At 31.0% G+C, this 59,226-nt stretch overlaps 2 protein-coding genes across 3 annotated transcripts; one reads left to right on the plus strand and one right to left on the minus strand.

Annotated features, from left to right (window-relative positions):
* The first annotated feature begins 16,561 nt into the window (after window positions 1-16,561).
* On the plus strand, window positions 16,562-29,885 carry LOC107867568 (centromere-associated protein E). 2 transcript variants are annotated; one of them, XM_016713860.2, is made up of 11 exons: window positions 16,562-16,687; window positions 18,037-18,188; window positions 18,683-18,883; window positions 19,134-19,256; window positions 20,105-20,142; window positions 20,216-20,342; window positions 20,867-26,473; window positions 27,896-28,045; window positions 28,155-28,253; window positions 28,337-28,476; window positions 29,210-29,885. In XM_016713860.2, the coding sequence occupies exons 2-11, from the start codon at window positions 18,111-18,113 to the stop codon at window positions 29,448-29,450; spliced, it is 6,804 nt and encodes a 2,267-aa protein (XP_016569346.2). In that variant the 5' UTR covers window positions 16,562-16,687; window positions 18,037-18,110; the 3' UTR covers window positions 29,451-29,885. The 2 variants fall into 2 exon arrangements, with proteins under 2 accessions (XP_016569346.2, XP_016569344.2); XM_016713858.2 differs by lacking the exon at window positions 16,562-16,687 and adding an exon at window positions 16,779-17,258.
* Window positions 29,886-30,117: 232 nt separating this feature from the next.
* LOC107867569 (membrane-anchored ubiquitin-fold protein 3) lies at window positions 30,118-34,876 on the minus strand. The gene is made up of 3 exons (XM_016713861.2): window positions 34,038-34,876; window positions 31,212-31,382; window positions 30,118-30,558 (listed from the first exon to the last, which is right to left on the minus strand). The coding sequence occupies exons 1-3, from the start codon at window positions 34,165-34,167 to the stop codon at window positions 30,503-30,505; spliced, it is 357 nt and encodes a 118-aa protein (XP_016569347.1). The 5' UTR covers window positions 34,168-34,876; the 3' UTR covers window positions 30,118-30,502.
* Window positions 34,877-59,226: the final 24,350 nt, after the last annotated feature.

Below are 59,226 nucleotides of genomic sequence, written 5' to 3' on the forward strand. Positions count from 1 at the left end.
GTTCTACTTTGAATTTAGACATTTTGTTGTTTGAAACTATTGTTGTAGTTTTTTCATACTAACTTTTGTTGGACATTTTGTATGTGTTGTACACTTTTGAAAGTATTTACATTTGATTTTTGGTTGTTGTTGTTGCTGTATTTGATTTGGTTACTGTTGTATTAGATTGTTGTTGTTGCATGTTGTATTTGGGTTTTGATTTTTATTTTTTTAAAATTTTTCAGAAAAACCGACCACTTTTTGATTTTTTTTTTCTAGAAAACCAACCACAAGTGGTCGATTTTATATTAAATTTAATTAATTAATTTAATAAAAACCGACTACTTGTGGTCGGTTTTTTAATAAATAAATAAATTAATATTAAAAAACCGACCACAAGTAGTCGGTTTAATATTAAAATTAATTAATTAATTTAATAAAAAACCGACCACTTGTGGTTGTTTTTTTTTTTCTAAAATTATTTTTTCTAATTTTAATTAAATAATAATGAATTTTAAAAATATATATATATTTTTTAAAAAAAATCGACCACTTGTGGTTGATTTTTAAAAAACTACCATTACTTTACCGACCACACATTTTGGTCGATTTTATGATCAGAAATTGGGGAAAAACGACCACATATGATCGGTTTTTGTGGTCGATTTTTCTCTTTTTTTAGTAGTGATTATATTCATACTTTATTTGGCATATGAGACATGTGAAAATTCGTGGATGAAACTGAAATAATGGGTGAATATTTGTTCACATGGTTGTGAAAATATATCATTGTGGTTAGTTGTGAAAATACTCATTGTGATTGGTTATGAGCATGACATCCGCATATCATACTCATTCATGAAACATTGGTACCACCGTGGCAACATTTGAGAAACACTAGCAACACCTTTTTAAAACCCTCCTGAGGGATGTGCTGGGAGGAGATATTGTGACACCTTATAAAATCCTTTTCGAGGGATTTGCCGAAAAGGAGATATGAGATATGTGAATTGTATACGCGTTGACGAACCCCCTATGGGTGCTATGCCGGGAAGCTTTAGCTCCGTAGGTGTATACGGGGATTGTGCGACGATCTCGTGCATCATCACCATTATCATCATATACATTGCACTTACTTTATTGTGTTTATGTTGTGTTGTATTGTCATATTGACTTGTCATCTATGTATTTGTCTTACCTTCCTTTACTTATATTTGATGATTCTTGTATCTACATATTCTCCTTTGTTCTATTTATATGCGACATAATGTATACTTGTGTTCTATATCCTGGTGTGTTGTTGTAATATATGTGATATACATTAGAACTGTTAGTGCAAGCGGTGTGGGCTACCATTGTGGGACATTCTTTGATTGCAGGTGATGTGCCCTTATTGTGTATTTTTATGCTTTATTTACTACTTTGTTTGGTCGGTTTATGATACCTACTGAGTACAAGTGAACCGTACTCATGCCTACTGCACCCTTTTGGTGCAGGTCCTAGCTCGAGTGCGCCTCAGCTTGATTGACTCGGACGATTGTTGAAGTTTCCAAGGTAGCGGTCGAATATTCATGCGTCCGAAGTTCAGCTCTATCTTTTTATAATAATTATGTTTTTATTAGTAATCGGAGACAGATATTATTCCTTTATGGTTATTTTTTATGATGTATTTGACTCTTCGATTGTATTAGTAGTTCTTATACTATTGACACCTTATCTTGGGATATTTCTGTGTTTTCTTCTTTTCGTATCAGTTTGGGTGATAGGTTTATTTGTCAAGGTGCGCCGCGACGAGTGCCATCATGACCCTCGTTTTTGGGTCGTGACATTTTTGATGGTTTGCGAAGAGTTACACCTTCTCTGAAGAGTTGCAACTTTTACGAAAAGTTACACCTTTTTGAAGAGGTGCACTTGAATCATTGTTTCTCTTCATGAAGCAACACCTTAATAACTATTAATACCTGATTTTTTCCTTGGGTACATTATACATACATGAAATTTTGAAGTAAACAATACTACTTTTTTCTTGAAAAAACTCTAGGATGATTTGCTACTGTTGAGTGCATTCATAGTTCGACAGAGTTTGAGGTGCTGTTATTCTGTCGAAGTGATTCATTTTATCCCGGGAGAATATATTTTATAACTTTAATTTGGGTACTTGAGGAGAATAGTTTTCTTAAGGACACAACGTGAATTTGTTGGACTTGAATCTTCTAATCTTCGTCTCTTTCTAAACATTTGATTTTGCTATTTTTCAGAAAATAGTTTGAACTTCATTTTGTTGATGTTCATAAGTTAGGTTGAACTTATTGTTGAAGTTCAAAGTTGTGAATATAGAGTTACAACTTTATTTGATTGTTCATATATTAGTTTGAATATGTGTTTGAAGTTATTGTTGAAAAATACAGATTCTACTAAACCAAAAAGAAAAAAAATTATACATTGGTTTATGACATTTCTATCTATCTTTTTTATTATAAATTCCAAACTAATGTGGTTGGCATCACTTTGTGCTTTACCAAAGCTAATTAAGTTTTTCTGCAATTTGAATATTATAACTACATTTGTTAATCATCAAAATTATAATTCAAACACAAAGTCCAAAAATGAACTTGGTGCAAAGGCAACTAATTTCATCTCCATACACATCGAATCCTTCATTCAATTTGCGTTCAAACAAAGAGTATTATCAAAATAAGCCTTCGATAATACTTGATTGAAATTTAAAAAGAAAAGTATTTGAAATTAGTGTTATTTTACTTAGACATGAATTTTCTTATAAAAAAGGGTTGAAGTTTGTAAGTGAAATCATTATTTTACATAAAATATTTTGTAAATTAATTTTTTAAACTGATTGAATTTTAAATAATTGACCAAATTGTCTAGCAAACATTAATTACTAAATATAAATGTCATTCTAACAAACTAGAAAGGTGTTAATTGTTTTTCCAAATTCTTTCTTGCTCTAATAAATGGTATAGAGTATAGACAACTCTCTGAAAACTTTTCCCATGTATATTTAAGATATATTTTTACTAGATGTAGTTAAAAGAATTGGAAGAGTGACAGAAAATAACTTAATTAGTCTAGTAAATTTTATGAATAATAATTATTTATGAATTTTCTTAATGTATACCCCCGTACCAAAACCTTAAACTTATTTTGAATCGAAAGGAATAACTCATGAGCAACAACTTTTTGTAATTGCTGAAGACCATGTTGCAGTGACCAACATTATAGAATTCGTGGTATTGGTTTTTTCTTCTTTTTTTTTGGCCATGTCATAACGTGTGAGACTCCCACACTTTGCTGTTGTGAGAAAATGTGAATTAGGTACTAAATAGACATATTTTAATGATTAAAGAGTCCAAGGAGAGATGAATTTATTTTTGTCATGTGACAACGTGTGAGACATATGCTTTATTGTTGTGAGTGAATAATCTCAAATAGATATTAAATAGGTACATCTTCAACGTATATTAAATTAATATTTAATCGGTATAAAAGCCTTAATTCATATGTCTAATAAAAGTTTGTGACGAGTTTAAGGATCATTTATGTGCTGGATCGCATAAATTTTAAAGTTATTTATCGGTTAATGATTTTTAAATGTACTAGTTGGCTAGTTGATCAATAAGATATTGATTGATTCGGTGATGGACTAGCAATTATTCGGCGGTTATTAAGCGATGTATCGATTAACCTCCACGAAACTAAAAAGAAAAGAGTTGAGGAAGAGTCGTAGAGGACCACAAGCCAGCTAGCTACTCTCAGTAAATAAGGATAAATAGATAAAATAAGATTGAATAAAAAGAAGGAAATATTAAGAGCTGAGACCGTAGAGTATCGCTAGCCAGGAAAAAGACAAGCAAAGAAGCTTGAGAACAATCAAGACAAAGAGCAAGTAGTGGTAGAATATTAAATGAGCTAATGTCACATAGAGTTATATGTGGAGGGGTAAAAATATAAATATGATAATTCTTAACGGATGAACTGTTTATTCAGTAAGAAAATTGAGTGATCTGCCTCCTCATCAATAAGTTGTTTATTATAAAGATTAAATCCATTCATCAACTGATTAACCGGTAACTTAATACCAATAAGTCAATTTTGAGATTGACTTATTGGTTATTGTTCGATTTTGAATCGTCATAGATTATGGCAACACTCTTTGATCATTGTTTTCTCATGGGCCTTGTCAACTTAGCCCTTGTAAGACTGGATCCATGCTAGGCAGAGTTTAGGCCCAAATGAAAAACATTACCCAACTGAAGCTGGCTGACAAATACTCCACTTTTAGTACTTTTATTTGATTTATTTATTGATTAATTTTATCAGCTCCTAGTTTAAAATAATCTTGGATGAAATAGACTAGGATCCCCAACCCCAACCCCACGCCACACCCTTTCTAGAGCAATAAAAGTATTCATACTTCATATTGTTTCTGTTGTCCACTGTTTATTGGGCATGATCTTATAAAATTGACATTCAAAAAAAATATAAAAGAGTTATTACCCAGCATTTTAAAATTGGGAATTAGTGGAGCCATATTTTAATTACTCAGCATTTTTAAATTGGGAATTAGTGGAGCCATATTTTAACTATGTTAAAGAAAACTAGATTAGAAAAACACATCATCTTAAAGAAAGTAAAATGGTTCTACATTACTTGGTTTAAAATGTACTAAAATTTTTTTTTCCTCCTCAAGGTAAAGAAAACCTCTGATTATTTTTTTTGGGTTCATTAATGAAAAAGATTTAAAAATTTACAATCTTTCAAAAATAAAAGATAATGCCGCTTAAGTTTTCCAAGAGGAAGAAAAGCCTACATATTCTTGAGCGCATTTATCAAGATATTATCAAATTTTCGTTATACATGTGTCCTTCATTTGCCAGAAAATCGACACATTGATTTACCTAGTTCTCTCCAAATGTATTTAATACATGTCATGTTAATATTCAACAAATAACTGTATTCTTCATTTAGTTAGCAAGGATGACTACTTGACTCTTCGCTCTTCTTAAACTCTTAACACTTGCTGCCAATAAAGAAACTATAAATACACATATACCACATTAATTAAAAAGAGCAATTGTCTATATAATTTCTTCATAATATCTTGAAGAAGAAGAGCGCGCTAGACCTGACACGACTTGAACATAGTATATTGGAGCCCGACTAATTTAAATTCGCGCAGGAAGCCCCACTATGGGAAAAAGCTTTCCTACCAAAGACGACTTCATACCCAGTTCTCAAACTCGAGATCTCTCGTCATAGATGAAGGAGTACTTATCAATCCACGATAACCTTTATGATAGCGGAATTATAGTTACAATGCGCATTACTAAAGAGAATAGTGTGGTCCTAAGTGTTTGGCAATAAAGAGGTCATCCCTTGAAGCAAATGTCATTTGAAATAGGCCTACTAATGAAGCCTCACACCAAAAGGCAAGTAGGGGGTTCACGTGACAGTTGAGAGTCATAGGAGAAGAAACATGTAAAGTAATAATTGAAGCATGACTCACTCAACCATGGTCCTTTATTATTATTTTTTTTATTTTGAAAAAAAAAACAACATGAGTCACTCACTATGAATGAAATCTGGAAAATGGTCTTGTCACTCCTTTATATCCTCTTCTCCCCATGCCCATGTGCAAAGGTTATACATATTGTTTTCCACTTAAGTATGGAATGGAGGTGACCACTACTCTACTGTTTCCCATATCCATCCTTTTATTTAGCTACCATTATATATTAATGGATATTGGACCAGAAATATTTTGCTTATTTATATCTCTGGCTAGCTACCAAGTATTAATTGTTAGGAAAGACGGACACACAATCAAAGAGTCCGACAGTCCTTTCAACTTGAACCAAGAGGAGACAAATAAATCCAAGCAAAACAAAGTAATATGGCAGCAAACAACTCAACCAAATGAAACAAGACAAGAATAAAAGCAATCACACGAGACACAAGATTTACGTGGAAAACCCTTCAGTGTGAAGAGTAAAAAATCACGGGACCAAAACCTCCACTATAATCACCAAAGAGTTACAATATTATCCTTCAAAATGGCCACCAAACAAGTGCCAAACAACAAGAAACAATACATAATCCACAGCACCAAACACTAGAGAAATAAAGGAGTGAAAGTACAAAAAATGCAGCTACTGTTTGGGAATGAAGAACAGGAGATACAGGCCACCAAATCAAGCTTCGTTAGTTCCTAATCAAAGATTGAGATGAGAGGAACAAGCAGTCCAAAAATCAGCTCAATCGGACAAGAAACGAAGCGGGAATCGCAATTTGAAGTTGACAGCTGTGGTTGAAATTTAGGTGCGAAAATCAGCTTTGTTTTTCTCTCTTTGGCTGCTGAAAACTCTCTTTTTGTGATGGTGAATAAGACCTAAAAACATCAATATATATGCCCCATAGTAATGGGCCTATGGGCAAAAGCGGGTTGGTCCAAATTGGGCTTCATTTTATCCACATAAGAAGGGACAAAGGCCCATGACCCAACAATTCTCCCCCTCCCGACTATGTGGAGAAGACCGCCATTCCGGCGATCATGCAACAATCTTCAAACTTCCCTCTTGGCAAAACTTTATTCATCATGTCGGACCCATTGTCATCCGTATGAATCTTCTCAAGTTCAAGCAACTTAGAATCCAACGCATCCCGAATCCAATGGTATCTCACATCAATGTGTTTAGACTGACCATGAAATGTAGAATTCTTACCAAGATGTATGGCACTTTGATTATCGCAATGAAGCACATACCTCTCTTGAGCTCAACCAAGTTCCCCCAAGAATCTCTTCATCCAAAGCAATTCTTTACAAGCTTCAATAGCAGCAATAAGCTCAGCTTCTGTAGTAGATAGAGCAACACATTTTTGCAACCTAGATTGCCAAGACACAGCTCCCCTGCAAAAGTAACCAAATACCCTGAAGTAGACTTGCGAATATCAACATCACCGGCCATATCTGAATCAGTATAACCACAAAGACTAGGCTTTCCTGTACCAAAACACAAACTCAGACTAGAAGTGCCACAATGATATCTCATAATCTACTTCACAACATTCCAATGTTCTCTTCCCGGATTAGAAAGAAAACGACTAACAACACCAACAGCATGAGCAATATCTGGTCTTGTGCAAACCATTGCATACATCAAACTACCAACAGCTGAAGCATAAGGAACTTTTTTCATATCTTCTTTCTCATCATCACTAAAAGGACACTGCTTCGTGCTCAACTTGAAGTTCATAGATAAAGGTTTACTGACAACCTTAGCCTTGTCCATGTTAAACCTTCGAAGTACTTTCTGAATGTACTTCTCTTGTGATAACCACAACTTTTTGGCCTTTCTGTCACGGACAATCTGCATGCCAAGAATCTGCTTTGCTGGTCCTAAGTCTTTCATAGAAAAAGACTTACTTAACTCTTGCTTTAACTTTTGAATCCTGCAAGCATTATGACCAACAACAAGCATGTCATCAACATAAAGCAACACAATAATAAAGTCACCATCAGAGAATTTTTGCACAAAAACACAATGATCTGAAATAGTCTTCTTGAAGCCCTGCTGACTCATAAAAGAACCAAACTTCCTGTACCACAGCCTGGGAGCTTGTTTCAAACTATGCAAGCTTTTCTTCAATTTGCAAACATAATTCTCTTTTCCCTTGACTTCAAAACCTTTGGGTGGCTCCATATAAATTTCTTCATCTAAGTCACCATGGAGAAAAACAGTTTTAACATCCATTTGCTCAACCTCTAAATCTAGACTTGCAACTAAGCCTAGAACCACACGAATGGATAACATCTTTACAATCGGAGAAAATATCTCATCAAAATCAACTCTCTTTTTCTGGTTAAATCCCTTCACAACCAATCTAGATTTGTACCGTGGAATTGGATTACCATCTTCGTGCTTCACCCGAAAAACCCACCTATTTTTCAAAGCTTTTCTGTCTTTAGGCAGCTTAACCAAATCAAAGGTATGATTATCTTGCAAAGATTTAATTTCATCTTTCATAGCATCAAACTACTTTTCTTTTTCTTCACTTTCCATGGCCTCATCAAGACTCTCGGGTTCTCCCCCGTCAGTCAAGAGTACATACTCACTGGGAGAATAATGAGATGAAGGTATTCTCTCTCTTGTAGATCGTATAAGAGAACTCTCTAGAGCATCAACAACTGGTTGCTGATCAACCATATCAACTTTCACTGGAGCATCAACAACTTTTTACTGGTCATTCTGAACATGATCATCATCTTCATTATCAACTTGATTTTCATCATCATGAAGATTTTCTTCAGGAGCAGTAGTTAAAAGATGGATTAACATCAACTAGGCTCTCACTACTCTGAGAATCAATACTCTGAGAATCAACCTTCTCAGCTTTGTCAAAATTTTCAATTATTTGGTCTTCAAAGAACACAACATCGCAGCTTCTAACAAGTTTCTTCTCAACTGGATCATAGAAACGATAGCCAAATTCATCTTGACCATAACCAATGAAGATACACTGTCTAGTTTTAACATCCAATTTTGACCTTTCATCATTAGGAACATGAATAGAAGATTTACACCCAAAGACTTTAAGATGATCATAAAAAACATTCTTACCAGACCAAACTCTATCAGGGACATCACCATTCAAAGCAACAGTAGGAGATAAATTGATAACATAAACAGTCGTATTAAGTTCTTCTGCCCAAAAAGAATCTGGCAGCTTAGCATCTGAAAACATACATCTAACCCTCTCAACTAGTGTTCTGTTCATCCTCTCTGCTAAGTCATTCAACTGAGAAGTCTTTGGAGGAGTTTTCTGATGTCGAATACCCTGCTCTCTGCAACATCTATCAAAAAGACCAATATATTCACCACCATTATCTGAACGGATGCATTTCAATTTCTTCTCTGTCTATCTTTCAACCAAGGCCTGAAAATTCTTGAACACATCAAGTACTTGATCCTTGGACTTCAAAGGAAATACCTAGAGTTTTCGAGAATGATCATCAATAAAAGTCACAAAGTAAAGTGCACCACCATAAGACCTTACTTTAAAAAGACCTCACAAATCAGAATGCACCAACTCCAGCAAATCGAGCTTTTTCTAAGGCGGATGACTCTGAAAAGAAACTCTTTTATGTTTACCAGCTAAACAATGAACACACTTCTTCAACGTTGCTTGTTTTACTTCAGAAAGCAAATTTTTCTTAGCGAAACTATCAATCCCCTTCACACTCATATAACTCAACCTTCTATACCACAACTCTGATGAAGTATCATTCTCCACCAAGTTTATCAAGCCTCTAGAAGTAGAGCCCTAAAATACGTACAAGTTAGATAACTTGTCCTCGAGCTACAATCATCGAACCTCTAGTAAGCTTCCACTGGCCAGCACCAAGGGTATTAACATAACTCTCATCATCAAGACTTCCTACAGAAATTAAATTCAGGCGAACATCTGGAGCATGCTTGACATTATTGAGAACTAGTTCGGAACCACTGTTACTTTCCAAACAAATCGTCCCAATGCCAAGTACTTTAACTTCATCATTATTGCCCATTTCAACATCCCAAAATTACCTAGAGTATAAGAAGAAAATAATTTCTTCTTTGGCGAAACATGAGAAGTAGCACCAGAATCCACCAACCAGCTAGACTCATCGCGAACAAGATTAATGACATTCTCACCACAAGCAACAAGAAGATCATCATTAGCAACAACAGCAACACGATTTTCATTATTGCCTTCTTTCTTTTGTCGTCTTATATCTCTCTTATGCTTGTAACAATATTTCATGATATGCCCCTTTTTGTTGCAATAGTCACATGTAACATTCTTGAATTTGGACCTTGACTTGCTTCTACTTTTATCTCTATCATTTGAATCTCTATACTTGTTTCTCCCCCTCTCTTCAGTAACCAAAACATCGGAGTGTGAAGATGAAGAAGATGAGGCCTGAGATCTTCTTCTCATCTCTTCATTCAAGACACCACTCTTAACATATTCCATAGTTACAATACCATCGGGAGTAGAATTATTCAAAGAAACTCGAAGAGTTTCCCAAGAGTCAGGCAGAGTATTAAGAAGTCAAAGTCCCTGAATTTCTTCATCGAACTTTAAACCCATTCTGGACAGCTGGTCAAGGACACCCTGAAAATTATTTATATGATCAGAAATAGGACTGCCCTCTTTATACCTGATATTCATCAATTGCTTAAGCAAGAACAACTTGTTATTGCCATTTTTTGAAGCATAAAGTGTCTCGAGCTTGTCCCACAAACTTCTAGCATGTGTCTCATTCACAATATGATTTCTGACATTATCTTCAACCCATTGTCTGATATAGCCACAAACCTGTAAGTGCTCAAATTCCCAATCCTCATCTGTCATGGATTCAGGTTTAGTAGATGCAAACACAGGTAGATGCATTTTCTTGACAAATAGAAGCTCTTTCATCTTGCCTTTCCAAGTATGATAGTTACTACCATTCAAACACACCATCTTGCTCATATTTGCCTCCATCATTCAAATCGACAATCAACGACAACCAACTCTCTGATACCACTTGTTAGGAAAGACGGGCACACAATCAAAGAGCCCGACAGGGTAGCAGCGAAAAATACTCAAGACTAAACTTTTTCTTTCAACTTGAACCAAGAGGAGACAAATAAACCCAAGCAAAATTGAGTAATATACAGCAAACAACTCAACCAAATGAAACAAGACAAGAATAAAGACAATCACACGAGACACAAGATTTACGTGGAAAATCCTTCAGTTTGAAGAGTAAAAAACCACGGGACCAAAACCTCCACTATAATCACCAAAGAGTTACAATATTGTCCTCCAAAATGGCCACCAAACAAGTGCCAAACAACAAGAAACAATACATAATCCACAGCACCAAACACTAGAGAAATAAAAAAGTGAAAGCACAAAAAATGCAGCTATTGTTCGGGAATGAAGAACAGGAGCTACAGGCCACCAAATCAAGCTCCATTAGTTCCTAATGAAAGATTGAAATGAGAGAAACAAGCAGTCCAAAAATCAGCTCAATCGGACAAGAAACGAAGCGGGAATCGCAATTTGAAATTGACAGCTGTGGCTGAAATTTAGATGCGAAAATCAGCTTTGTTTTTATCTCTTTGGCTGCTGAAAACTCTCTTTTTGTGATGGTGAATAAGACCTAAAAAAAATCAATATATATGCCCCAGAGTAATGGGCCTATGGGCAAAAGTAGGTTGGTCCAAATCGGGCTTCATTTTATCCACATAAGAAGGGACAAAGGCCCATGACCCAACATTAATCGCATGAGTTAATGGTCCTAGCATAAAAAGTGTAACGAATTTTTATACTATTGTGACGGAGTCACCATTGTTCAATGAGTGTTAATTGATACTTTCTTACGAAATATTATACTGTGTAAATGAGTAAGAGAGTTTATAATTTTTTTATATTTTGATTCTTTTTTTACTGAGTCTATAACTTCTTTATATTTTGATTGTTTCTAGTAAAAAGTCTTAGTTTCGTTCATTGCTAAACTGCAGGAAGAGATTACGGAATCGATCAAGTAAAAAATGCAAGAGGAGATTACAAAATCGAATTGGATTAGATTTAAATTATATCTTAACTCTATACACACTTTTAATTATAAAAGATGAAGTTTATCTAATCCAATTATAGATATGAAAGAATGGTTAAATTGATTTTGGAGAAACTAACATGAAATCTAGGAAGTCTAGTCGATTTCGCAAGTAATATTTAAACTCCAATCACATCGAGCATTGAAATTTAAATTGGTAGGCTCCACAATGGTTGTAAGTTTAGATTTCTCACTTCCCAAATTTGTCTCATTTATTCGTCCTCAACTCCTCTATTTACTTTTTCTTTAAAAAAAAAACAAAAAAAAACAGATCGAATATGTTGCGTCAAATCCTTTAACACAATGTTGGGAGTTGGGACGTCTCAAAAAATCTAACCTTATCAATCATTTATCATTCACCAACAAGAAAATTGTGTTATTAATAAAAAAAATGATTACGAAGTGATTTCTTTTTTTAAAAAAAGATTGGAGGTAGTAGGAAAAGAGAAAAATGAAAGAGGCGATTATGAGATGAAAAATCAAACTTTCACCAATAAGATGAAAGTTTAGAAAGTCAACCAACTAACCTGTTAAGATTTTCCAAAAACTATATCATTAGAGCTCAAGTTCATCATTGTTTCAAATAGAACTTTTTCCTTCTATTTTAATCGGTTGTTTTCCTAAATGATCATAATTACGTTATGATAAAAATTCATCAATACTTAAACATGATCGGTTTGTGATCTAAGAAAATGCAAATTAGGATAATGATCATCTAAAATCACGTAAATAAATCATTACTAATTCCATTCAAGTCTCAACCAATGTGGTTTTTCAACAATCCACCTCTCAGTATATAAGTTGTATCGAACGAGTGAACCATATATTATGAAATTTCAGTATTAGGTAACACGGATAAATTTAATACTAGTTTTAAATTAAAAAAAAAATAACCTTAATTAATTGGTTCGAACTAAACTCCGAAAACAAATTCACAAAAACAGAATTCTCCATAATCATAAAAAAGAAATTACAAATTATGCATCTAACCAACGTGGGTCACTAATAAAAGGTGTGGTACACTTGAGCTAAAACCATCAAAATTGTACTAATGTAATCTTGGCAATTTTGTAGCTTAGAATAATGATTATTGCACTCGTGTTGGTGGAGTGGGTGTGGGGTTAATTAAGTATATTTGCCTCACCAATATGATTGGTACTCTCAAAATATGGCATGCAATGTGCGATTTGAATTAGTTAGCTATTGAATTGACTCGGAAACTTGTCTATTTGACTGCAAGAAAGAGCGCAGTCGCCTTCGCAGGCAGCAAACTTTAACCTACTTTGGGTCGAAAGCTCCGTCAAACTTTCGAGATTGCACCACAATAATCCCACCAATTTTGTGCCCCTACCTAGGTTATAAGCCCGCTTTACCGGGCTTTATTGTTGCTTTTGACATTATAAAGTACGTATGTTGATTTATATTTGCCGATGTGGAATACAGCCAGTAAGTAAGTGTTTTTAATTTTCTAATGTAATCTTTTAACAATAGTTTTGGTGGTTAGAAAAATGATTATAGCTCGTTACTTCGTCTTTTTCACCAAGCTAGTGAAGACATAGATTCATATCTGTTCTTTCAAATTTATGCTACCAAATTATCTTAAACAAATGATTACCAATTACCAAGATAATAACAAGCTATAACTTACTAATTTTTATTGATACCTCGTATAATTTTTTTTTATTCCTGTTCGATGTATGGTATATGCACTGGAGTTCGATTATATCCAAATTGCGTGTTGCAAAGCCCATCGGGGGTAGCATCCTCAACATAAATGCAAAACCTCTGATTAAGAGTGGAAAAACCCTAATCATCCCATCACAACCCACGTTGTCGATACCTAATAATATGAGACAATTTTTTTGGAGTTAAAGACTTGAGATGCTTAGCATACCCAGTCATTCCTATTAAAGAATAGTGCCCTCCTCAACTTTTGTTTTCATTTATTCATTATATTGCAATATCCCATAGTTTATTATTTTTACTTTTTGAGTAAATTATAATACTAAACACCTTTATAATATGACTCAATTACATATAGACCATTTGATCTAAAATCGACCACTTATATATCTCGACATCTTATGTTATAAAAATCTTACACAAATACGCTGATGTTATCACATGTTTTCTAAATAAACACACCAAGGTCCTCCCTGAAAGATTTAAATCGATATTTCTCATCAACTAGAAATTATGATACAACTGAAAGTATAAATAGGTAATTCAGAATCTAGCATTAGCTGCTCCCGAATAAATACGATCGTTTTATTAATTCTGTTAGACCAACCTTTGAGTATAAGTAAGTTCAGCATTATGCAATGATTAATTCAAAACCATAAGTAAGTCCACATTTCTTTTTTGGATGATTAGTTAAGCAAGGGTTAATTATGTAGTAACCCGTCTTTTTCTGAAACTAAATATTACAAGCAACCTTTCAAGGAGAATAATTAGCTATTTTATATATCAATAAAGACATATCAACTTCTCGTATGCCCCTATATGTTTAATTTGTCAAATAATATTGCACCTACTTTTTGGAGGACCATATATTAGAATACCATGTATGTTCTTTATCGAGTCTAAATACCGTTTGATTTTTTAAAATCTAATTTTGAAGGAAAAAACATGGTACAGTAAGTAAGAAAGTTAATCAAAATATAAATACGTAAATTCATGATGAAAAAGTCAAGAAAAACGAATATATAATATATATACATTTAAAAAAAAATTCTTTACCTAAATAGAATTTTTTGACGAACGTATATCTAGTGATATCTCTTGAATACATATGGCTCTGACATTCAGTATAACTATATTGTTGCCTTATCTTTAGATCACATGATACAACCAACAAGGAATATGGTAAAGTGGTAATATAAATACTTTTTTATTGTTAAACATAGTCTCGATTTGAGTCCCCTTAGGTATGTAATTGCCTTTATTAGGGAGTGAGTCCCCCCTCCCCCAAACCCCCCAACCCCACCCCGTTGTGAAGTTTTTTTCTATCATGAATTTAGTTTAGTCGAATTTTAATACGGATATCAAACACCAACCAAAAAAAAAAATAGATCACACTGAATTAATGTTTTAAGATAGGAACAATATTGAATAACATGAAAACAAAGTTTCACAATTGAGCAAAATACAAAAATAAAATAAAATTGCCAGGTAGTTTAAGATCCTGAAATTGAATGAATATGATCCATGATAGCAACTCTTATATGATTCTGAAATTAAAGATTTTCCTTTTTAAGGTAATGTAGATGAAACTATTAAATACATCAAAACATGTGGTAATTTCTATAAATGACAATTAGAGCAACCACTTCCCATTACGTATACGAAATTGGACAAAAATGTAAGACAATTTTTGGCTTTACACGTTTGTGCATTTATACTAATCTGTTATCCCCAATTTCACTAATCTTTTATGGAAATAATTCATCACAAATTATCTAAACTATTTTAAGAAAATTTAACAATTTTTTCTCCTCTTAATAAAGTTGATACCATTATAGTCAATCTCAAGACCTGTTTGGCTATAAACATTATCCATTTAATTTATAAAAATTAGTGTTTCACCAAGAAAATTTCAAATTCAACTGGAAGTTGTAACTCAAATTTCACTTTTTACTTTTGAACTTTTATAACTACATTCAAGCATGAATATTAGCCAAATGCAAACTATTATTTGCAAAAATTATAACCAAATGAGAAAATAATGTGAAAAATATTTGGGGAAGTTGCAAGTTTTGTCGGTTAACTAGAAATAATTACATTCATTAGCCAACTATATAAAAACATATCTTATTCTAACAAATTTGTTTTCATAATATATTAAAATACAAAAACAATTTAATTGTTTACGATATTTAAATATAATGAAGTACTACTATTTATGTCATTTTTTCTAACCATATGTGCATATCATAAAATGGAAAACTGAATAAAATACTACAAAAGAAAAATATTATGTAGGCATTTGACCATGAATATTATTCATAATATTTTGAAATATGTTTTTACTTTATTCCAAAATACTTGTTAGGCCATAAATATTCCGGAATACGTTTTCATAATATTTGAATTTTTGAAAAACACCTAAAGAGGTGTTTTCATTATTTTTAGATTTACTTTTTATATTTTTTAATTTAATTTTTCAAAAATATCTAAATATTTTTATTTTCATAAAATAATTCAATTTTCATAAAACTCTATTTTCTAAAAAAATTATTTTCCCCTTTTACTATATTTTTTAACTTCAAAAATACAACATTACTATGGCTAAACATAACTTCAACTTCAAAATATCAAATAAAGTGAATATGATTTTGATTTTCATGGCCAAACGAGTCCACATATGATAATGAACGGTCAATGACGAAGTCCCTTTATATTTGTTTTTTGTATTTTCTCTCTGTCTACTTCAATTAGGATGTTTGATATTTGAAATGAGATAGATAAAGTTATTCCATGAATTTAAATATTTAATGAAATTAGTTATGTTATCATATTTATAGAATAACTTATTCAATTGTTATAATATAAATAATTTCGACACTAACTAATATCTTTAATCAAATATAAAATAAAATAATTGTATATTGTATTTCAAAATTATTATCCTTTTGGCTCGTACTAAACAAATCTTTTAGTGCGAGTGTGACAAAAAAAAAATACAGACAAAAGAAAAAAGTGCCAGAGTGATGGTGTTGACTAAGAGAAAATCAAAGGGTAATTTAATAATTTCCTATAATTTACATTTTTCAGACAAAAGGTAATAAAAAGACCACCTTATAAAATATAAAGTAATTAGTTAAGTAAACCCAAAATTAATTACATGAAAATTACATAATTTGGCGGGATATCTCTTTCTTTAATTTTAAACCCCCTCTGTTTCATCATATTCAAATTTAAACCCCCATATTTACTTCTATTTTACTCTAAAGCCATTGCCTTTTTTGTCTCCCCTTTCTCTTCTTTCTAAAGATTCTCAAGGTGTTTCCTTGCTTTTTAAGCTCCCCCAGATCTTACAATTAGGTATCGCACACAATTCCATTGGCTCCTTTTTTCAACATTACTTTTTTATTTTATTTTTTCTTAAAAAAAAGTCTTGAAAATGGGTGTTTTTTATTTTTATTTTTTAATGTTTCTTGAATGTGATGTTTGAGCTTTTGAACAATAATATCTACTGTTCATGAATGTGACATTTGGTTTCTCCACTGTAACTGTGAAGTGTTTGGGGAAAAAAATTGTTTATTACTATATTATTTTTGTCACTATTTTGAGGAAAAACAGTTGTGTACTAGTACTTCACTGTTTTTCATTCTTGTCTATTTTTAGCTCTTTTCTTGAACTTTTGAGGTTTTTGATAGATTCCCATTTCTCATTTTTGCTTTCTTGTTGAAAAAGATCTAATCTTTTTTACTTTGGGAAATTTTTCATGTTTTTTTTTTTTTTTTTAATGTTCTTGGGTCCAGGAATATCTTAGTTGCATTTTGTGGGATTTAAAGTTGGGTATTTTAAATTTGCATTGTTTAAAGTTTTTGAGATACTTGCTGGATCAGAAGAACTTGCTGGATCTTTAAGTCATTTTGCAAAACTGGAAGAGGTATTTTTGGGTTTTAGCTCAATTTTGAGCTTAGGGTACTTTAGTGGAAGTTGCAAATTTCAAGATCTGATCTTTTTTGGAAATGTTATGAGCTTGAGACTTGTTTAGTTTTTAATTGACTGTCTTCTTGGATCAATGCTAGCGTTTTAAAGTATCTTGTGGACCTGTTATAATTAAGATGATCACAATGGGTTCTCTAATGGCTTTGTTTAAGCTGAGGTTCTATTGGAAACAACCTCTCTCTATCTTTACGAGGTAGGGGTAAGGGTCAGATATGCGTACACTTTACCATCTCCAGACCTCACTTGTGGGTGGGATTACACTGCAGCTTAATCAGCTTACATATTTCAGTGTGGTTTCTTCCCAGCCTAAACTTTAGCTCTAGCGTCTTCCCTGCTAATTTTACCTCCCTGTATGTATGCCTGCACTATGAATTAACTGGAAATGTGCACATTCTTTTGGCTTAGTTTAACTTTGCCTTACCTTTTGTACCATGAATGCCATTGTGGCTTTTAAGAAGGTAACTTGGTTTAAAAATGAGTTCTTGTGTGGAGCTTCTCAAATGTCTTGACTTCTTAATTCCAGTAGAAATATGCTTAAGAATAATAGGCTAGACTATAATGTTTTGTTTATAATCTGGAGGACATGTGTGTCATCTGGTCATAAGCCATTGCAAGGTCCATAATTGGTTCATCATTAATTCATGTTTCTTCTTTCTGTGCATTATTGATTGTGCTTTCTTTTCTGATATTTCTACTTTTTGTCACAAATCTCTTAGGCCAGCTGAGATTGCTATTGTCTGGATTTGGGGAAATGATGGTTTGTAGCTGATGCTAAACTGGAGATGCAACAATGTCGAGGATCACAAAGTGGAAGCTTGAGAAGAATAAAGTGAAAGTGGTCTTTCGACTTCAATTTAATGCTACTCATGTAAGATCGAACACTTTTTATTTCAATTTAGTAATACGTGGTGGACAGATGTACCTTAGTAATAATGCCTAAAGATTTTCTTATCAAGATAGAGGCATATCCTGCAACATGTAACTCCTTGAGTTTACCAATTTCTTAAGATTATAGCAATAATAACATGATTGCTTTGGTGTGGTTCTCTATGTATAACTTTGGCCCAATCTAGTGCTGATGCATACCCTACAAAATCCTTCGTATCATTACCTTTTTAGTAACTATTATTAGTTACCTAGTCGATGGTATAAAAGCATATGCTACAAAAAAATGTTTAGCATTTAATGATGTGGGTAGATAAAAATATAACCATTGGGAAAACCAGTTAGTTGATGCAAAGTTCACTGTGATGTCTTGTACTTTTGGTGATGTATTTGGTAAAAAACAGAAGTAGCCAATGTCCAGTATACATTACCATAGAACAAGCATTGACTGAAAGTCGTCCCTTTTTGGTGTTACAGATACCACAATCTGGATGGGACAAGTTATTCATATCTTTTAGCCCTGCTGACTCTGGAAAAACAATTGCAAAGACAACCAAAGCCAATGTAAGAAATGGAACATGCAAATGGGCTGATCCAATTTATGAAACAACAAGGCTTCTTCAAGATGTCAAAACCAAACAATTTGATGAGAAGCTGTACAAACTTGTGGTTGCCATGGTAGATTTCGTTCGGTTTAGTTTCGATATTTCTTTACCTTATCACCAAAAGTTAAAAAAAAAAAAAAGCTTCTAAATTGCTTATACTTGAATTCCTGATTGACTCTCCTGACAGTTAATTTGTTTGTTGCAATGATGGATTCCGATGAATGCAAATTTTAAAAACTTAAACCTCTCTTGGTACTGAGTGGATTAATTTTCCTCTTTGATGTTGTTAATACTTTTCTCTTTGAATCTGATAATGCTCTCAGGGTTCTTCACGGTCTGGTATCCTGGGTGAGGCAACAATTAATCTTGCTGAGTATGCTGAAGCAGCAAAACCTTCTTCTGTTCCTTTACCTCTTCAAGGATGCAATGCGGGAACAGTATTACATGTGAGGCAAATATTGCTACTCCTGGCACTTCTACTTGATCACCTTCTGCATATGTCTAGATTTGTGTTCTAAGTCATAATGATGTGTTATAACTAATTGTTTTTGGTTGATATAAGAAAAGTATTCTCAATTGACATGTTTACTACCTGAAACTATAATCACCCTTAGTTGTGTTAGGTAGAGGATGTCCTTTTTGTTTTCACCATTTCCCATCTTCTAGAACTCAAGAACTGCTCTTAGGCAAAAACCAATGCCTCTCATGCAGCTGCATTTATATTATGTTTACTCTACCTAAACACCTGCTTGGAACTATATATTGAGTTTCTGTTACAATTACATTCCTGAGCGTATATATAGAAGTTCCACCTCTTAATCCAATAAATTAGCTCATTTTAGTTTCAATTCCTATATTCTTTCTTATTTTGAGCTTGAAAGAAGAACTGGTAGGCTTGGCGCCCTAGGCATTTTACATGAGTAGCATGGGTGATGGAACTCGATAGGGATCTCTGAATCAGTAACCTTACTTCTTCTTTCTTGCTGAACCAATAACATACATAAGAGAATTTCGTATCATCTGCTATGTCAAGCTAGTTAGGCTCAATCTTCATCAGTTTGATACTCATTAGCCTACAACATGAACATCATTACATTAGGATAATATTATATCAGCATGAATATAGGACATCTGATGTACCAGTCAATGTTTGCCCCTTACAATTCTATGTGATGATACTTTTCTATGTTCATATTAGTTCTGAATTTGTAGTTATTCATTTATGTATTCTGTAAATATTTATTTTTCTCGCTTCTGTTTAATTTGTTTGTTTAATTGCATGTTATTTCTCCAGGTCACAGTTCAGTTGCTAACATCTAAAACGGGATTCAGGTAGCACATCTTAACATCTAAAGCCACATGATTTTTCTTATGAGCAAGTGACAAAAGGTGCATTTGCTTGCAGAGAATTTGAGCAGCAAAGGGAACTTAGGGAAAGAGGTTTGCCGTCAGGATATGAGAACAAGCATGATGACTCTGTTACTGGGAAAGTCCTATTTTCAGGAGAGACTGCCCATGATCACATTGATAAGGTCTGATTATTTTTAGCACCTGCAAACTCTTCTTGGAGGACACAGTTGGTGATGGATACTCCCTTTGTACTTCATTTGGTGATCTAGAGTCTCAATTCTAGTTTTAGATTAGGTAGTTATCAGCATCCTAGCGTGAAATATGACTGAGTTTTGATCTTTCAAACTGGAATATAAATGTCCTGAAGGTTTCTGAATCACCAAAGTCTTAGTTCCTAATACATTGTTGTTGGTCAAATCAGCTTCTGCGACTTCCTATATTATCTATTGTTTCCTCGCCTTTGATCGTTGCTGTGAATTTCTGTACAGTTGCTGAACTCCTGAATTGGAAGTACCAGCTTCATTTAGCCTGTTACTTGACCATGCCAATTAGGCGATTTGAATAAATGTTCTAGAAAAAAAAGAGTAAATTTACTAGTCATTCATGACAGTGAGAAATTAGAACTTTTACTCTTCGTTCAATTTGCAAATTTCTTGATTTGCGTCTTTCGCATTTCCTGATCCTGGTTCCATTTTTTCTGATGTAGGTTAGTTCTAGGGTCAGATTCAGACCAGAGGCTAAAGAACTCTCTTCTGTTGAGGAGGAAGTGGAACTAAACGAGGAAAATACTGACTTGACGGCTGGATTTGATGGCTCTTCCAACACTTCAGAGAGTCTATACGCCGAAAAGCATGATTCATCTAGTGCACATGAAACTGATAGTCAAGGCCTGCCGTCGGAGAAAGGTAATAAATCTGACAGTCAAGCAATGGCCCAGAATAGTAGTTCAGTTCATGGATGGGCATCAGATTGCTCAGTGGATAATGAATTGGCAATTGCTTATGAGGAGAATAATAGACTTAGAGCAAGCCTAGAATTGGCAGAATCATCAATTTTTGAGCTTAAGCTGGAGGTAAGCAGTCTGCAAAGTCAAGCTAATGAATTGGGTTCTGAAACAGAAAAGTTTTCTCAGCTACTCACTGCTGAGATATCCTCTAGTGAGGAGTTGGTGAAAGAGGTTTCTGTCCTTAAATCAGAATGTTCAAATTTCAAAGATTGTATTGAAAGACTAAGAACTTTGAAATCTAGCTGTCAAAATCATGGTGAAAGTTGTGGTGCTGATTCTGGCCGCTTAGTTCTAGATCTACAGCTAAGATGGATGAAAGGAATTTCAGTGGTTGAAGATAGAATCAAAGAACTTCAAAATAAAGTTTGTCTTGGATTCTATGAAAGAGATTACAGGTTTCTTCATTCGGAATTGGAGGCATTGCTTCAAATTGTACAGGAGGTCAAACTAGGAGCAAGAGATGAAATGTCATTGCTAAATAAAGTAACATCAGTGGATGTAAAGGAGACTAGATCGACAACTTTACCCAATGTCGAACAGCCTTTGCCAGGGCTTGGGTTGGAATTGGACCTTTATTCACCAGAAAATTTGCTTCATCATATTGGCATACCCCCGCTGGTGTCTCAAGGAACTGATTCCAGTGTTGCTATTGATGCAATGAAAGCCAAAATTTTTGATCTGGTAAGAGAAGTGGATGAGGCGAAGGTCGAAAGAGAAAATCTGTTGAGAAAAATGGATCAGATGGAGTGTTACTATGAAGCTCTTGTTCAAGAACTCGAGGAAAATCAGAAGCAAATGCTGGCAGAGTTGCAGAGTCTAAGGAATGAACATTCAAATTGCCTTTATACCATTTCAAATAGCAAAGCTGAAATGGAACTAATGCGACAAGATATGAGTCAGCGTCTGTTACAGCTTGCTGATGAGAGACGTGATTTGGATACACTAAATAAGGAGCTCGAGAGAAGAGCTGCTACTTCAGAAGCAGCTCTGAAAAGAGCCCGCTTGAATTATTCTATTGCAGTAGATAAGCTGCAAAAGGATTTGGAGCTTCTTTCATCACAGGTCGTGTCCATGTTTGAGACTAATGAAAACCTCATCAAGCAAGCAATTCCAGAACTTTCACAATCACAATTCGTTGGGTTTGCAGATGTTGTTCAGAATTTAGAATATGATAATACAGAGCAGTTGCAGTTTCAGGATCAACATGTGATTGCAAAGAAACAAACAGTCAGTGGAGATGTCCTCACTGATGACTTGAAAAGATCACTCTGCTTGCAGGAGGAGCTTTACAGGAAGGTTGAAGAAGAACTTGGTGATATGTATTCAGTTAACTTGCACTTGGATATATTCTCCAGGGTTTTACTTGAAACTGTGTTTGAAGCTAATGCGAATGCTGCAATGATGAAGAGAACTAGGGATGAAATGGCTCAGCAGTTGGAGGCTTTAAATCTCAACAAGGAGCAGATGGTGGTGAGATTGCAGGTTGCTTTGGAAGACGTTCACATTTTGCACGAGGAGAAAGCAAGTTGCATCCTCAGATGCAATGATCTTGTTCTGCAGAATCAATCTTTGGAAGCTGAATTCGTGAGTCTTTCGAAGGCAAATTGTCTCCTCACTGAGAAGGTCATGGAATTGGAAGCAATCATGGTGCAGCATACAGAAACACAGAATAGATATGAAGCTTGTGTGGAAGAAAATATAGCACTCTCCACTTCATTGAAGCAGGAATTGTTGAACAACAGTAGCCTTCAAGATGAGATTTCATTTCTAAAGGATAATTTGGTAACTGTCAGATCCAACTCAGAGAACTTGGCTTCTGCAAATGAAAATCTTAATGCAGATATTAGCTTTGTGCAGTGTAAGTTGTCCGATATGTTGCTATCTTATGAGAAGGAACTATCTCTTCTATGCAATTCCTCTTTCCATGAGTTGGAGCTCAGGGATATAAGAGGTCTCACCATGCAGCTGGAAGAGGTGCAGTATAGTGTGTGCAGCAAGATTCCTCATCTTATGCAGGAGAAGCAAAATCTAGAAAGTGAAAAATCAGTTGCTGAGGTGTCCTTGAATGCTAGTAGATCAGAAATAATTTCCATGAAGCAAAAGTATAAAAATGATATACAGAGTATGGTAGCTAAATTTGATGTGTCAACTGCACTCGTGGAGAAACTTCAGGTTGAACTTGAATCTGTGACCAATAAACTTCATCTCAACTCTGAAGTTGAAGAAAAATATGCACAACAGAACAGAGAGCTTCTGGATGATCTTGCTTCCTTTGAAGTCCAGCTACAAAATCTAGTCTCGAAGAACGGGCATATTTCTCAAGAGATCTTGGGCTTGAACTCTATAGCCAATGAGTTTGAGCAGAATGAATTAATCATTTCTGAACTAATACAAGAGAAGGAGGATCTCGCGACCTCTTTACACAACAAAGCTGAGGAATTTGCCAAGCTTGCATCAGAAGTTAATCATCTGAGAGTCAATTTGAGAACTCTGCAAGATGATTTGCAACGTGAGAGAGGTCTTAAGGATAAACTTGAGGGTTCAGTCAAAAATCTTACTTTGCAGTTGAATGAGAAGGATGACAGGTTACTGGATTTGGAAAAGCAAATTGGTGAACTGGTGCATTTCAGGCAGTTGGCGTCTGAGTTAGAGATTGAGAAATCTAAACTTAGCCATCTTTTGCAGCAGCATGATGAGCGTGCAGCGAAGCTTCAGGAGGAGTTATCCTGTGTGCCTGGTCTAGAGGGCTCTGTAAGAGATCTTGCTTCACAATTGAACGACAAGCATGGCAGGTTACTGGATTTGGAAAAGCAAAATGCTGAAATGGTGCATTTCAGGCAACTGGCATCAGACTTAGAATTGGAAAAATCTAAGCTTGATCAGCTTTTGCAGCAGCGTGATGACCATGTTATAAAGCTTCAGGAAGAGGTGTCCCGTCTTTCTGGTTTGGAGGACTCAGTGCAAGGACTTGCTTCTCAACTGAGCGAAAAGAATGACAGGTTACTGGTTTTGGAAAAGAAAAATTCTGAGCTGGTGCATTTCAGGCAACTGGCATCAGATTTAGAAGTGGAAAAATCTAAACTTTATCAGCTTTTGCAGCAGCGTGATGAACATCTAATAAATCTTCAGGAACAGATGTCCCGTCTTTCTGGTTTAGAAGACTCGGTGCAAGGACTTACTTCTCAACTGAACGAGAAAAATGGCAGGTTACTAGATTTGGAAAAGCAAAATGCTGAGCTGGTGCATTTCAAGCAACTGGCATCAGAGTTAAGAGTGGAGAAATCAAGAGCTGATCAGCTCTTGCAGCAGCGCGATGAGCATGTGGCAAAGCTTCAGGAAGATTTGTCCTGTGTTTATGGTTTAGAGTGCACAGTTAGAGATCTTACTTCCCAATTGAATGAGAAGCATGACAGGTTACTGGACTTGGAAAAACAAAATGCTGAACTGGTGAATTTGAAGCAGCTGGCAGCAGATTTTGAAGTGGAGAAATGTAGACTTGACCAACTTGTGCAGCAGCGTGATGAGCATGTGGCTAAGCTTCAGGAAGATTTGTCCTGTGTTTCTGGTTTACAGTGCTCTGTTAGAGATCTTACTTCTCAATTGAATGAGAAGCATGACAGGTTACTGGACTTGGAAAAGCAAAATGCTGAACTTAAGAATTTCAGGCAGCTGGCAGCAGACTTTGAAGTGGAGAAATGTAGACTTGATCAACTTGTGCAGCAGCGTGATGAGCATGTGGCTAAGCTTCAGGAAGATTTGTCCTGTGTTTCTGGTTTAGAAAGCTCAGTGCGAGATCTTACTTCTCAATTGAACGAGGAGAATGAGAAGTTATTGGATTTGGAAAACCAAAATGCTGATCTGGTGCATTTCAGGAAGCTGGCATCAGAGTTAGGAGTGGAGAAATTTAGACTTAACCATCTTTTGCAGCAGCGAAGTAAGCAAATGGAGAAACTTCAGCAAGAGGTTTCCTATATTCCTGATCTTGAAAGGCACATGCTAGAAGTACAAGAGTATGCCATAGCTTCTGATGTTAAGTTCACAGTTGCCATGACTCACTGTGAAACTCTGGATCTAAAATTTGTGCGGCAGCTTAAATCATCTGATGGGTCCATTGCCGAGCTTCAGAAGAGATGTCATGATTTACAGGCCAAGTTGAATCAATGCCTTGCAAGTGAGGCTTGTTCGATTAAAGAAAACAAGGAGTTGCTAAGTTCTCTTTGTTCGGTTAGATCTGATTTAGAAGCTTCGACTGCTCAAAATAATGTTCTTTCAGATGCAAAGAAGGAGATGATGTTGGAGAATTCTCTCCTTAAAACTAATAATTATCATTTTCTTGAAGTAGAGAAGTTGAAGAACGTGCTGGCAAATGCCGAAGAAGAACTTAATTGCTTGTCACTCTCCAAGGAGGAACTGGAGATCATGGTGATTGTGCTCCGAGGTAAATTAGGTGAACTGCACTCCTACACGGTCTTAAAGGAGAACAAAGATGAAATGGTCAGCTTGCAGTTACAATGTAATGAGCTCATCCACAAGTGTAATGAGCTTAGTCACAAGCTCTCTGAGCAAGCCTTGAAAACAGAAGAGTTCAAAAACTTATCCATCCATTTGAAGGAGCTTAAGGATAAGGCTGATGCAGAATGTCTCCGGGTTCGCGAGAAAAGAGAATCTGAAGGACCACCTGTTGCTATGCAAGAATCCTTGCGAATAGTCTTTATAAAAGAGCAATATGAATCAAAGTTCCAAGAGTTGAAGCAACAAGTTACTATCTCCAAAAAGCACGGAGAAGATATGCTTTTGAAGTTACAAGACGCATTAGATGAGATCGAAGGCAGGAAGAGATCTGAAGCTTTGCACTTGAAGAAAAATGAAGACCTAGCTCTCAAAATCTTGTCTTTGGAATCTGAATTACAGTCTCTGCTTTCTGATAAGCGTGAAATAATGAAAGATCGTGACAGATTAAAGGCAGAATTGGAGTGTGCTGTTCTAAGTTTAGAGTGTTGCAAGGAAGAAAAGGAAAAACTCGAAATAACTTTGCGAGAACGAGTGAGAGAATACTCCAGAATTGCAGATGAACTTACTTTGACTAGAGAGCAGCTGATGAGCGTAACATCTTCTATTGTATCTAAGAGAGAAAATGGCCAGATGGGCAAAGTTGAACTTGTGCCTAATGAGACAAATGTACATCCTTCTCCTTATGCCACACCCCGAGAGGATTCATCTGATGCCTGGAATGTGAAGGAAACAACATTATTTATGGATGATAGAAGTGAAGAATCAAGCTCACCAGTGAAACTTCTACTCACCCCGGTAAGCTCTCTGACAAAAACTACTAATGTGGTAATGGTTAAGAATGTTGAAGACCTTATTTGAATATTCTATTTTTGGGCTAGGCAGCAGAAATCTACAGAGCTCGCATGAGAAATTTAGTATCTTAAATACCTATGTATCTACACTAACCTAATATAGTAGATAAACTCACCATCGTGTGTAAGTCCGAGTCTGTATAAAAGCCAGTGTAACCTTCAAATGTTAATTTTATGTACATTTTTATTCATGTTATAAACGAATAATTATTATTTCAGTAGAAGCAACATAAAGGCTTTTTCTGACTGAGTAAATAAACGACCTTGTTGTGCTTCCAATCTCATTTTACGTAGCAATTTGAAGCATAAGCAACTTCTTTAGATAGTCAAGCTACTCTCAAACATTTGGACCCAACCCATGGCCACTGTGAGTTGTGGCTAAAATTTCTACTAACCTGTAATGGTTTCTAAACTTACAAGCGGATTTAAGCTACCACTCTTACGAAAAACGGTATGCTTTCCTTCCTCTCCTCCATCCCCTTGTTCCGCCATTTCAAAGTTCCTTGGATAATTTATTCTGTTCTTATTTCTGCATCAAGATATGTGGTTATGAAATAAATCTGAATCATAACTATTAGTCTATCTCTACAGTCATGGTTCACTTCTTCTAGCTCGAGATTTCAGCATGTATGAGTCAGTCTCCTATGAAGTTGCATAAACAAGGAATAGTTGGTCTGTAATAAATTTAAGTACAGTTGAAGAGAGCAAGTTAGTTCCTTATAGAAGCAACTTTTTGTTGATAATGGGTTTTTAAAGAGAGGGAAGAAACGAGAATTGTTTCCTTTGCATTTACCATTAGCATCCATGGTTTTTTAGTTTTTTTTTACAATCTTCAACAGCTAGCCCAAGCATGTGAGACTTATCCTCAACTTGCTGGAATACCTTCAGGGATTTTTGTTGGTATAAAAGCATCAACAACATGTGAGGAATAAAAAGCATTAGGACATGGAGAACACTAGCTAGGACCTAGGGTATTTGGAAGGGAATAGGAGTTAGTAGCATGAAATAAAACTTGTAATCTTGATATAAAATGGAAGTAACAGTTTTCTTTCCACATGTTTGAAAGCCAACCCCAATTTATTTGGGATGGAGGCAATGTTGTTGTTTATTTGGAAGTCGCATGACTCATTTTTCCTGGTCATATGAAAATTGTAATCAAAGAAAGAAATGTATATGTCGGTGTATATTTGAGTTTAGGTGTATATGTCGGTGTATATTTGAGTTTAGGTGTATATGTCGGTGCCTGGACAGTGGTTAAATCAATGTTTCTGATTGCACAGATCCCTGCTTTTGTCTTTTACTTCATGGAGTCCTTTGGTTTTTGAAGTACTTGTTTTTTTTCTTCTTCTTTTTTCATCATTTACAGGATGCTGCGTCAGCAGGAGCGCGTGCAACAACTGGAGATTCACCTCTTGAAGGTTACTCACCACCGAGCAATGGAAGGCATATAGATTTCAGCACTGAACAGTTTGGAAGAAGGAATTTGAGGTCTAGCATGGAACATCTACATGAAGAGGTACTCATTGATCTTATAAATTTGTTGATCCAATTTGAGTCAGCAATCAGATTACAAGTCAGATATATGGTGGTGCCATAGCAATTTTTTTCTTTCACTTGACTTGCAGTTGGAAAGGATGAAACGTGAAAACTCTCTCATTCCCGAGGACCATTATTCTAATCCAGGCATTGAAATTCTTCAGAATGAACTTGTGCAACTACACAAGGTATACCGAGGTAACTTGTATACATTATAGTTGAATATGTTATCTTGACGCTGATCTGTTTATCATGGTTCTTAATCTACAAGGCAAATGAAGAGCTCCGAAGCATGTTCCCAACATTCAAGGATATAGCTAGCACTGGTAATGCATTGGAGAGGGTACTTGCCCTTGAAATTGAGCTTGCTGAAGCGTTAAAGGCAAAAAATAAACCGAGTATGTTCCAGAGGTAGGATATTGCTATTACTTCTTCATCTTTGCCTTCTGCTTAATTGCCCGGGAAGATACTGTTCTTCCATTTCTTTTACTCAATTATAATAAATCTTTTCATCGTGATTTCAAGCTGGTTAATCAATAATCTCAATGACATTGTCCAGCCCTGCTTAATTTCGGATGTTGCTAAATTGAGTCTTAAAGTGTTAACAATTGATACTACTTTCTACATTTGATCTGTTGCTGTAGGTCTATGTTAGCATCAAATTATGTTTTCCTCAGACTTATTGATTTCTTCTCAATTCTGGAAAATACTTATGGAAATAATAGAATTTTATATGTAGCTGACTGACAGGTGATGATCTATGCATTAAAGCGGCTTTCTGAACATTTCTTCCCTACCTTCTCAATTGTACTAGGAATTACAAGTGAAGTTCACACAATTCATATATTGAAGTTTGAACTGCATATATAGAATCTGTATATCATGTTTTGCAAGGAATTCCTTGAAGCATTTCCTAGGTGTATCTACGAAGACACTAAACAAATATTTTCTTTTAATCTGCTTGTATGGCAATGAGCAGTATCCGAGGCTACTGCCATATCAGTTGCTCCTGTCTTATGCTAGGGGCCTTACTGGAGAAGTAACTATTAGAAGTGTTTTGCTGTTATTCCAATGCATCATGTGATTATATTCATTGCGAGGATAAACACTATAAAAGTGACAAGCAATTTCTTTATGTTTTCAGTTCGTTTCTGAAACAACATAGTGATGATGAAGCAATCTTCAAAAGCTTCCGAGACATCAATGAGTTGATTAAGGAAATGTTGGAAATCAAAGAAAAGCATGTAGTTATGGAGAATGAACTGAGGGAAATGCACGATCGTTACTCTCAACTTAGCCTCCAGTTTGCTGAGGTTGAAGGCGAGAGACAAAAACTGAAGATGACACTCAAGAATGTTCGAGCATCTAGGACAAAGCTCATGTAACTAAATCGCTCCTCATCCTCCATCGTAGACAGTCCTTCTTCATAGGCGCTGTTTCAATCCATTGCTTGATTTGCTCGTTTCAAGAAGAGTGCCAGCGTTCAAGACTTCCACACCTTGTCTTGCATGTCAACTCTAGAAGTTGGTTCACTTGTATGGACAAAGCATGCCAAGATTTGTTCCAAATATGGAGGAGCCAGAGCCAGCCCTGCAAGCTGCCTTAATTCTTGTAAATGTAAATCTGTGGCTGACAGATTTTGTAACCCATTTTAAATTAATGCGTAGATCTAGATGTCCCATACATTATAGCCTCATTTTTCCATTTTATACCTGTATTTGGCTGTAATATTATGTATAGAAATTAGATTATCCTGTAATTAACTCCGTTTCTCCTACTTTAAGCCGCTTAAGAGGCATAAAAATTTGTTCAGTTTTCAATATGGGTGTGCTTCCCTCTAGTACAGTTTTGACATGAAATGTAAGTTGGAATTTGACTTGCATCTTATTCTAGAGGAGATGGAAGTGAAGACCATAAAGCATCTCGGTGTACTAAAGCTCTCGCTATCCGTGAGGTCCAACCGGCCCGGTGCCTATATGATGAATTCGATGCCATGTAGGCATTGGAGCATCAATAACAGAAGACATAGTATAACAACAAGGTACAAATGCCTGAGTATGTAGGTTCATAGTAACTATAGGATTGCAAATTAAATGAATTCAAACCAACTATAATCGTCAACAATTCTTTTTGTTCCCTTGTTTACCCACCCCAAGAAAAGGAAGAAAATTTTCATATTTTCCACAGAAGTTCCTTACACAGCAATGCACCAAATCCCTTTTAAGCTTCTAAGCAAGTTTACCAAGCTGAAATCTAAAAGGTAAAAAGCAAAAGGCTTGAATGATAAATGGGACTTCAAATTTTGTCACTTGATATCCTCTTGGTGTTGAGTAACATTCAATATACTTCTTAATGCATCCAAAGATCAGCTACTGAAAAATCCACGAGCTAAGTAATATTACTAAACCGGAGTAATTCTGTTATCCGGTCAGACAGATTACAAGATTGTGCATGCACATCCACCTTTCTTCAGGGAATCGTCCTGCAGTTTATCTGTAACACATGCATCGAAACTTCATTTAGCAGAGGATCAAATAAATAGATCACGGATGGAAATGCAGAAGCTCTGAAATACAGGCACAAGCTTCAAGCACATTGCACGTGGGAGCGACCCCTATTAACTATAGAGTAAATTTATTTGAAGAGTATCCCAGAGAAATCATACATATCTTTAACATACATCAAAATATATATACTTCTCAGGCTTCCATAGCTGCAAAGTTGAACTGGAGCTATAATCCAACAGTTGGACAAGCTAAAATTTTTTTACTACCTAATAAATTTTCTTTTGAGAAAGGTAAAGTTAACTACCTAATAATTACTTCTTCCACCCTAATTCTCTAGGACTTGGAGGTTAAGAAAGAGATGACGAGTTTTGACACGCCAAGCTAAATATGCGTGGAGTACCAAACAACTTTTTCTGTATCAACTAGAACCTACAAGTTACATCAACGAATGTTGAAAACAGGAAAAGAATCTAAGCAGTTCTACTGATTAACACTTTGGTTACGTATAAATATCCAATGCGAACTACCGGTGATTAATGACAGCTGTCCTACTATTGTATGTACTCGAAACGACTGCATAATACATTTAGATATACCATTATCTGAGTTTCGATGATTACAAGAAATTGTAAAACTTACCACGGGCTTTTTCGTTCATAGGTGGGCGTACAACAACATGCATAGTGATGACACCTCCTGGAACTTCAGCAACTGGAAGTCTGGATTCCCCAAGTGTTTTATTGTTCTCAAGTATCCTTCCAGCATTAATAAGCTTCACATCATTTATCGTCTTTGGCCCAGAATCTTTATCTGCCACAGAAAAATATCTTCTGTCAGCAAGAGGATTATAGGTGACTAAAGGAGTAGCTAAACTAAGAGCAATACATTTGTGATTTCAGATTCAAATTTCTTCCAGAACCAAACATATGAGCCGCAGACCAGAAAACAGAGAGACCACTGGAAAACAAATGGAGAAGGAGAAGACACCTATAATATATGTTGTAGCTTTCTTAGATGGCCTTGAAATTAAGCGTATAACAGTCAGATGAACAAATGATAAATCCAATATACTGTTATCAGAGCCTTGTCATTCTAAGTTCTAACAAATATAGAACAAAAAGAGGGATGATGGGAGGATATCCCTCAACTTTCATCAATTTGCAATTACTGGCTGACGGTAATGTAAAATAAGAAGATCCGGGAAAGACCAAAGAGATTCAAATTCTAGAGCTAATGTTCTCATAGGAAATATTAAGACCTCTCGTAGGAAATATTAAGACCTTTTAAGTTGTTTAAGTTCATTTTCTTAGCAAGTGTATTCGCATATACATTGTTAAAGGGAGTCCGCCTCGGCTGAATCTGGTGCATATATGCTCAAAGGTTTCAGTGAGACGCAGAAATCCGTGCAGTATGCTGACTGGTTCTTTTCTCATACTCCTACAAGCAAGTACTCCCTCTATTTCAATTTGTTTGTCCTACTTTCCTTTTTAGTCCATTTGAAAATGATTGTCTCTTTCCTTTTTTAGCAAATCTTCAATTTCAACTTTCCACATGGCATGTTTAAGACCACAAGATTAAAGGGCATTTTGGTACATTTCACATATATGTAGTTTAATACCACGAGATTCAAAAGTCTGCTCTACTTTCGTGAAGACAAACACATTGAACGGAGAGAATATATGTTATAAGAGTTCTTTTAGTATCTTTAGATGTTTCTATATTATGTAATAGTATTTGTATTTTAAATGCTTCAATACCCCAAACTTGAGCAGCAAGTCTATGGAGTCTGAGGAAGCAAAGTCTACAAACAGCTATCATCCTTGCTTGTTGCCCAAGTAATTGTCCTTATTAAATGAATTTTTACCCTCAGATTGCAGCAAACAGCCAAAGAAGTTTCAGAAATATATGTAATCCTTCTCTCTCTCTCTCTCTCGTCGTTTCCTCATTCATCTCGTCATTTTTGTGCAGCTTCTAAGCTGAAAACCCTCGATTGCGCTGCATCTATTGTTTCCATTTATCACCATATTCGTTGTCAACCTATTTCTCTTTCTTAGTGTTTGGTGCTGACGCTTAAAAGATTTAAGTCATATTTGAGAGGTTACAGTATCATGTCAAATCAAGTGGAAAAGCCTAGCTGTGGGAAGCTAACTGATATACAAAGGGATGAGCTGCTACTGAAGTTAGTTGAAGAAGTTCAGAACTTAAAAACTTGTGTGACAGCTCTTGAGTTGCAGAACTCATATCTGCCAACTGATATACCAGTGAACGGAAAAGAAGAACCTGTCCGAGTTGTTTCAAATGAAGGACTAGAGGCAGGTAAAGATGTTCAACAGTTTGACCAACCAACTAATCCAACTGGAAAAAGAGGAGTTGCAGCGAAAAGGCCTCTGCAGATGCCTCAACCACCATTGAGTACAACTTTCCTAAACGGACCCCTCTACGAAAATCAGGTTACTACAGGGAACATCCGAAAGAAAGTCAAAACGGAGTTACCAGTTTTTAATGGAAAGCTCAATCCAACAATATTTGCTGATTGGCTATCAGCTCTGGAGGAATATTTTGACTTGTATGACTTGTCTGATGAGCGAAAGGTTAGATTTGCTAAATTGAAGCTAACTACTCTTGCAAAAGAAGTGGTGAAGTCCACAAATAAGAGTCACCTCCACGAGTAAGTTCTAATGTATTTTAAAATAATCCAAGCTTAATATACCAATATTGCGAAAGAACTTGAGATTTCCTTTCAATTATTCAACTACACTTGCCAGTGATTAAACTTGCTCGTGTAGCTTCTGTCCTTCAATTTTTGTTATTATTAGATGTCTTGTATTTCGACTATCATATTATTCTATTGTAGTTATTGTTAGTTACTATCTGTTATCTCTTGTACTTCTATTGCTTCTTTTTATGGACTGGGTCGAATTTCTATCAGAAACAGACTCTCTACCTCTGAGGTAGGAGTAAGGTCTACGTACATCCTACCCTCTCCAAACCCGACTTTGTGGGAACATATTGGGTACGTTGTTGTACTTGCCAGTGATAAAACCTAGCAAGATTCGAAAGTCTCAATTTATTTTTCAAACTCCATGCCCAATCTAACTAAAACACTTAAATTGGGACGGAGGGAGCATTGAAAAGACAAGCTTTATGAATAGTTTCATGAGGCAGAAACTACAGTCAACACAACAATTAATTGCATCATTTCAAAAAATAACTAATTAATTGTCCAAGCACTCCTCCCACCTTGCTCTAAAGGAGAAGAGCAGCAAGAAAGTACAAGAACAATTGTCATCAAAACAAAACATGTTCATTGTGTATCTAAAGCACCAAATTTTCAATATCCAAACACCAAAATACCCAACAAGCAAACAAATTATGCACCCAAAAAAGAGCTGGACGGACTTTCTTTAAGATGAATCAAAGTGTCGTGAATTTACATAATCAGTAAAGTTCAGAGAAAATTAAAACCTTCAGGCCACTGCGCAATAATCTTTTCTTTAAGAGAAGCCACTGTAGTGCTCGGTGTATACTTGTTAGGTCCAATATCATTGCCATCAGCAAGCCTAAACTTGATCTCAATCAACTCTTTTAAAGCCATTGAACAAAACAATCTCTCACAACACAAAATCAATCTCCCCTTCAAACTCTCATTAATCCACCACAATACAAATCACAATTCCCACTTCAAAGAACAATCAAGAATTCAAAACTTCCAAGGAAATAGCCAACAAATACTCCTAAAACTTAGATGAACAAAAGACTCAATTTAGACCAACTACCATCAAATCCAAATCCAAGAATCAAAATTTTTGATTCACCCCCTTTTTCCCAACAGTGACCCAAGTCAAGAAAAGCCAACAGATACTCCAAACAACTCAGATGAACAAAAGACTCAATTTTGGACAACACACATAAGACCCAAATCCAAGAAAATCCCAAAAACAAACTTTTTGATTCACCCTTTTTTTTTCAAAAGTAACCCTAATCAAGAAAAAAACCATTAGCAATATACTGATAATACCCAATAACCCCAAATATGGAATAAACAAGAAAACAAAGTGATTGATTTTCAAGAAATGGAAATATGAGGGGAGGAAAAAGAATCAATCAATGAAAAACTGTAAGGGTCAGCTGAAAGAAGTGAGGAAGTTGTTTGTTTCTTGGGTGCTATAAATTGGTTGATGTTGAAAGAAAGAAGGAATCAAATTGGAAAGTTTAACGTGAATGTTACAGTGACTAAAATCAAATAATTTGGAAAGCGATGCTTCTTACTTCTTACTTCTTCTATTTTTGGTAATTCACTACTCGCTTTCAAAAGAATAAACTATTTTATTTTTTATATGATGTGAAGCTTAAAACTATTTTTTAAAAAAAAATTATATTTTACCATTTTAAAGTTAAAAATTAAAATTAAAATATTTTTATAAACAGAAAAGAAATTATATTTTTGTTAAAAAAAAAAATAGTTCGATCTACTAAAACTATCGCTATATGCGATTTAAAAAAAATCCCATCATACAAATATATTATACATAATCTTATAAATTTAAATTCGTAACCTCCAAATCAAATGTTATCAACTTTACAGTTACAGTTACTGTTTCCAAGGATCATATTTTTGAAGTTGACTAAATAAGAAAATTACATATTTTTTGGGGTAGAATTCACTATACAAACCGACGCGTCCTAGAAATGGATTAATTACAGTTACATCCTTTTTGGATTAATTTTAGTACGTGAATAGATTATGGATGGATGAGAGCCGCCCTTAACTAAAACTTTTAGTCTTTAGATTTGAACTTTAGATATAGGCTTAAGTAATCGCTAGACATCTAAAGTTATTTTAAAAATTTACTTAAAACTCTCAATTAAAGTCTGTACCTATCAAGCTTTTCAAGTGTTAAATCTGATACTTATCAGGCACAAAATACTAATTTGACAAGGATAGTGTGTTACACTCTCCTTGAGCACGTGAATAGTATTTCAAATGGTGTTTAAAAAAAAAAAACATTTCAATTTATTTAATACAATAACAAATTTTAATTAAAAAAGAAAAAAGCAGCCCTCCTTCGCCACCCCACCGCCACCACCACCATCAGCCCCCAACCATCTTCTTCATCTCTATTTTTTTTCTTTTAAAATTTTTAACAATCTTGTTAATACAATTAACAATTTTCAATTCAGAAAAAGAAAATAAAAACAGAGGAAGCCATGAACTTTAGCATATTAATACATTTCTCTTATTTTTACGGAGTAAATTTGATTCCGGCGAAACTCTATTTTTTCGGCTAGCTTGTTATTATTAAAGAATTTAAATTCTGAGGAATCCACAACACAAGAAGAAGAAAAATAACAATAAATATGAATTAGATTGGTAATGTTATAAAATAATAAAGAACAAAGAAGAAGAGTAGAGAGAATAGAGAGAGTGATTCTTATTTCTTCTCTTGAGGGATGAGAGATCGTATGATTGTAAATACAATGAACAAAACCCCTCTATTTATAGGAGAAAATTACTCCTAGTCTGAATAAAAGATAGATGCTTCAAAGAGAAAGATCTATCTAAATAGATCTTAATAGACATTCACTATAATGTAAATACATTTATAACACTCCCCCTTGAATGCCTAATTGGTAAATAATGTGCCTCATTAAAACATTACTAGAAAAAAACCAGTAGAAAAAAAATCTAGTGAAGGAAAAAGAGTACACATCTCTGATAATACGCATTTCAGCTGCCTCATTAAAAACCTTATAAGGGAAACCCAGTGGGACAAAACCTCATAAGGGAAAAAGAGTACAACGCATATTAACTCCCCCTAATGAGAACATCATTGACATTTGCATCTCGATCTTGTGCAGCATCTTCTTGAAAATTGCAATTGGAGAAGATTTGGTGAATAAATCAATCACATTGTCAGTTGAACGAATCTGTTGCACGTTAATATCATCATTCTTTTATAGCTCATGTATGTAGAAAAGCTTTGGCAAAATGCGCTTCGTTCAACTCCATTTATGAATCCTCTCTTAAGATGTGTTATGTATGCTGAATTATCTCTGTATAAAATTATGGGTAGATTGTCATATTTCACACCATATTTTTCTTGAATGAGATGTATCATGGACCTCAATCATACACATTCTCGATTTGCTTCATAAATAGCTATTATCTTAGCATGATTCGATGAAGTGGATACGATAGACTGTTTTGTATATCTCCAAGATATGACAGTACCACCACATATGAACACATAGCCTATTTGAGATCGAGCCTTATGCGGGTCAGATAAGTATCCAACATCAGCATGATCAATAAGATCGGGACTGTAATCTTTAGAATAAAACAAGCTCATGTGTTTTATCCCATTTTGATGTCTCATAGCAGGAGCAGAAATATACCTTGCTAACAAATTGACTGAAAAGACAATAGGCCTTGTAGTATTTGCAAGGTACATGAGTGCATCAATTGCACTAAGATATGGTACTTCATAACCAATCCAATTCGATATATTTCGAAACAAATAATCTATTGCTTTGAAAACTCTCCAAAGAGTTTCAATGATGTTCAAGAAATAAGCTTATACAATATAAGGATTATAAATAAGTTTCCCAGAAACTCTTATATGCTTCAAGCATTTTGAATCCTTAAGGGATTTTCATATGGATGTTTGTCAAGTAACAATATCCATTATGTCAAGTGTGACATCTTCAAGTGTCTGGATTGCAAATCAAATAAGTTTTACGCTTACCAAAATGCATCCTTTCAGGTCACTTGATAAATGTTTCTACATCAACATGTAAATTAACGTAGAATTAAGATCCTCATAATCTTTCATAATATTGCGCCAATATTGTGTCAAAGATATTGATGATATATCATTTAGTATCGGTTTACAACTCGACATAACATTTTGAGATCTTATCACTTCATTATTTTCAGGTACCTGAACCTCTCATAAGGTTTCATGAAGTGTTATGTCATAGGCTCTTCAAGCGCATATTATCTTTTTATTGTGATTATTGCTCCTTATTCTATACAAGTACTATTTCATTTAGAACCGATTGGTCAATCACGTTTCACGCATGCATAGACTTTGTCCTTTAGAGACATAAAATAGGAGCACTTGCAGCTTAAATATGAGATGCGTTCGGCATTTGACTTGAATTATCTTTTGAATAAGGATTTGATGAAAATTTCTAACATACTTCATAGCTGCTTAGAATCTCCCCCTTATGTTAGGAAAGCTAACATACGCCCTCCATCTTCTTTGATGGATCCATATTTGTGCATCATAGTACATTCATTAATCGTATACCGCACATCAAAACTATTAGATGGAATAGTTGGTTCATGACCTTGAACCAGGGGAAAAAATGATCATAATTTATTGGTCTAATGCATACAAGTGTTATTATATGCAACATATCATATTTCAGATCAACACATGAAGCTTTGTTCTCATTAGTGATGGTTTAGCTATTTATCGAAGGCATTCAATGCCAAATCATCATCATCAAGATAACTTTCTTGATTGCACAATCTGAAAATTATGTTCTTAACTCAATTTTGTTGAGCAAGCAACTTTATGAATGTCAAACTGCTGGTTGACAATGAATGTACATGTGATCATCTTATTGATGCATCATTTTAACATATCACATGATAGATGAACGGGCCCTTATTCACCTTTTAAAATTTTCAGATTTGAAGGAATCCAATCCCAATATTAGTTGGTCCAACCAACTTATCACGAGAACAAACGACATAAACAATTCTTGAAGAATCTTCTAGTTCTTCAATACATGCACATCTTCGAGATGTCACAATCATTCATATCAATTTATGAACTTTTATTCTAGTAAACTCCAAGTTTACCATGACATGTACTTTTTCTTTAGTACATTTCAGATTTACTATTACATGAATAAATTTCAGATTTACTACTTCAGAACTAGATTTCAAAATTATTCAATCTCTTTTGGAGGTGAGTTGTGATACAATCACAATCAAGTGCACGTTTGCATTAATAAGTTTCTCATTTCCCAGGAATGGAGTATAATCGTGCTTTCAGCCTATCAAATTATGATAACTTATAACCTCTTTCAAGATTTTGCTACTTTAGAAGCAAATCGAGGCATACATATGATGTAAAGAATTTTTCTCTAGCATATCTTATAATCATATAAGCGTGTGAAAATATCATCACTTTTGATGATCATTATTATATTCGTTTATTCAATCACTTGTCTTCTTTCAGACATATTATGCACAGCTACCACACACCTCAAGAATGAAGTAAGTTGTCATATTTCAAACTTATCATATATTGTTACTACATTCACTTCATGAAATGGAGCATATTCAATGGGTCGAATTTCATGACTTTTCAACCAATACCCATTATTTTGCCTTAGCCATCACAATATCATCAATATGGTGTATTGAGATTCAAACTCAATATTTTATCCATATAAAGGCGTTTTAGGCATAAATCGATGGGACTTGAACCCAAATATTATCATCCCTTTTGATAATATTGTTCTTGAGGAATGAATTTAAAACATAAATGGTTTCAAACCAATTATTTTTCCTCAAATCCAACAATAATTATATCATTAATATAAAAATACAAATAACATAAGGAATTACTAACTTTGATCTTTAGATTTATAATCTCACCTTATTTGGCAGAGTCTTGTGCTGATAACATGTTATAAAATAGACGAACACTAAAAAAAAACTGAAACATGCTTTGAATCAATCAAGACACTTCCAATAAAAGCTTAAGGAAGAATGCAATACCTCTTCCTTGTTACACCATTTGGAGTATGCGCATGAATGGTGGCATTATATAGTAGTAAGATAAACTATATAACATCCATGTAATAACTAATAAGCAACACAAAGTAACTAGCATCTATACCTCTTGCAGTATAAATTCCTTCGACACAAAGCAACACAAACTCCTTGTGTGTTAACTAATGAAACAAACGCCAACTTTTGTAAGAATATATATATTAATGGATCTATTTGGGGAGGATCTGCACAACCATGTCATACCATACCATAAGCTTATCGGCGTGTCATACCATACAAATAAGCTTACGTCCCAATTAGTTAGAGACTCGTACTGATAACGTGTTATAAAATAATAAAGAACAAAGAAGAAGAGTAGAGAGAATAGAGAGAGTAATTCTTATTTCTTCTCCTAAGGGATGAGAGATCGTATGATTGTAAATACAATGAATAAAACTCCTCTATTTATAGGAGAAATTTACTCCTAGTCTGAGTAAAAGATAGATGCTTCAAAGAGAAAGATCTATCTTAATAGATCTTGATAGACATTCACTATAATGTACATACATTTATAATAGGCAAAGAAATAAGATTTCTAAAAAATATTGATTTTTTTTACAGAAATGGAGAAGAGGATGATAAGAGGGGGGTGAGGGTCGGGTTGGGGGCAGGGGTGAGGGGTGGGGAAGGTAGTAGAAAACGTTTTTGATTATCTTCACTCTCTCAAATCATATAAAAAAATAGAAGATGAAGAAGAAAATGGCAAGAAAATGGAGAAAAAATGAAAGAGCGAGTGGGGTGGAGATGGGGTGGGGGTGAAGGGGGCGGGTGGGGTGGGGGTTGAAGGGGACCAATTTTTATTTTTATTTTTTAAAAAAAATTATAATTAGTTTTTAATAATTATTAGACCAACAATGCCACGTGTCAGCTTTCAATTAGCCCTTTTTGTCATATCATCGTTTCTGTATTACACACACGTGGACTTTTAGCTGATTGGATAAAAAAGTCTGATTGTATCAAAATTCAGGTGGGTTAGGGGCCTGATAGGTACAGGTCTTAGTTGAGGGGTCTAAGTGAATTTTTGGGACAACTTTAGGTGTCTGGCGATGACTTAAGTCTTATATATATATAAAACATTCAGTTGAGTATTGAGTGTGTTGTCCCTGGAAATATATGGACCCTACAATAATACTCAAATTCAGATTAATTAGACTGTAATGTGAATATCGAATATCATGTAAAAGGTCAAGAAAAAAAACACTAATATATTATCAAAAATGTCAATATTTCACAACAAAAATTGCAAAAATATAAATAAAAGTTCTCATTTTATTTTGAGCATTGTAAATTTTACTTGATAATATATTTAAAGTAATTGCATATGTCAAAGATTTTCTTTTTAGTTTGTTGTTTATGTACAATATCGTAAGGGGAGTTTTGAAATAACTGATAAAGTTGCTGCAATGCGATCAAAAGATCACGGATTCAAGACGTGAAAATAGTATCTGACAGAAATTAAAGGTAAAATTTTCTACGTCTTTTTTAAAAATGTAATACCAAGTTTAGAAAGAAATTATTTTTCTTTTTTAACATCCATTTTTTTTTTTGGTTTCCCAAGGCATCCCCACAGCCGACAGCCGTGAGACTAATCCTTCGTTCCTACTGTCAGCGCACTAAGCGGTAGAGAACTGGCCACAGAGTTTTTTCCCTTCACCAGAGGTGAGGATCGAACCCCCAACCTCTTGCTTAAGGGGTGAGGTACTAAACCACCACACCTTGATCAGGCTTGGACGAATAAAAGAGCAAATATATATTTATTAGTTAAAATCAAAATATTCCTCTTCATTAATATTTTTTAGTTTATGTCAATACTAGTATACGTACCCATGCGATGCACGGATAACATTAAAATAATATTTTTAATTATTTTATGTTGACATATCTCGTTCCAGCATGCTAAATCATATTACCTTCAAAAAATTTAAATATCATATTATTTATTAATAAAAAAAATTAGAAAAAAAAAACAAATCTAACCCTAACCATCCACCCCCGCCCCCTCTTCAATTTTAAATATAATAAATTATTTAATATTAAATAATTATTAATTTTATTGTTGGGTTTTTACCTTTATATTTTTAATAAATTCAGACATGTAATTACAACCCTTACCTTCATTTCACATTTTTATTTTTTTATTTTAATCTATCAATTCAACTTCAACAACCAACTATATTTAAAAAATATATATATATCTTTCAATTTAATTTCAAAACACTTAATTAATCAATTACAAAAACTCTAATTTCAAAATTTAAATTTTACCACTCTTAAGTCAATAAACAAAGCACATATAATTTAATGTCTTTTTAAATTTTCAAATAAAGTTTAATTTCTCATAATTTTTTCATTGTTTGATTTTATCATTAATTTTTTTAACGTATTTTATTTGTACGTATTCTTATATCTTCTAAATAAATTTAATTAAAATCCCCCATACCACTATAAAAATCATTCATCCCCTTCACTCCCCCAATTTTTATTTTATTTCTTAAAACTTTAAAAAAAAAAAAAAAAAAAGTTCTTGCCCTACCCTACCTCCAACTCGCCCTCCTGGCTCCTCCCAACATCTATTATTTATTTTATTTTTTGAAAAAAGATTTTTCTTTCTTAACACCACCCACCTCACCACGAAACCCCCCCCCCCCCCCCCCCCCAAAAAAAAAAAATTAGAAAAAAATTTAAAAATTTTTCTAACCCCAAAAGAATTTTAAACTCTTTAATTTATATGTTTTAAGATTTGTTTTTCCTATCACACCCCAACTAAACCTACATTCACCACCCCCTACCCTTCACCAGCCTAGACCACCCCCTTACACCGTTTTTATCTATTCCAATTCACTCTGATCATATTCATCTTTTTGTCACTATTCATTTTTATTGTTTAGTATTAGAATACATATATGTTTTTAGGAAAATATTTTTTATTTGCATCACAAACAAAAAATATAAGTAAGAAACAATTTATTTTCTTAAAAAATATTTTTCATGAAAATTATATTCCTTCATAATAAACACATTCATAAAATCATTAAAAACTTGGTGATAAAAGATAAGAATGATGATACACAAAATCTTGAATTTTTTTTTTTTTGGTAAACATGAAATATTATATATAAATAATAGTAGTATTTTTGTAACAAACTATTTATCTAATCAAAAAAAAAAATAACAATACTCTTTTTTAGAACTAAAAACATGTTTGTTTTGTAGCTTAAAATGATCAAAAATCATGAATCCAAAGTGTAAAAATAGATGATAAGTATGATATATAATTATTATACAAAATATTATTTGTGATGACATCATGAACATCTACATATTATAATTTTCAGATAATTTAGTACACAATAAAGTATGTAATGCGTGTATATGCATTGTTCAAAAATATCAAAAGATTGACTTTTATAAATTCAACGAAACACAAATTGATTAAAGTGGTGTACCTTGAACATTAATGGAGGAAGATGAAGATAAAAAATGACATATTCTCCCTGTATATAAAAAAGAAAAATGTTAAATCAAAAATAGTTTTTAAAATATGAAGAATTAAAAAATGCAGTAAATGAATTCATGAATTCAACTTTCATTTAAATTCAAATTCAAATACTATCATAATTACCTAGTTTATTGGTTTTCCTTATCCTTCCTTTTTTTCAAATGTAATACATTTTTATCTTATCTATATATTTGAATTGAGATAAATATTTGAAATTAATGAAATAATAATGATAATTTTTAAAATTATTATTTAATATTTAATATATAAATATATTTTATAGCATTTAAAAAGTATAAATTTATGTATTTACCACTTTCCACACATAATTTTCTAGTTTTAAGCTAATGAAAATATGTTATTTTTTAAATCTAAAAACCTATTATTTTTCACATTCAAATTTTATTTTTTAAAATAACAATAATAATAGTAATAATAATAATAAAATAAGATTTTCTCTTCAATAACTTCTTCTTCTTCTTCTTATTATTATTATTATTATTATTATTATAAAAACTGCAACTACTGCCGCAATATTTTTTTTCTAAATTAAAAAATGACTACTACGTGTCTTCTACTATTACTACTACAAATAATATTGTTTATTATTATTATTATTATTATTATTATTATTATTATTATTATTATTATTATCTTTTGTTAAATATTTTTTTGGTTAAATATATCATCCTAAACGTAATATTATGAGTTCTACTACTACTATTACTATTACTACTACTACTACACTACTGTTGTTGTTGTTGTTGTTGTCATTGTTGTTGTTGTTGTTGTTATTATTATTATTATTATTATAAATAGTTAGAGTTTATCTGGGACTCTTCAAGTATGATTGCTAGGTTTAAACTAATAAAAAAAATTATTTTTCTTTTAAAGTATTATTATTTTTGAATTCAAATATATAATAAAATAATTATTAAATAATTAGAGTTTATTTAGGACTCTTCAACTATGATTGCTAGGTTTAAGCTAATAAAAATCTTTTGTTTTTCTTTTAAAGTATTATTATTTTCAAATTAAAATATACAATAAAATAATTATTAAATAGTTCGAGTTTATTTAGGACTCTTCAACTATGATTGCTAGGTTTAAGCTAATAAAAAAAATTTGTTTTTCTTTTAAAGCATTATTATTTTCAAATTCAAATATATAATAAAATAATTATTAAATAGTTAGAGTTTATTTAGGACTCTTCAATAATTATTAAATTGTAACAATTTTTATACATTTGCTTTATCATCTTGTACGGAGCTATTTATTATAGGAGTAATATTTTTAGTTAATATTTTACCTATAATTTAAATAAGTTTTTGGAACTACTTATATTTTATTTTCAGTATGATTTATTGAATTTTAGTTTTAATTGTTTTTTTTTTTTTGTGAAAGTTTTAATTGTTGATATTACGTACCTAAGAATTTAAATTATATATTTTCTTATAAAATATTATAAATGAATAAAGTATAGTACTTGTTGAATAAAATTACAAATGTGATTATATTTATATATTTTTTATTAAATAGTAAAAATTAATAAAATATAGTACTTGATGAATGAATTGCAATTGTGATTATATTTATCCAAAAACATTCAAATATTTTGAGTTGATAAATACTTAATTATATCTTACTTTCTAATGCAATACACCTAACAAAAAAATAAATTATATAAATCCAACTATTTGATAATATTTTAAATATGTTTCTTGAATTTTTTTCAGTGTTTAATTATTGTTACTTTTATCTTATTTAGTAAGATTCTAGTTACATAATCTTATTCATATAGGATGATTTTTTCAATAATTTAAGAGATTTTCTCATCTCAAATTCAGATAAATCTTATTCATTTATGCTTTTACACAAAAATACTTCTTATATTTTTTATTTTTTTCCATACGTATCATTAATTTGTTATTTATTTTCCACGTGTTCTTTAAAAACTATTTTTTCCCTCTTATATCATTTTTATTATCTTCTTTTAATATTATGTAAATGAATATAAAGTTTTATACTTTTATATTTTATTTTTTCTTATTATACTTTTATTCCATTAATCAATATTCTTTTATTATTAAAATTCAACAAATATAATTTTAATTATATAAGAAATTTAATCTTATCCAAATTAGAAATAGAAATCAGGATATTGTCATTTTGTTATAAACATTTAACAACTTTTAAGCATGATTTTTGGAGGTTGGATCCACAATTGCTTGAAGTTGTCTAGTAAATTGCTATAATTGTAATCTAGAAATAAGATGATTAAAGAAACTCATTTCAATTGTATTTGATCTACTCTTATTTTTTAATTTATTAATTTAGTTTATATTATCCAAAACAAAGAATACAAATTTTTGAAAATGCAACCCTATATATCCATCTTGTAATTTATATACTTGTTAGTTTGAGTCGAGAAATATTTTACAACCGATTAGATCAATTTCCATTTGAATAAACTAAAAAAAAAACAAAGAGATGAATAAAGATTATCAACTGCCATTTTTTATTTTTGTATTTAACCTTTTCAAATAAGTTATAAAATCTTGTTTCTTCACCAAGTTCACACTTCAATTCATACAATTCGCTAGGAAACTCACTTCAATTCATATAGTTCGCTAGGAAACTCAACATGTTAGAGTGCGCATGTAGATAAAATGTTGATAACATTCATTATACTTTAAGCAAAAAAAAAATATAACACTCATTATTGTAAATTAATGTAAATTTGAAAGTTTGGGGGGGGGGGGGGGGGGGGGGGGGGGGGGGGGAGGAAGATATAACATCGTCTTCATATGTTCCTACAAACACAATTAGAATTATTAATCCTTTTTTCTGTGATAGCATAACGAAAAAAATAAAATAACCAAAAAAAAAAAAAATTACTCATGAACAATGCACCTTGATAATTATTCAGAGAAATTGATGAGCATTATCTATAAAATAATTTATCCGTGATAGGTATATCTGTTTCAAAAACTAAATATAATGTTAATTATAAATAATAATAAAATAATAACAATAAAAAATTAACCATAAAGAATATATTGATAGTTATTCAAAAAATCTGATAAGCATTACCTGAAATCTTTTTATCCATGGTAGATATATTTGGAACAATAAATAACAATATAAAATAATTTAAAAATTAAATTAAGCATGAACAACATACCTTGATAATTTCTTAAAGAAAACTGATGAACATCATGACCTATAATCTTCTTATCGGTTGTAGAAATTATCTATGACAAAAAGGAGATGTTAAAATAGAATTCACAAAGATATGTGTTTAATTTTATATGCTACTATCATGATGATATTCAGAATAAAACAAATAACCAGGGACATAAAATGATTTTATTATTACTAATATGAGAATAAAAATTTCTATTATTGTTATGTTGAATCTATACAATAAATTATTATTAAGATAAACAAACAAAGATTAATTAATACCTCTGCGAATAACAATCATACAAAATTCTCTTGAGATACTGAAAATTCAAATTTGAAAATAATTATCAATAAAAAAGAAGAAGAAAGTTGACACTGGTATATGTGTCTCATAAGGGGTCTATATATATAAGACATTATAAACTTGAATTTTCATGAAAATTAAAAATTGTTCAAATTCAAAACTGAATGTGATATAAATTTGTTAGAAAAGATAGGATTTTAAATATCAGAATTGTCTTATATTTTAAATTTTGAGTTTGAAAAAATATTAACATGGGAGATACTCTTATCAATTCAAATTAAAAAATGTAGATATATCTAATTTCTGTTAAAACACGTTGTCCTTTTTGTATAAGACACATTCAAATATAACACATGCTAATCTCCCAAATAAAAAGTCTCCATTCATTCCTAAGAAACTTATTAAAAATATATTATTTTTAAAACCCAAATATATCTTCTCCCTAATAAAGATACTCACCATTTATAGTTAGAATTTATTTAAGACTACTACTATTATTTATTTATTTATTTATTTATTTATTTATTTATTTATTTATTTACTACTACTTGTGACTATAATTAAGATCTTTTTTCAAATTAAAAGCACTATAATTTGTGTACTATTACTACTATTATTTATTACTTATTATTCTTATGCAGATAATATATTATTATTATTATTATTATAATATAAATAAATATTATATATAAATATATAATATTTAAATTTTATAAGATATAGGTTGAAAAAGTAAGAGTCTATTAGAACTCTTCAATTATGAATTTTTATTTATCAAGATAATATTTTTTTTAAAATGATAATGTAATTCAAATTCAAATATTCAATCTTTTAATTCAAAATTTTTATTACAATGTTTATAATCTTGTCTTAAAAAATGTCACGTGGCTTTCTATTGTGTTGCCACTTGGCTTCTTCTGGTGCTTCGTCCTCTGCTTTACAATATAATAGTATACGTACTCGTGCGATGCACGAATAATATTAAAATATTATCTTTAATTGTTTTATATTATAATGTTTCGTTCGAACATGTAAAATGATATTATCTTTAAAAAAATTTAACAATTATATTGTTTCTTAATAAAATCCGAAAAGAAAAAAACATCCACCCCCACCTACTTCTGCCATCTACACTAACCCCCCCCCCCCCCCCCCCCCAATAATAACAAAAACTTTTTTCTGCCCCCCCCCCCTCAACCCCAACCCCACATGCCTCTACTCCGTCCAATCCCCCACCTCTAACCAAATCTATATGGAAAAACAATCATATGATTGTAAAAAAAATTATATTTCATATTTTTTTATTATATTATTTATAATCTAAAAATATTAGATTGTTAATATTCCACCACTCCTCCCTTCCCAATTTTAAACTAAATCTATATTAATAAAAATAATTATGTAATTGTAAAAAAAAAGTTTTATATTTTTCTCTAGTATATTGTATACAAATTAAATATTTTAATGAAATAATAATAATGTAAAGAATTGATAAAATTTAACATTTAAAATTATCAATGTGACTGAAATTCTCAGTAAAATATTTTCATTTACATAATTGAGTATATTTATTTTAGCATATTTTTATTGTATTATATCGAGTACATAATTAATTTTTATTATATCACATTAACATAATTTAAATTGATTATGATAAATTATAAATAATTGTTAATATTTAAATTACAACTAATATTGAATACGCAATTTCAATTATTTTAGATGTTTTAATATGGAAATTTCACTAATTGTTTTAATATTATGATAACCAAAATATACTTACCTTGCTTTAGATGCACTGTCATAGCTTTTCAATTCTACTTTTTTTTTTTTACAATTAGCTACGCTTTTCTCCTTTTCATTATTTTAATTTTTTCTGCAAGTCAACAATACCAAATAAAATTATTACACAAAAAATAAAACTCTAAAGAAAAATTTCTTTTAACTAATAAAAACATGATTTTATCTAAAAGTGTATGTGCGGTTATCTTGTAGCCGAATTTTCAACCTAGCACAGTCAAAGAAAGTAGGTCAGCGTCCAGTTTATGATCATTTCATCCTAATCATTGTCTTCAATCAAAAAATATTATGATAACTCTATTCTATAAAATACATAAACTGTTAAAAAATTATAGCCAAATAATCTAAACTCAAACTTATTGTTAATGTAAGTAGGGGAGCCCTCAATGTTGCGTAATCATAAACACATTTGATTGAAGAATTAAAGAATAAGTAAAGAGTTTTGAGAATAAAATAAAAAGTTTGATCAAAAAATTGATTTATATAAGAAAGAGTTATTTGAAATTTGGCTTTATCTTGTATAGAGTTGGTTTCCAATTCAAATTCTAGAAGAATCTGCAACTTTCAATTCAAATTCAAAATTCAGAAATTTAATATTAATTCAGCTAACTAATTTTTAGTTGTCTTTATGTTTATCTTAAAAGTAATTTTAAAAATAAACTTTATTTTGAAAAATAAGTTCTCTTGTCGTTTTAGTTCAGTATAAAAAAATTTCAAACTAAATAATCATTAATAAATTTTATATTTATATTTTAACTAATTTTAATAAATTTTACATATAAAAATAAAGTTTACTAAAAATTCTTAGTTTGAAGTGGCGTGGGTAGTGATGAAAAAGTTATTTGGGTAGGGATTAAGTTGGTTTAGGTTTAGTTAGTATTTCTTTAGTCTTTTTCTTTTTTATCTTTTTATTTTATGCTCTTTTTTGAAAATATACAAAAATGTGCTTATTCTCAATCTCTCTCTCTCTCTCTGTATATATATATATATATATATATATATATATATTTTCATCCGAAATATATGTATAGTTGGATATAGTCAAACTATATTATGATTATTATTTATATATTTATTTTATTAATATTCAATTTTATATAATATTTAAATATGTTTTATAACATTGAAAAGAATTAATTTATGAATAGTAAGAGTTCATTTAGAACTCTTCAATGTTAGATTTTTAGTTTCAAGTTAATGATAATTTTTATTTGAAATTTGACTTTATCTTGTATAGAGTTGGTTTCCAATTCAAATTCTAGAAGAATCTGCAACTTTCAATTCAAATTTAAAATTCAAAAATTTAGCATTAATCCAGCTAACTAATTTTTAGTTGCCTTTATCTTTATCTTAAAAGTAATCTTAAAAAATAAACTTTATTTTGAAAAATAAATTCTCTTATCGCTTTAATTCAGTATAAAAATGTTTCAAACTAAATCAGTATTAATAAATTTTATATTTATCTGTTAACTAATTTTAATAAACTTTACAGATAAAAATAAAGTTTACTAGAAAATCTTAGTTTGAAGTGATGTGGGTAACGATGAAAAAGTTATTTGAGGTAAACTTATGGAAAAAGTAAATCAATTGCAATATTTAAATGCATATAAATCTTTTTTTATAACCTTCTTAGGCTCCATTTGTTTTTTTTTAAGATTCAGACGTCTGAATCTGAATGATTAAGATATTGTCTCTAAATCTGAAAACTGAATGATTAAGACTGTTTGTTTTTCAAGATCTAAATGTGTAAAAATAATTTATTTGTATACATAATAAAATAAAAAAAATACAATTCAAATAATAAATTAATTATATATTAAAAAGTATGTAATTTAATACAACAAAATTATTAGTATTTGATTGAGAAAAAATATTTATGTTTGTTAGTGATAGTGGAGATGGCTTATAATGGTGGTTGCGGGGACAATGATTGATGTTAGTGATTAATAATGTTGGTAGTGATAATTGTGATGGTTGGTATTGTAGTGATTGTTATGATGGTGGTGGTGGTTGTTGTGATGTGACATTGCTTGATGTTAGTAGTTTAAGGTGTTGATTGTGTTGGCTGAAACATGAATGTATGTTGATTGACGATGTGTTGATGCTAGTTGGAGATGTTATTTGTTGTGATGGTGGAGATGGTTGTTAGTAGAGATAAATTGTAGTGATGGTACTGGTTGAAGTGGTGGTAGAGGTGACGTTATTAGTGACAATGGTGGTGGCGGCAAAAGAATGTGTAGAGGTTATGATGTATTAGTGGTAGTTAGTGGTGGTGCTAATTGTGATAGATGAGTTGGTTGGTAGTAGGGATTGGCCGATAGTGGTTGCCGATTGTGGTGTTGTTGACGGCAGTGGTGGCGGTGAATATAATTAGAATAAAAGAGATAGTAGGTGTGGTAGCGATATTTTTTATCGATGGTGATTGTGATGGTGGAGGTGGTTGGTGGTTGGTGGTGGTGGGTGGTGGTTGACAATGGTGACGGTGGCAGAGGTGGTTAGTGGTGGTGACTGTTGATTATGAATAGAGTGGTGAATATTATCCAACATCAGAATATCTCTTCAGACCTATTAAGACTTGGCTCTAGATCTGAATGATTAAGACCTATTCAGACCTATTAAGAGTTAAAACCTTAATAAAAAATAAATGCACTTAATGGTCTGAAGTGTGAACCATTCAGATTCAAACCTCCATTAAGTGCAAATAAATGAGGCCTTAAAATAGAGTAGATATGTAAATGTGATAGAGAACTATATTATATTTGAACACATAAAAATATTTGCATTCATTTTTTACACAAATAGTTTGATAATTTTTTTTTTTGTATATTTCAACTCTCAATTGTACTTGCTGATTTCTCAAATATTCATTTTGCATTTTGGAGAGATTTACATGCATAAAATTTGTGATAATTTCAGCTTTCTTGGATACATCCGTGACAAAAGATAAATACAATGTTAATTACAAAAACAATAAAGTTACTATAAAATTAAATCAAGTATGAGAACATACCTTTCTAATCTATTCAGAAAAATTTGATGAGCATTACCTATAATTTTTTTAATCCATGGTAGGTAGATTTGTTTCAAAATATAAAATGTTAATCATAAATAACAATAAAATAATTCAAATCTAAATTAACCATGAACAATATATATTGATAATTAATCAAATAAATATGATGAGTATTGCCTGTAATCTTTTTAACCATGGTAGATATATCTGTGACAAAAAATAGATATAATGTTAATCATAAATAACAATAAAAAAATTTAAAAGCTAAGCTAAACATCAACATACTTGGATAGTTATTCAAAGATAATTTTAGCAACAATAATGAAAATAATCTTGTGAATAAAATGATCATATAAATTTTTTTGAGATAAATACAATCTAAATAAGAAAATAACTGTATCTGACAAAAAAAAAAAAGAAGAAAGCTTAAATGATACTATATGTATTGAATGGGATATATATATAGGAGGTTACAGATATGGATATTTATGTCAACCAAAATTTCAATCAAATTCAAAATTTAAATATATCACTTATCAATTTGTTAGAAAAGATAAGATTCTGACTTATCATTATCTAATAGTTTAGAATTTTATATTTTTTAAAATAGAAAATCATCGGAGAAGTTACATTCAAACTTGAAAAATACATAGTTAGCATTTTATTAGGAACTCAAACTTATTTAATTGATTTCAAAAAAAAAAAAGCACTTCCTCAAACTTGTTCTTATATTTAATTATTTGTTTTAAAAATTCTTAATAGTGCTTCTACAGTGTTTTAACGTGTTTTTAATAGTGTTTTAATTATTATTATTATTATTTCCACTTTCCAATTTTATTTAATTATTTAATTTTCTTTTTATCTTTTGAACTGGTCACCTTAGACTCGATTTAGTAATAGGTTTGGATTTTTGGAATTTTTAAATAAAAGGGCCTGGAGCCCATCTTTATTATTATTATTATTATTATAATAATAATAATAATAATAATAATTATTATTATTATTATTATTATTATTATTATTATTATTATCATTATTGTTATTATTATCCTACTTCAACATACTACGTACGAACACAACTGCTCATATCACTATACTATTAATTATTATTATTATTTTAATAACATTTTTATCTTTCATTAATATGTAATTAAATTACATTTAAATATTTTTTATAATTTATAGAATTTAAATTTTAAAAGAGATAAGTTTGAAATAGTAAAAGTCTATTAGAACTCTTTAAGCATGATTTTTTATTTTCAATATAATATTTTTTTTTTAAAGAAGTATAATATTTTTTTAAAGAAGGATAATATATTTCAAATTCAATTTTAGAGCTTAGTTAGGACTCCTTTTTTTTCCTCTTTTATTATCAAATTCAAATTTTCAATATTCTTTATTACAAATTTTTTATTACAACACTTAATAGTTTTGTCCTAAGAATTACCACGTGACTTAAAAATAGCTTGCCACGTGGCTTTCTCTTGTGTTTCATCCTTTGCTTTATAATACATATAGATATAGATATAGAAGATTCAAATATAACACATGTTAATCTGCCAAATAATGTCTCCATTCATTCCTAGGAAACTTGTTAAAAATATATTATTTTTAAAACTCAAATATATATTCTCCCTAATAAAAATACTCACCATTTATAGTTAGAATTTATTGAAGACTACTGCTACTATTATTTATTTATTTATTTACTACTACTACTTCTGACTGTAATTACGTTTTTTTTTTTCAAATTAAAAGCACTAAAATCTGTGTACTATTATTACTATTATTTATTACTACTTATTATTCTTATGCAAATAATATATGCAATTACGTTTTCTTTTTCAAATTGAAAGTAATACTTCTTGTGTACTATTACTACTGTTATTTATTACTTATTATTCTTTTGCAAATAATATATTATTATTATGTAAATAAATCTTATATATATATATATATATATATAATATTTAAATTTTATAAGATATAGGTTTGAAAAGTAAGAGTTTATAAGAACTCTTCAATTATGATTTTTTTTATTAAGATAATATATATATATATATATATATATATATATTTAAAATAATGTATTTCAAATTCAAATATTCAATCTTTTAATTCAAAATTTTTATTACAATGTGTATAACCTTATCCTAAAATATGTCACATGGCTTTCTATTGTGTTGCCACTTAGCTTCCTCTAGTGCTTCGTCCTCTGCTTTATAATATACTAGTATCAGTACCCACGCGATGTGCGGTCAATATTAAATGAAGTTAATTATCAAAATTATTATCTTATTAATTTTATATAATAAAAAATTTATTCAATATCGTTCACATATTTGAAATTAATAAATTTATGCAATACGACTTAATATCATTAATTACATAAAACTTAAACATTTCTTTTCGAAAGTTAGTATCCGTGTGCAAAATATTATATTGTAATATAATTTTTTGAGAATATTAGATAATATTGTGATCTATATTGATTTATTTTGCAAAAAGATCATATAATTACAAAAGAAAATGCATATTTAACATAATTATTATTAGTTAAGTGACTTACTTCTAAATTTGGTTAGAAAAATAAAGAACAAATGAAAGATATGTTTTAGAGTTATGCACATGAGGCTTCTTTGTAAAATTTTAACTTAAAATTTAAATTCTTTTATATTAAATATTTTAATTTGCACCGTCTTATCAAGAGGAAGAAAGGAGCTTCCTCTTCTCTTTTCTTGTTTTAATAGTTTTTTTTTTCTCAAAGTAAATTTTGTATTTCTTTGCACGATCTTAGTCATAGTATATTTTTTATAAATTTAAAATATTTTTGTGTCAAGAAAAATATTTTGAGCAAAGTCTCAATAATAGTCAATTTTCCTTCTCTCATATTTTTTTATTACCTTTTTTGCAATAAATAACTTATAACATTATCTAAAGTCCTAACTTGTTTGCACAATTTCACAATGTTCACTTATTCTCTTATGATAATGGACTAACAAATATTAATGAATCTTATTGTATATTATTTTTCGAATAAATGGTTTAGTCCTTCATAGGTTTGAATATTCACTCTTCAACTCTATTTTCAATCAACCCTATCATGCTTTCTCAATTTACTCAATTTGAATCAAAATTATAAATATGAATCACTATCGAAATTGAATTCCCTCCCATCTTAGAACATTCAACTAATTCTTAACCCCTCATGTACATCAGTACAATAAGATATTAATCTTATTCATCTTTATCCTTTATATTGTACAAAGCAGATCAAAATAATTATTGCACCAAAAGATCTACAATATTCTAAAATTGGAGTTTCAAATATAAAGATAAACATGATTGAACTCATTATCTGTTTATATCAACTAAAACAAAATAAACAAGAAAGTTTATAGCATAATGTTTATAAATAACAAATGACAAGAGACCTTTACTTTCACATCAGTACAATATGCTACGTAAAAGTACAATAATATTTGTAGTAAGAATTTAAATATAATGAATTTGAAAAAATCAACATTCATAAGTATTTGATTTATTGAATTTGAGCATTGCCCATTGAGCATCAGCCACGAGATACTCACCCAAATTTTGATCTTCGATATATAGCTATTGAGATAGTAATCATAGTATCGGGTAAATTTCATAGATAGTTATACAACTATTGTTTTTTTTACTAAGGTCACTTAATTATCATTCCTAATACAATATCACAAAACTTTTAATATGCTATTAAAATCACACAATTTAATTTATAAATTAATTGTTAATCATAACATATAGAAATATAGTATAGACAAATCAAGTGTTAATCCTAATATATAGAATTATAATGGATTAGTAATTGAGTATCGTAGTTAATTAATTTTTGAAATCGTATTATTATCTCACTAAAATCTAAAACAACAATATTTGCAATGCAAGAAAATCAACTATCTACTATCAATATTAGTTTCTTCATATTTACTGTATAACTTGTAAATTTTTATGTTATTGCTAAGATTCTCATTACACATTTTGACCAAGATAAATTTTTATAAGTCTTTAAAAATGTATGACATATTAAAAGATCACTAACTTAATTTTGCAAAAGAATACATATTATGTTTTTTTATAAAACATAAAGTACATGAATACTGACTCATAAAATTTTCACCAAATATATAGAAAATAAAATGAATATGCAACATAACCTGTATATTTAGTTGACTTGATAAATCAAGAAAAATCTATTCTAAAAGAATACTCATAGTAAATTGAGATTCTAGCTATTATCACGACAAGATAAGTTGTGGCAGAAATCACTTGCACAATTCATCTTCTCTGACATGTCATGACAGAAATTAAATAGCTTTTACCGAGTGTAGCCTTCTTATATAGTGGTAAATTGTTATGACATTATAACTTCTAGATTAATTGCAGTTGGTACAATATTCTTTTCCATATATATGTATATAATTGTTAATTGAATATTCATTTTCTATTTATATTTCTCAATCAATTTTGTCATGCTTCCTTAATTGACTTACATTGAATGAAATCATAAATACTTTTTGTCATATAAATATTCATTTTATGGTAATACTTTAATTGCATATATTCTAATTTATTAGTAACTCACACCTACATTTCATCATATAAAAAAATTTATAATTTTTTATTGATATTTTTATATTAAGAAATATTCATTCCTAATTCATTTTATTGATCTGCACGTTTAAATTTTTATATAAAATAATTTAATTTTTTTTAAAGTTAATTTTTGTTCATCAAAACGAAGTATCTTTTTCAAATTTAATTATTTTAAAATCCGAAATAATTCTTACAGACATATATAAGGTTATATAATTGGTCAATTAAAGAATAACTTTGTAAGACAATTTTTTTGTTGACTTCGAATATTAATTAGGACTATGTAATTTTAGTAGTTATTTTCGATAAATATTTGCAATCTTTTCTGTGTAGTAATATACATTTAAATTTTTTTCAATATTTATTTATTTTTAATCTACTCTCTTTTTTAAATTCAAGACTATCATTTATTCATTTTCTAATATAGAATGATAGTGTAATTACTCATTGATAGTTATTCTTAATTATGAAATTTCTTTCATTAAATATGAATGCATATTGTTTTAAATATAGATTATCTAAAATGTATCGAATGAAAATTCTTCCAATAAATATGAATGCATATTTTTTAAATAAAATTACTTGAAATATATTGAAATAAATCTCTTCCATTTTGTAGTCCAAAGTTACTATTTGAGTGATCGCATCTTTTTCATAATACTTTTAATTTTGTAATAACTCTTTTGTTTTTATATTTTTTTCATATAAGTTATTTGATTACTAATTGGTTATTATCTTAATTTTCTTGAGACTTTCTTGATTTAGTCAATTGTAATCAAATAATAAATATTCTTTTTTATATAATATTATTATTTAAATAAATTATATACACATTTTGAGTGATAACATCTTTTTCAAAATATTTTTAATTTTGGAAGGACTCATTTGTCATAATAATTTTTTTCATATAGGTTACTTGATTATTAATTAGTTATTCTCTAATTGATTTTCTTGTAATACTTTCTTGATTTATTAAATTGTAGTGAAATCATAAATGTTTTTAAAACTAATTGTGTATATTTTTTGAGGGATAACATCTTTTTCATAATATTTTTTTTATTATGAAATGACTTTTTGATTATTATAATCTTATTCATATAAGTTACATGATTACTATTTACTAATTGATTTTTTGTAATATTTTCTTGATTTACTCTATTGTAGTAATATTATAAATATTTATTGTAGTAATATTATAAATATTTACTTTTTATAATATTATTATTTATGTTGTTTAAATTACATATTTTAAGGAATGACATCTCGATTGAAATATTTTTTATTTTGGAATGACTTTTTGGTCATAGTAATTTTTTCCATATAAGTTGCTTGATTACTAATTGGTTATTTTACTTGGTGTTAACGCTATAGATATACCAATGGAGCAAATTCTGTGGCTAGTTTCCTATTGCTTAGTGCGTTGATAGAGGAACGAAGGATTAGTCTCACGGCTTCCCTAGTCTATTGATAAGATATATGCTTCAATATTATTCTTATTGTCACTAAAAAATACATAAATGATGGTATTATTAATAAATATTTTTTTAAGAGAAATGACAAGTTAACATAGGATAAGTAAAATGAAGGGAGTATTTCTTTTATTACTAGAGGTGCATGGCCTGTGTCAGCACGGGCCCACATTTTTTAGCACCAAAATTCGATATTGATGAGATACAAACATAAATGTACATTGATTTAAAATGATAACTTTTTAAATAATAACTATTTGACGGTACTCGCTAAGGAATGAAGTTTTATAAGATAGTTTTTTTCCACATGATAAGAAAGTGTGATGTGTCTTGTAGTCGGACTATTTTAATTGTTTGATGATAAGATTGAGATCTGTTACAAAATATAGAAAAGATTTAGAACTAATATTCATAAAATTATTTCATACAAAAACTGGAACAAAAGATACTTCAATTTACAACAAAGTCTTGGATCATCTTCTCAAAGGCAAAACACTTATAAATACAGATATTGGAATGTTTTGAACCACTACTAAGTTAAGAAATTCTTATAGATGGGTGCACAATATTATCAGATCTAGATATCCAAATATAACAACTGTTAGAATTGAGGTGACAGCGCGAAAAACATTTTCAAGATAAACTATTGTGATTTATAGTATTTTTATGTAATTTTAAATAATATATGTTATATCCTCTGTCTCAATTTATGTGGTATTGATACAATTTTTGAAAGTTAACTAAATTTTGTATATATTTTTAAAATACTTTAAATTATTAATTATTGTGATTTCTAGTACTTTTTCTTTTGTTCCAATTTACGTGACAGTAATAAAATTTAGAGAGTCAACCAAAATTTTTTATGTCTTTTTAATTACTTTGAATTGTTAATTATTATGATTTATAATACTTTTACGTAATTCTCAAATATATAATAGATTAAAATTGAAAGTAAAATAAATAAATATAAAAGGAAGTATCTAAGTAGGCAACACAAACAAACACGTCGATCTACTACCTGCTTATTATTTTATGTCTATTTTATTTTTTTATTAAATATCATTAATTTTTCAATACTTAGATGATTAATTAAGAGCGGTATTTATTAAAATTACGATTGAAGCAGATGAAATAGACATATCATATATGTTTATTTTTCTTTTTTTTAATTAAATATTATTTTTTTAATACATAAATGACCTACAATAATTAATTAGGAGTGATACAGTAAAATCAAGGTTAAAGGACGCCAACTTAATTTAAAACATCAAGAGTTAATTTATCATTTGTGGTTTTTATCATTTTATTAAATATTATTAATTTTTTAATACTTAGATGACTCATCATAATTAATTAGGAGCGATATTTAGTAAAATTATGATTGAAGCAGCTGCAACAGACATGTCATAAACTCATGTTTTTCTTGTTTTAATTAAATACTATTAATATACTAATACATAAATGACTTATAATAATTAATTAGGGGTGATATAGTAAAATCACGGCGCAGCTCTTGAAGCAGCCATGTTGAAACCAATGTTTTAATTAAATATTATGAACTTTTTAATACATAAATGACTTATAATAATTAATTAGGGGTGATATGGTAAAATCACGGTAAAAGGAGATCAACTTAATTTAATACATCAAGAGTTAATTTATCATTTTATGTTTATTTTATTTTTTAAAAAATATTATTAATTTTTTAACACTTGGATGACTTATAATAATTAATTATGAGCGATATTTAGCAAAATTATGATTGAAGCAACTGCAGCAGACATGTCATTTATTTTTTTAATTAAATATTATTAATTTTTTAATACATAAATGACTTATAATTAATTATTATAAGTCATTTATGTATTAAAAAATTAATAATATTTAATTA

This window comes from Capsicum annuum, chromosome 4 (genome assembly GCF_002878395.1).
Source record: "Capsicum annuum cultivar UCD-10X-F1 chromosome 4, UCD10Xv1.1, whole genome shotgun sequence".
Lineage (NCBI taxonomy): Eukaryota > Viridiplantae > Streptophyta > Magnoliopsida > Solanales > Solanaceae > Capsicum > Capsicum annuum.

Excerpts from the sequence above, each read along its gene's own strand:
- LOC107867568 (XM_016713860.2), top strand. The coding sequence starts at position 18,111 with ATGTCGAGGATCACAAAGTGGAAGCTTGAGAAGAATAAAGTGAAAGTG. Across the intron at positions 20,343-20,866 it reads CCCATGATCACATTGATAAG|GTTAGTTCTAGGGTCAGATT; the intron begins GTCTGATTATTT and ends TTTCTGATGTAG. Across the intron at positions 28,477-29,209 it reads AAACCGAGTATGTTCCAGAG|TTCGTTTCTGAAACAACATA; the intron begins GTAGGATATTGC and ends TTATGTTTTCAG.
- LOC107867569 (XM_016713861.2), bottom strand. The coding sequence starts at position 34,167 with ATGGCTTTAAAAGAGTTGATTGAGATCAAGTTTAGGCTTGCTGATGGC. Across the intron at positions 31,383-34,037 it reads TATTGCGCAGTGGCCTGAAG|ATAAAGATTCTGGGCCAAAG; the intron begins GTTTTAATTTTC and ends TTTCTGTGGCAG. Across the intron at positions 30,559-31,211 it reads TATGAACGAAAAAGCCCGTG|ATAAACTGCAGGACGATTCC; the intron begins GTAAGTTTTACA and ends CATGTGTTACAG.